Source organism: Pseudorca crassidens, chromosome 9 (assembly GCF_039906515.1).
Source record: "Pseudorca crassidens isolate mPseCra1 chromosome 9, mPseCra1.hap1, whole genome shotgun sequence".
Classification (NCBI taxonomy): Eukaryota; Metazoa; Chordata; class Mammalia; order Artiodactyla; family Delphinidae; genus Pseudorca; species Pseudorca crassidens.
The window spans coordinates 48,864,260-48,936,348 of NC_090304.1; the positions used below are offsets into that span (position 1 = coordinate 48,864,260).

At 41.6% G+C, this 72,089-nt stretch overlaps 4 protein-coding genes across 5 annotated transcripts; 2 read left to right on the forward strand and 2 right to left on the reverse strand.

Annotated features, from left to right (window-relative positions):
• The first annotated feature begins 6,933 nt into the window (after positions 1-6,933).
• On the forward strand, positions 6,934-60,493 carry OR56A1 (olfactory receptor family 56 subfamily A member 1). The gene is given in 6 exon segments (XM_067750111.1): positions 6,934-9,585; positions 9,588-9,981; positions 9,983-11,489; positions 29,178-29,300; positions 46,066-46,168; positions 59,932-60,493. Coding segments are annotated over 3 exon segments (936 nt in total). The 5' UTR covers positions 6,934-9,428; the 3' UTR covers positions 10,368-11,489; positions 29,178-29,300; positions 46,066-46,168; positions 59,932-60,493.
• On the reverse strand, positions 22,849-23,788 carry LOC137231300 (olfactory receptor 52E5-like). Its single transcript, XM_067751795.1, is given in 3 exon segments — positions 22,849-23,486; positions 23,489-23,626; positions 23,629-23,788. Coding segments are annotated over 3 exon segments (936 nt in total).
• LOC137230533 (tripartite motif-containing protein 6-like) lies at positions 27,677-43,340 on the reverse strand. 2 transcript variants are annotated; one of them, XM_067750109.1, is made up of 8 exons: positions 43,261-43,340; positions 34,818-35,307; positions 34,226-34,321; positions 33,327-33,557; positions 30,808-30,830; positions 28,999-29,099; positions 28,687-28,713; positions 27,677-28,471 (listed from the first exon to the last, which is right to left on the reverse strand). In XM_067750109.1, the coding sequence occupies exons 2-8, from the start codon at positions 35,238-35,240 to the stop codon at positions 27,909-27,911; spliced, it is 1,464 nt and encodes a 487-aa protein (XP_067606210.1). In that variant the 5' UTR covers positions 35,241-35,307; positions 43,261-43,340; the 3' UTR covers positions 27,677-27,908. The 2 variants fall into 2 exon arrangements, with proteins under 2 accessions (XP_067606210.1, XP_067606211.1); XM_067750110.1 differs by lacking the exon at positions 34,818-35,307 and having other exon boundaries at positions 43,261-43,320.
• UBQLN3 (ubiquilin 3) lies at positions 47,493-54,664 on the forward strand. Its single transcript, XM_067750108.1, has one exon. The coding sequence runs from the start codon at positions 52,464-52,466 to the stop codon at positions 54,432-54,434; it is 1,971 nt and encodes a 656-aa protein (XP_067606209.1). The 5' UTR covers positions 47,493-52,463; the 3' UTR covers positions 54,435-54,664.
• Positions 60,494-72,089: the final 11,596 nt, after the last annotated feature.

Sequence of the window (72,089 nt, forward strand, 5' to 3'; positions counted from 1 at the left end):
GGGACTTTAGCTTTTAAATATGGAGTGACAAGTCTAGATTTATCCTCTCACTTGAAACAATAATAACAAAACCTGGACAAAATATATGAAACAATGGTTCTGAAGACAATGGACATTAGGCAATGGAGGATAGGAAACAAACGAGGTAAGTTCATTTTACTGGAGAAAGATTGTTGCAGTGTTCTGGAGAGGGATTCCAGGCCATGTCAAAGGGAGGGTGAACTTCAGCATAGCTTAACAGTCTTCCTGTGTTGAGGACATGGGAGTCAGGGGAGGCCAGTGCAGCTGGAATTCACAGGGTAGAGTACTGGAGAAAAGAGAATTGCCTAGAAAGAGAATTCCAAAAATCTATAGAGGGACCCCCTTAAGTATTCAGCAGAGTACTGATCGGTGCATGCATGTGTGGAAATTCTCCGAAAATATTTGAGAAAACAAAGACAAGAACTCACATAACCACCCCCAAAGGGAACTTGGGACAGACTTTCAGAGTTTTCTATTGAGACTTGTGTGCCAGGCCTTCTTCCTCTTTCATCAACTAGTCACTGGATGGGGGTTGCCCCAGGGAGGGAGCATAACCTTGGAGGAGGCAGCCCCCTTTCGCCAAGGGCGATGCACTGAGAGGAACACAGCCGAATGCCCTTGTCATTGCTGCAGTTCAGTGTAAAAGAGGAAGTGCTGACCAGCACAATACATCAAGGAAGAAAGAGGAGTTTTAAGGATCAGAATAAAAATGGTTAAATTAACATGAGTTTTATATGATACAATAATTTAAAATAATAAGCAATTTTTAGAACTAGTTATATGTTCAGTAAGATGTTCAAATATAAGATAAACTTGAAAAAGTCAATAGTTTTTTTTATACCAGCAAAATTATCTAAAAATATTAGAAATAAACATACCACTTACAGTAGGAAAAACTTATTAATAGGTAGAAATTGGCATCATAACAAATACACAAGACCTTTAAGGACATAATTTAAAAATTTGTTAATGTATTTAAGTGAAGATCTGATTAAATGTAGAGAAAAACAATATATGTGGGGAGGACACATGAACATTTTTAAGATGTCAGTTCTCCCCAGATTAATCGATAAATTCAATGCAATTTCAAGAAACACTCCAGCAAGATTTTCAGAGGAACGTTTGTTACAGTTTTTCTAAAATGTATATGGAAGGTGAAAGTTTCAGTAAATGGAAGAGAGTTTTTAAAAAGATACAAGTCACACCTTAGATTAGATAATAAAACATACTACAAACTCATGATCTATAAAATGGTTTTGCCTAAAAGGCACAGGATATAATAAAGAGTCTATAACAGACCCATGTATATAAGTTAAACAGATATAAATAATATCATATATATACATATATAAAATCTTAACATAGACATAAAAATAGGTGAAAACCACACAACAGATTGTTTACACCTGTTATTTCTAATGGGTGAGATTTTGCTGGACCTTTTTATTTTGGCCACACTGCGGGGCATGTGGGATCTTAATTCCCCGACCAGGGATCGAACCTGCGTCCCCTGCATTGGAAACGTGGAGTCTTAACTCCTGGACCACCAGTAAGTCCCTTGCTGGACTTTAAATGATGTACAATATCATAATCTGAATGCTAGAATGTCAATGTATTATTTTGTAATTGGAGGAAAAATTTAAAATGACTGTTGATTGGGCTGTATTGTTCAGAGTGAGATTCAAAAGATGAGTATTGGACTGGTGAGAAAAACCCATCAGTGTTTATAAGTAGAAAACAAATGTAAGAAGTCAATGAATTCAGGGACACCTTTTTTTTTATGGTAATGTATCTGATAAATAAGTTCCAAAGTGAGCTATCTTTATTCTGTAAAGACTGAATTTCTTTCCTTCATTGCACTTACATTAGTTTGCAATTCTACGTTTATTTTTAAAACTTAAAAAAGTTTTCCCTTATATTTTTTCTTTTTAAAATTTTATTTATTTATCTTTTATACAGCAGGTTCTTATTAGTTATCCATTTTATACACATCAGTGTATACATGTCAATCCCAATCTCCCAATTCATCCCACCACCACCTACCCCCCCCCCCGCCTCCCCCCCCCCCAGGGACACATTTAAAGGTCATCAGTTAGGAACTCATGGGAAACAGTAAAAATAAAGATGGGAGGAGAGGGAACTACAAAGCAGCCGTTTCACTTTTTATGGGCTTGATTGTAGCATCCCTTTTGAAATTTCAGTTTGGCCATTAGTCTGTTCTGGTGCTATCTCCGCACAGCCCTATTGTGTTCCAGGTGCACATCTCCCAGCACAAGACAATAGAGCTGTGCTAAGTTCCCAGCAGAAACAGCTCCTGCCCTGCTTGCCCAGAGTTGTTATCTATTTGTTCTCCTCATTTCTATCTATTACCGATGAACTCAATCCTCCAGTGCAATATAAACCATCAGGAAGTGCCATATAAGCAGCAGACGGCTACAATTACACCAATCCCAGACAGATTTATAAAGGGCACCAGAATAAGTTTCTGTCCATTTTCTAATGCAAGGTACCTCCCAGGCAGTTGTGTCTATAGGTGCATCAGATGAGACAAGAAGGAAATGAATTACTTATTGCCTAATTAAATTATTTGTCTAAAGTCAGTGGGAGCCTACAGACTAAAAATTCATATCTCAAATCATTTCTCTGTTGAACATATTCTTTGTCTGAAGTCTAAACTTCTCCCAAACTTTTCTCAGATTTATCCTTAATTTAAGAAATTATACTATATGTATCCCTCCTATAATTATTAATTACTTCACTTCTATGCATTTATTTTTCATGAGAATGTCATTTGCATGCAGTGGGCATCCCATGGCTGGGAAAACTGGAAATGCTTGAATACTCAGTTCAGCTTTTACTCAAAACTTAACCTTTCTTGTTTAAACTCCCAGTTTTTGACTTACCTCATTTTCATGGTTGACCCACCTCTAAAACTTAGATTCAAAACATCCTACTATCTGATTGTCACCTTCTAACTGCAGGCTCAAATTTTTAACTATCCTTAGTACAGTCACAATTGTTGGACCTAAAGATTACCAAGCCACTGAAAGAATCCCCTTCATTCTATTATATATCCCTCTCTTTACTTGACTTTATTCCTGTCAAGCTTAGATTCTATGGCCCGTCATTCAATTACGCTCTTGGAAATAATCTAACCTCCTTTGTTCTCACCCTCCATTGTAGCTGCTTGAAATAATGGAAAATGATTAAATCTAAATATGTCTCCTCTGTGGAAGGTTGAAGCTTTCTAGAAAAATATCCCATAAATAAACTTGTTGACTTCACATTAAATTTATCATCACAAACTTCAGATGTAAACTCAACAATACCCAGAAATCTTACTATGTGATACCATTACAGTAAATGGGTCCATATCCACCAGGTTATCAGAGAATCCTAAGAATTATATTTGATTTCTACATTGAATACCTCATTTCTAATGCATCTGTATATTTACTTGACTATTCTTCCAAAATTTTGCCACTCAAATTTATTTCCTCTACCACCAATCTGGTCCAGGCCACCATCTCTTGCCTGGACCAAGTAATAGTCTTCTGACTGGCTTCTCTGCTTCTACTCTTGTTTTTCTTCCCATTCATCATATCTCTATTCCTTAAGGCCTTTTTGATCCCACTTATCTAAAGTAATGCTCCCGTAATAATGCTCTATGATGGCATATGACAGGATTTTGTATATTTTCTTTTGTAAAATTACCAAAGCTTTCTGCATTTTAACTGTATGATCAAAAGAATAAAATTAAAACATATTTAATTAAGAAATAGAAAATATATTCATGTAGTTCAAAGTTTTAAAAATTAAAAAAGGTATTCAGTAAAAGTAATTCTTTCTCTATATTAGTATTATTTCTGACTGCATATAATAGTTTAAGGTGGCTGCTAGAAATTCAGGCATCAATCCTGTGCCTGTTCCATGTGGAAGCAGGGAGGGTAAATGACCTTCATGTCTCAGCTGAGTTAGTTCACATTAGAGAGTTTTCTTGGAAACTTTGTGAAATGACATCTACTAACATTTGGAATCTGAGAGGTATAGTACTTTGTCAGTATACATGAGTACCCAAATAAAATAATGTTTTTTTGTTACTAAGGAAGAATTGGGGCATTGGGGAAACAACCAGCAATCTCTAACATACCATTTTTACTCCTGTTTGCCAAGTTTGACACATTTGTCTTTCTCAGAAGGAATTACTCTTACAGGTTTCTTGTGTATCCTTCCAGAGGTAATTTGATTATATCTAAGAACATATAAGAAAGTGTATATATACATACACTTTTTTATATTGCATTCTTGGTATAGCATTACAAAATTATTTTGTATAGCATTCTATGTACTGTTTTTGTCACTTGCTTCTTTGCTAAACAACATATCTCAGAAATTACTCAAAGAAGTACATTTAGAGATGCCTATTTTCTTTTAACAACCACATAATTGGAATGAACTCTTGGTGAAAACAGGGATCATGTTTGCCTTATTTACCATGTACACAGTGTCTAATACAGTTTGTGGAGCATAGTAGGTAGTATTTGTTTGATGGATGGGTCACACAAATAGCAAATGTCAGAGCTAGGATTCAAATCTCCTTGTGATTTGTATGATTTTATTCCCATATCTTATCTACAACCTTGATGTGTTAAGTTAGATTGTCAGATTTCCTTATGTTGAACTCTCTCTGCAATTTTTAGGGGATAAATATATTTATCAATTAAACAAATCTTAACAGTTTTCCGAACTCTATGCACTAGGATTTTGTTTAGGATTTCAATAGCTATAGTCACATTTATCAGAATAGTGGCGACAGTGGGGATGAGTCATTTAGAACACAGACATTGGAGTCAGATTGATGTGGCTATGAATGGAGGCTAACTGTGTGACTTTGGGCAAGGCTCCATCTCTCTATCTATCCCCGACACACAGTAGGGTTAATAGTTTCTACTCCAAAGAGTTCCTCTTTCATATCTAAGAGAGATGATTCAATGAGAAAAATTAGATAAAGAACTTAAGCAGTTTAGGTTGCTCATAAAGCACTCAGAACATTGGAGTTATTATTGTAATAAAGACTCTATTGTCTCTTTCCTACATCTTCAACCATGTCTGTGAGTCAGGCTTATGCACCAGATCCCTGGTTTCTGGCTCCTCGGCAAGTTCTTACCTCAGTTTCAAACCACTCCATCTTTCATATCCTCACTTCCTACCTGCAGGAGCATGATACAACACAGTTCCCAAAGGACTCAGTTTTTTTTTTTTTTTTTTGCCATACGCGGGCCTCTCACTGTTGTGGCCTCTCCCGTTGCGGAGCACAGGCTCCGGACGCGCAGGCTCAGCGGCCATGGCTCACGGGCCCAGCCGCTCCGCGGCATGTGGGACCTTCCCGGACCGGGGCACGAACCCGTGTCCCCTGCATCGGCAGGTGGACTCTCAACCACTGCGCCACCAGGGGAGCCCTATCTAGAGTATTTTTAATTTCATTTATTGTGTTGTTCATCGTTGCTTGTTTCATCTTTTGTTCTTCTAGGTCCTTGTTCAATGTTTCTTGCATTTTGTCTATTCTATTTCCAAGATTTGGCATCATCTTTACTATCATTATTTTGAATTCCTTTTCAAGTAGACTGCCTATTTCCTCTTCATTTGTTAGGTCTGGTGGGTTTTTTTCTTGCTCCTTCATCTGCTGTGTGTTTTTCTGTCTTCTCATTTTGCTTATCTTACTGTGTTTGGGGTCTCCTTTTTGCAGGCTGCAGGTTTGTAGTTCCCGTTGTTTTTGGTGTCTGTCCCCAGTGGCTAAAGTTGGTTCAGTGGGTTGTGTAGGCTTCCTGGTGGAGGGGACTAGTGCCTGTGTTCTGCTGGATGAGGCTGGATCTTGTCTCTCTGGTGGGCAGGTCCATGTCTGGTGGTGTGTTTTGGGGTGTCTCTGGACTTATTATGATTTTCGGCAGCCTCTCTGCTAATGGGTGGGATTGTGTTCCTGTCTTGCTAGTTGTTTGGCATAGGGTGTCCAGCACTGTAGCTTGCTGGTCATTGAGTGAAGCTGGGTGTTGGTGTTGAGATGGAGATATCTGGGAGATTTTCGCCGTTTGATATTATGTGGAGCTGGGAGGTCTCTTGTGGACCAGTGTCCTGAAGTTGGCTCTCCCACCTCAGAGACACAGCACTGACTCCTGGCTGCAGCACCACGAGATTTTCATCCACACGGCTCAAAATAAAAGGGAGAAAATGTAGAAAGTAAGAAAGAAAGAAAGAGAGGAAGGAAGGAAGGAAGAGAGGGAGGGAGGGAGGGAGGGAAGGAGGAAGGAACGAGGGAGGAAGGAACGAGGGAAGGAAGGAAGGAGGGAAGGAAGGAAAGAAAGAAGATAAAATAAAATTATTAAAATAAAAAATAATTATTAAGAAAAAAAATTTTTTTAAAAAGAAAAAAGAAAACGGACGGATAGAACCCTAGGACAAATGGTGGAAGCAAAGCTATACAGACAAAATCTCACACAGAAGCATACACATACTCACAAAAAGAGGAAAAGGGGAAAAATCATAAATCTTGCTCTCAAAGTCCACTCCCTCAATTTGGGATGATTCGGTGTCTATTCAGGTATTCCACAGATGCAGGGTACTGTGGAGCTTTAATCCGCTGTTGATTAATTGTGGAGCTTTAATCAAGTTGATTGTGGAGCTTTAATCCGCTGTTTCTGAGGCTGCTGGGAGAGATTTCCCTTTCTCTTCTTTGTTCTCACAGCTCCCAGGGGCTCAGCTTTGGATTTGGCCCCGCCTCTGCGTGTAGGTCGCCGGAGGGCGTCTGTTCTTCGCTCAGACAGGACGGGGTTGAAGGAGCAGCTGCTTCGGGGACTCTGGCTCACTCAGGCCGGGGGGAGGGAGGGGTACGGAATGCGGGGCTAGCCTGCGGCGGCAGAGGCCGCGGGACGTTGCACCAGCCTGAGGCGCACCGTGCGTTCTCCCGGGGAAGTTGTCCCTGGGTCCCGGGACCCTTGCAGTGGCGGGCTGCACAGGCTCCCCGGAAGGGGGGTGTGGATAGTGACCTGTGCTCGCACACAGTCTTCTTGGTGGCGGCAGCAGCAGCCTTAGCGTCTCACGCCCGTCTCTGGGGTCCGCGCTTTTAGCCGCGGCTCGCACTCGTCTCTGGAGCTCCTTTAAGCAGCGCTCTTAATCCCCTCTCCTCGCGCACCAGGAAACAAAGAGGGAAGAAAAAGTCTCTTGCCTCTTCGGCAGGTCCAGACTTTTCCCCGGACTCCCTCCCGGCTAGCCGTGGCGCACTAGCCCCCTGCAGGCTGTGTTCACGCCGCCAACCCCAGTCCTCTCCCTGCGCTCCGACAGAAGCCCGAGCCTTAGCTCCCAGCCCCCGCCCGCCTCGGCGGGTGAGCAGACAAGCCTCTCGGGCTGGTGAGTGCCGGTCGGCACCGATCCTCTGTGCGGGAATCTCCCCGCTTTGCCCCCCGCACCCCTGTTCCTGCGCTCTCCTCCGTGGCTCCGAAGCTTTCCGCCTCCGCCACCCCCAGTCTCCGCCCGCGAAGGGGCTTCCTAGTGTGTGGATACCTTTCCTCCTTCACGGCTCCCTCCCACTGGTGCAGGTCCCGTCCCTATTCTTTTGTCTCTGTTTATTCTTTTTTCTTTTGCCCTACCCAGGTACGTGGGGAGTTTCTTGCCTTTTGGGAGGTCTGAGGTCTTCTGCCAGCGTTCAGTAGGTGTTCTGTAGGAGTTGTTCCACGTGTAGATGTATTTCTGGTGTAACTGTGGGGAGTAAGGTGATCTCCGCGTCTTACTCTTCCGCCATCTTCCCCTCGTCTCCTGAGATTTTGTATGGATAAAGTTAGTAATAATTTAAACCGAAGGAATTCAAGAAAATTCTTACTAACATATTCGGAGCAATAGAGTGGTTCTGTGTTTGTTTTAGGGCAAGGGCAAAAGATTTATTAAGTCAGAGACCTAGCCCAAGGTTTTCCCACTCACCAAGGGACAGGCTATCGAGGAGCACCTGCAGACGGTGGCATGAATAAGCCTCCAAGTTCCAACATGCATTTTGTGTCATGCCCAGTCCATCCTCTGAAGTCCACCACACAGACCCTCAGTGACCAGTATTTGTAGTAGTTTTAAAAAATATTTATTAAAATATTTTAAATTAAAAAAATTTTATTTTATATTGGAGTATAGTTGATTAACAATGTGATAATTTCAGGTGTACAGCAAAGTGATTCAGTAATGCATATACATGTATCTATTCTTTTTCAAATTCTTTTCCCATTCAGGTTGTTACATAATATTGAGCAGAGTTCCCTGTGCTATACAGTAGGTCCTTGTTGGTTATCCATTTAAAATATAGCCACCATTCGTAGTATTGATCAGAGCTTCTCCTTTCCCTTCCTCAGGATTCCCTTCGGCACTGCAACTCTGGTTAATTCTCCACTTTCACTTTCCTTCCTTGAAATTTCCCATCAGTGTAAACACCAAGGTCCAGGAACTAAAAAACCTTTTTCAGCAGGCTTTTGTTAAGTATCTATGAGGTGTTAGAGAATGTTGGTGTGTATAAATGAAAAGTGCATGTTATTTGACCTCAGATATTTGAGTCGGGTGGAGGGAGACAGAAGGGTACAAAATCTATGTGTAAAGGGCTACAAAGAAACTATAATAATAGTAGAAGTTGCATTCTCAATGAACTAACTACTTCATTTATCTTACTTTCCTTCTGAATTCATAATCTTTCCCCATTTCTGTCTTGCTCTTTTCTTTAATGACAAGCTTGAAACGAACCTTTTAGCTACATAGTCAGCCCTCCCTATTTACATTTCCTCACTTAAATCTTCAACTCCTTTCATTCTGGTTTCTATTGCCACCAGTCCAATGAATTAGTCATGTTCAGATCACTAATGATACCCTTTTAAAAAAGCTTAGTGGTGGGGCTTCCTGGGGCTTCCCTGGTGGCGCAGTGGTTGAGAGTCCGCTTGCCGATTCAGGGGACATGGGTTCGTGCCCCGGTCTGGGAAGATCCCACATGCCGCGGAGCGGCTGGGCCCGTAAGCCATGGCCGCTGAGCCTGTGCGTCCAGAGTCTGTGCTCTGCAACGGGAGAGGCCACAGCAGTGAGAGGCCCGTGTACTGCAAAAAAAAAAAAAAAAGTTTAATGGCCATTCATATTCTCATGTTATTAAACTTCTGCTTAGCTGACAAGTTGGTCCCGTGCTTGTCAAAATTTTCATTGAGAAAGCAACTTCTACATTATGCTATTGTTTTGCTTTTCTTACACTGGTACCATACTGAATTAATTTGTTGAACATTTTTAATATTGTAAGGTTACTACCTATTGTTATTCTTGAAGTCAATTAGATAAAATTACCTCTTGTATCTGCCCAAGAAAATAGTCAAGAAAAGACTTCTCAGCTCAAGATTCATTGGATGGCATCACCCAGCAACGACTCCACAGCTCCAGTCTCTGAATTCCTCCTCATCTGCCTCCCCAGCTACCAGAGTTGGCAGCACTGGCTGTCCCTGTCCCTCAGCCTCCTCTTCATTCTGGCCATGGGGGCCAGCGCCACCCTCCTGATCACCATCCAGCTGAGGCCTCTCTGCACGAGCCCATGTACTACCTGCTCAGCTTGCCCTCCCTCCTGGGCATGGTGCTCTGCCTCACTGCCATCCCCAAGGTCCTGGCCATCTTCTGGTTTGACCTCAAGTCCATCAGCTTCTCTGCCTGTTTCCTCCAGATGTTCATCATGAATAATTTCCTCGCCATGGAGTCCTGCACACTCATGGTCATGGCCTATGACCGCTATGTGGCCATCTGCCATCCACTGAGATACCCATCCATCATCACTAACCACTCTGTGGCCAAGGCTAGTGTCTTCGTTGTCATACGAAATGCCCTTCTCACTGTACCCATTCCCATTCTCTCTGCCTAGCTCCTCTACTGTGGGAAAAATGTCATTGCGAACTGCATCTGTGCCAACCTGTGTCCAGCTCTCCTGTGACAATTTCACCCTGAACAGAATCTACCAATCTGTAGCTGGTTGGACCTTACTAGGCTCCGATTTCATCCTCATCTTCATCTCCTACATCTTCATCCTAAGAGCTGTGCTCAAGTTCAAGGCTGAGGGGGCTGCAGTCAAGGCTCTGAGCATGTGTGGCTCCCACGCCATCCTCATCCTCTTCTTCAGCACCGTCCTGCTGGTTGTGGTGTTGACAGATGTGGCCAGAAAGAGCATCCCCGTGGACACCCTGATTCTGCTCAATGTTCTTCACCACTTCATATCCCTTGCCTTGAACCCTATTGTATATGGTGTTCAAACCAAAGAGATAAAACAAGGAATTCAGAAATTGCTGCAGAGAGGGATGTGAATATGTAAAATAGATTTCTAATTCTCTCTCCCCTTCCTTCTCAGTGATTTTGCCCAGACGTGAGCTAGAGAAAAGCCTGACCCAGGTTTCTTCCTTTATTCTTACCTATTTCAGGATGGGGTAGGCAAGAGGAAGAAACTCATTTTTCTTGAGTAATTGCTTTGAGCCTGGGCAATTATAGTGAAGTAAATTAATCTTCATAACATTCTTGTAGGTACTATTACTTCTATTTTACATAGCAGAAAAAATATAATTTTAAGAGAACAAACTGCTGGACATCATATATCTGGGAAGTGATAGAGCAGAGATTAAAATCTAGGCTCTACAGCCTGGTGTCTTTCTAGAGAAATGCCCCTTCTTGTGCAATTGAAGCTGGAGACCAGGCCTCTACCCTACTCTCCTTTGCCTGTGTTTTGTCCTTCTGGATGTCCATAGGTGTTTCCTGCTTGTACCTACTATTTTGAGAGCCAGGGGGTTCTCAGAGAAGGCAGAGTCCTATCTGACAAAGCATCTGCAGGACCAAAGGGAAAGAGCACTCATAATAATATAAAGCAATGCCAGCCTCCTACTATGTCCTACGCAGCCTCACAACCTTCAGGGAGTCAAGAGAATGAGGATACAGGTTGAGAGAGGGGTATGGAGGGGGGATACCAATGGGGTAAAAATTGGGAAATCAGGTCAGTGTGTTGACCACTTCTCCACGTGTTTAAGCTGCACGTGCAGTGAACTGAAAGTCAAGTCTTACTTGTTGACTCTTCCCAAGAGCTCTAGTTGAAGGTGGGAAGACACAGCACAGTGTCAGGTTTCTGAGTAACAGTGGGTCCAGTCAGGAGAAAATAAATCCCACTGGCTATTTTAATTTTTTAAAATTTATTTATTTTTTAGTTATTTATTTTTTTTGTGGTACGCGGGCCTCTCACTGTTGTGGCCTCTCCCTTTTGCAGAGCACAGGCTCCGGACGCGCAGGCTCAGCGGCCATGGCTCACGGGCCTAGCCACTCCGCGGCATGTGGGATCTTCCCGGACCGGGCCACTAACCCATGTCCTCTGCATCGGCAGGCGGACTCTCAACCACTGTGCCACCAGGGAAGCCCCACCACTGGCTATTTTTAGAGAATTTAAGGTAAGCACTTGATTAAATAAGTATTGCAGACTTGAAAACCAAAAAAAAACAAAAAACAAACAAAAAAAAAATGGAGGGGGATGCTGAGGTAACACAGAGATAGTACCTGCAGGAAGAACCTTATACTTGGAATTCCTTGGTGGTCCAGTGGTTAGGACTCCACACTTCCACTGCAGGGGTCACAGGTTTGATCCCTGGTCAGGGAACTATGATCCCATATGCTGCATGATGTGGCCAAAAACAAAAAACACTGGTCATTAAAAAAAAAAAGAACCTTATACTTGGGAAGCATTTGGTCATTAGGAGACAACAGGTTGGTGGTGGGCTCATTGAACTACTCTCACAACTCTGAGGACGAGTGCTGCCTCTGAATGCTACTAGTGTCACAGGACCTCCGAGGATGTGCCCTTACAGCCTGGACTGAGACCTCTGAGGTAGGACTCTATCCTGCTGGCGGTATCTCTTAGGGAGTTCAGTGAGGCTGATTTGATCCTGGAAGTTCTAAAGCCCAAACAAAACCCAAACCCAAACCCAAACAAAATCCAAAACCCAACCAACCAACCAACCAACCAATCCTGGAGGCTACAACCAATTCCACTGCCAGGAAGAAGAGTCATTGCTGAGGGAAACCGACGAGAGGAAGAGACAGGAGGGACCAAATATCCCCTCCTCTGCTTCAACCCTTCAGTCTTTCTCTGTTGCTCTCTGTAGGTGGAAACTAAGAGGGAGCCGGCTGACCAAGGGTCCTATAGTCTAAGTCCCAGCATCACAAGATGTTTAGCTGGGAGGGTCTAGGGCTGAGAGGCAAGAGTTAATTATTGGCACAGCTCCGATTGCTCGAGTCTGAAAACTTAGTACCACATGAAGGACAGCTATAGCAGAACTCTGCAGTACAGCATGCCTCCCAGTGAGACAGAGACAGAATCAAGTCCTCTGGTGCAGACAAAAAAGGAGACGTGACATAATGCTATAGGGGCAGCTTTCATAGTTAGGAAAGAATTTGGCATTAAGCCGGCAACAGGAATGGAGATCAACTGCCCCACCCTGTGGGGATTAAAGTAACTGCAACTCAATGCTGATGTGGGTTCCAGGGGCAGATTCTTCTAAAGCCACACTCAATAACAGTGGGAAAGAAAAATGACATCCATTTCCCTACAAGAAGGGGCTCTTAATGCCCTCAGACATGCTTCTTATTTACTCAAGGCAGAGCCACAGGTATGATTCAGTATTTATCATTTTTTTAAAAAGAAATTCTTTAATAGGAATTCTCTCCATCTCATGGTTGCCGGAAGAATTTTATGCACCACCATCTCCTACTGTCCCTCAGAGGACAGAAGGGCCAACTTCAATACCACTTGCCTAATGATACTAATAATCTCAATGTCCTTATATATTGATAATAATTATAGTAATAATCATGAAATTAAAAGCTTAAATATTTTGAACACTTGCAATATACCAGTGTTTGTGCATGATAACATTTAATTTTCATAAAAGCCTTCTGTGGATGGTTATAAAAATGAGTTTTAAAAAAAGATCTAACAGAAAGAATATAATTCATAGGAATATGGTACATATTGTCAAGGAATATTTTCAAACATCTGGTCTACTCTGTTGGTCTGTAGGAGTGCTTTCTCTACCTTTGTTATGCTTTCCCAGCTGCAAACCCAGAAAGAACTCAAATAAGAGTCTGTTAGTTGGACAAAATTCGGGTCTTAATTCCTCAGCTAGGCTTCTCTAGATCAATGCAAACAGCTGACATAATTATGAGAAGCTTGACTCAAACTGGGAGCACACGGGGATAGATACTACCAACTTGTTGTAGGGATTTGTAAGGATGTAGGGACCAACACACCAGTTGTCATTCCTCACAGTAACTAGCACAATTTTTGCACATCCAGGGGCTCAGTGAACATCCCCTTATTTACGAGACTGAAGTGATAAGTCAAGAGTTGACAGTGTCTACAGTGCATCTCTAGTTTCATAGAAGCAGGGCACAAACAGATATGCCATGTACATAAGGGTGGCTCTCTGCTCTGGTTCTAAGGAGAGAAGTTAAGAGGACCACAGGTTCTCACAGAATTGTCAAGCCCAGTGCAGGTGGTTCAAGGAATGGGACACAGTGGTCCTAAGGTAGGCTTTGGGGTGAATCTACATGTAGAAAAAGGGGATGGAGGAACAGGATAGTCAAAGAGCCCAGTCTTGAACGGAAGACACAACTCTGCTGTGAAGTTCCCATAGCATTAAAAAACGTGCTTAGTAGAGATCTCTGAGCACTGTCTTGAGTGGATAGAATGAATTAGCATAAACTGAAGGCATTTTAAGTTGGTGGGGTATAAATGTACAAACTTCCAGTTATAAATAAGTATCAAAGATGCAATGTCCAGCATGATGACTCTAGTTAAGGTATATTTGAAAGTTGCTAAGAGAGTAGACCCTAAAAGTTCTCATCACAGGAAAAAAGCATTTTTCTTTTTCTTCTTTTTGGTACCTATATGAGATGTTGGATATTAACGAAACTCTTGTGGTAGTCATTTCACAACATATGTATAACTTAAACTTATAAGTGCTGTAGGTCAATTATATCTCAATAAAACTGAAAGAAAAAATAAAATAAATAAAATGGTGGGATACAGATATTTTCTCAGTTTAACTGAGATCTATGAAGAATCACGGTGCTACAATAGGCTGACTATCATCCAACTGTCCTGGAAGGGGTGCACTAAGAACACGAGAAGGGGGGAGAAGTGACCTACTAAGGCCACTTACTTTACTCCCCGGGTTTGCAGGTTAGTCACATTTGCATGAGGAACACAGAGCCTTTTGAGAAAGAAGATCTGAAACCACTGAACACTGCTATTCAGGATCAGAGCAGATTTAAATAAAGATGCAGTGGCAAGAGAGAGCAACAAGTTCCCTGGAATTAAATTATCTGGAGGAAAAAGGGAGTCTATGCTGGTGACCAATGCCCATAACAAAGACCGAAGTATTGCTGAGAGAACAAAACTACGTTTTCCACAGTGGAGTTTGGGGACCTCTTAGTACATAGTCATCTGATACTCTACTGTGCTTTGGGATATATTCTAAGCATATGGGTGTGAAGGATGAGAGCTGTGACCTCAGAGGCAGACTGTGGAACCTCAAGGCTGTGCAGCCAGGGAGTCTAAACAGGATGGCGTTACTGCAAGGCGTAGAGAAACGCTTTGTTGCTGACATGTCAGTATTGCTGCCCTGTGGCTATAAGTAGGGATAGCAATACTTTAGTTCTCAACCTCTGCTTGTTTCTGAAAGGGGACTGACAACTCTGAAAAACTGGAGTTCCAACACTCAGGGGGAGTGGTAGTGAGTAGCTTCAAGAAGAAAATACTGTACTTCCTGCTCATAAGCACGTGGGGAGCTGAATGATTAATTTTAAAAATAAAAGGGATATAATTTATTCTCTGGTTTCCTTTTTTCTTTTTTCTTCTGGTTTCCTTTTTTTCAGTGACATTTAAAAACAATGTTAAATCAATAGCATGAATCAGGTATTCACAAGGGTATATTGTATTATTATATTTAATAAGATGTTATATTAGTAGTATTTTGCTAAGGACTGTATGTAATAACAACATTTATTTATTTCTTCATCTGCGCATCCAAAATTTAGTTATTGAGTGCTTCATGTGTGATGAGCACAGTAGTGATTAGCATAGATGTTACCAAGAGGTAAACTACTTTCAGAGAGATTATGGTCAAAATAGCCCATGAATTATCATTATTCCCAATTTTGCAGGCTAGGCAACTGAGTAAAAAGATAAAATTCTAATGGTCATTCAACTAACAGGGACAAGGATGAAGAGAGATAAATTAGGCATATTTGCTACTAAATCTACTTTTCCTATTGTCTAGGGATTGAGCTACACTTTTTGACTTCAATTAGATAGATGTGTAGTTTTCTGAAGTTTTTCATGTTCCAGATTATAGATATAGATAGTGGACATCAAAACCCGTCATGTATTGAATTAGTAAATACACGTAAAGTTAGTTACTACAATAAAGGTATCACAGGAACTTAGGATAGTATAAGTTTACTTCTCATCCACATCCTGATTTCAGTGCATGCGGGCTTTGCTTCATGTCAACATTTAGGGACCTATGCTTCTATCATATGTGGGTATTCCACATTAGCCTTTGAGACCTCCACAGGTCCTTTTGAATCTGACTGTCACAGCGAAGGGAGAGAAAGTGCAGGATCTTGTGGGATGTTTCAGGGGCCAATCTGGGAGAGATTTACATCATTTTCTCTATCATTCCATTGACCAGAATCCTCACATAAATCTAGCTGCCTAGAGGAGAGGCCAGGTGACTAAATATTTATTTCTTAAGAGAAATGACAAAAGAGAGACTCTCACATGTAAAACGTTCATAACCTCTTCCCAAGTGAGACTACCCAAACTCTCATCTAGTCACTGTATGCAGCACAGAGTCCAAGATCTACAGGAGTGTGTGGTCATCTCCATCCTGATGTGGTTCCTCTTGGACCAATCATCCTCTTTCTCCCATTACATATTTTGCGTACCGCAAAAGAAAAAAAAATTAATGTTTTTATGTATGTACATAATTAAATTAAAAAGTCAGTGAAATAATTACTTTTATCAGTGTTTTAGACAATGAAACTGAAATATGGGGAGTTTAACTGCTCAATTCATACAGCTGGCAATAGCCCAGCCAGGATACTAAACCTGGCTTCCACACTTAAAATCCAAGCCTCTTTACACTGAAAGTGAGTGTCTGGAGGCTCTTTCCCAAGAGTATATGGCATATTGATCAATCTGTCACTCAGTGGAGAGTAGGAAGAATGAGGCATAATGATCATTATAGCATGTTTATTATTTGGTGAACTAAGCAATCCATTTGGCTAGGAAAAAAAGACTTTGCTGCAAAAGGAAAGTGAAGTGATGATACTAAGCAAGGTAGTATTTTCCCACAACAGGAAAAAAAATCTCAGAAATATCTTCTTGCTGATACTAGTTGGCTGGATAAATGTAGTACAGAACTTCTCAGACTCCTTTTAAGTCAGTAGTGTATCTGGGAAGTCAAGGAGACTGCTCTCACCTCAGCCATGAGGAAGCAAGACCCATGGGCCCATAAATACCCTCCTTGGGCTCAATCTACAGACAAATGAATATTTACTTTTTCCCAAGTATGTGTCTAAGAAAAGGCTCAGCCTATTTCTCAAGCAGGACACAGTTCTTAATTCTATTATAAACATCCAAGTAAATGTAATAGATTCAGTGACTTTGTTGAGGAAATTCACCAAGGTCTGTTTGTCCCTAGAATATTGACTCCTCTAGTCTCCCTTCCCAATTATGTCCCAACAACAGTGCCTCCTGACAGACAACAAACTGCATAAACTCAAAGGCTGAGTAGAAAATCATTGCTTGTTTGAATCATATACGGGACTCCTGATGTCACCATGGCAGAATGGCAAGACAGGTCTCAGGAATACATTTAGATGGTCCTGGGCAGGGGACTGGGTCTGGGGAAGGATTCAAATCCCTGCATTCCATCCATTGAACTTCTATCCCTGAGATGCAGCTTACTGACGTTCCACCCAGTGCCTTCTCTTCCTTCCTACCACAGGTGATGGGGAATCACTGGAAAACATGGAAGTGATCTAAAAGTGTCCCTTTGCCTCTCTCTCTTATGAGTCTAAAATAAAAGATGGTGAATTATTTAATAAAACATCTGTAAGAGGCAAACAAGATGTAGATCAGTCTCTAGGGCAGACAGTGTCTCAGAGAGACCAGGAGAACCACAGAAACCTCCAGAGGTTCTCCTACCACTTCTCACCATTCTCACTCCACAAGTTGGATTGTAGCTTGGCAATCAATGTATATATATGATAGAGTCGAGGCTAATTTTTCCGAACAGAATTCTTTTTCCTCGTAAACACAAATAAATTTACATTTTCAGACATATCTACAATTGTGTGAGGCTATAAGACTAAGCCTGTCCAAGGGAATGGCATGCAGCTCTTCCAGGAATGGCTTTTACCACCTCCTTGATGCCCTCTGCACTCTATCCGCCTCCTCTGCTTAGTTGCAGATAATCCACTGGAAGACACGAACCCATGGAAAATGGTGGAACCACACAGTGGAGGAGGCTAGGACACTGAGTGACTGCAAGGAAGAGAGCTTTCCCCTTCCACATTGCATTGGACTGGATGTTATTAAAAAATATAAAATTGTTTTGTGTTAAAACACTGACAAATTGGAATTGATTTTTTGATAGCTGGAAGGTTATTCTAACTAAGGCTGCAGACAATGAGAAAATTGACATCCAGTGCTAGAAAGATCACCTAACAAGTTGACCTGTCTACTAAATGGCAATTCTAGGGAAAAGGTTGAAAGAATTCAAAATAGTTATGTGTGTTTGAGATTGTTGATTTCACTTGACAAGTTATTATGAGAAATAAATGAGGTTAGCAGAAAGTTAGCTGGTTTTCAAGCAGAAATGAATCATAATACATAAAGGCCATAAATATAAAGCCTTGAAGAATTTTCCTAGTACTTGGGAAGTCAAAGGTTAAGAGAAAGATTTAGAATGCCTTTAAGTAACAGACTCACAGAAAGCATCCCTGAGAAGAGACTACGTTATGTGGATAGCTGTCCTACTAAAGTCTGATAGCCTTAGGTAGACACAATTATGTAGAAAAGCAGTGGCATGGGGAAAGCAAAAAGACATTAAAAAAAGGAAAAAAAAAAAAATTTTACCTAAGAAAATCTTTGTTAAGTTTCGAGAGGGTTCATTGCCAAAGAAACATGAGCTAGGCTTTTAAAAATGCTTTTGATTAAAAATTAAAACAATTTTTAATATTTTACAGACATGAAGCAGTCTCCATATGTAGTATCTGCAAAAGAAGTCACATTCTCCAATGTCTGCTTCATATAAGGCAATGGGGGACATTGAAGAAGGTACAATCCCACATATGCAGAAAAAGGGACATAGAAAACAATGGCCAGGAGAGATTCTCCCAGAGTCATATCCAGGACCTAGTCAGGGAACTTATTCTACTGTCAGGAGATAAAAGTATTGCAAAGTATTGCCCCCAAAGTATTCCAGAATTACCACTGACAAGTTCTTGTTAAATGTATTCCATGTTTCACTTCAACTGGGAATCTTTTTGACTGGTATTCAGTTTCTGCTCCACCATTAAACGTGTGGTAGGAGGAAGATGACTGGTCCAAGAGAAACCACATCAGGACCTGATGGAAATGACCACACACTCCTGGAGATCTTGGACTCTATGCTGCATATAGTGGCTAGATGAGAGTTCTCTTAGCCTCATTTGGGAAGAGGTTACGTATGTTTTACATGTGAGGGTCTCTCATATAATTTCTCTGGAGAAATAAATATTTAGTCACCTGGTGTCTCCAGCTAGATTTATGTGAAGTTTCTGGCCAATGGAATGACAGAGAAAATGATGTAAATCTCTCCCAGATTGAGTCCCTACAACCTCCTACAAAATCTTGCACATTCTCTCCCTTCACTTGCCTGACAGATTCAGAAGAACCAGTGGCAGTCTGTAAGAGACAAGAACATGAAGAAGCCAACTAATGAAAGAAACATGGGTCTCTAAATGCTGATGTGAAACAAAGCCCGCATTCATTGGAATGGTATGTGGATGAGAAGTAAACTTCTATTACATTGTTACTGTGATATCTTTGTGGTAGAAACTAACTTTACGTGCATTGACTAATTCAATATATGTTGGGATGCGTAGGGCTCTGCCTTTGTTATTTACAATCTGGAGCCTGAAAAACTTTAGAAAACTACAAAACTATCCAGTTGAAGTCTAACTATGCAGCTCACTCCTCGAAAATGTAATAGGAAAAATAGATTTATGTAGCAAATGTGCCTAATGTCTCACTCTTGACTCTGGTCACTATTAATTAAATGATCATTAGTAATTTATCTTTTTGCTCAATTGCCTAATCTGCAAGATTGGGAATAATGATAATTCATGGGCTATTTTGAACATAATCTCTTTGAAAGTAGTTTACTTCTTGGTAACTACCTATGCTAACCACTACCGTGCTAATCACACATAAAGCACTCGATAACTAATTTTTGGTTGAAAAATGAAGAAATGAATAAATGTTACTATTATATATAATTTGTCCTTAGTCAAACATTGCTAATGTAATATGTTATAAAATACTGAGATTAAAAAAAATACTGAGATATACTCTATCCTTATGAATACTTGACTCATGTCATGGATTTGATATTGACTCTTCAATGTCAATGGAGAAAAGAAAATCAGAGTATAAACTGTTATATATCTTTTATTTTTAAAATTAATCATTAAAATCCCCACGTGCCTTATGATCATGAAGTACACTATTTTCTTTTTTAAGCTATCCCCTGACCCTCCACTAGCACTGGAGATCCCAGGAGTTTTCTGATTTCAAAGTTGTCAGTTTCCTTTCAGACACCAAGCAGAAGTTAACTGGAATCACTTCAGTATTGCTATTCTGGTTAATAGCCACGAGGAGGCACTGTTGAGTTGCCAACAATGAAGCATTTATTTACTCCTGGCAGTAATGCTCTGCTGTTTAGACTCCCCGACTGCCAGTCTTGATGTCCCAAGATGTGGCCTCTGAGGCCACAGCTCCCATCATTAACACCCATATGCTTAGAATATATCTGAAGCATATCACATGACTATGTACCAAGAGGCTCCCAAACTCTACTTTATGATATGTGGAATACACAGTTTTATTTCCTCAACAATATTTAGGTCTTTGTTTTGAGCATTGGTCACCAGGATAGATTTCTTTTTCCTCTAGATATTTAATTCCCAGGTAACCTGTTGCTCTCTCTTGCTACTGGGTCTTGATTTAAATTTGCTCTGTTCCTGAATACTGTTCAATGGTTTCAGATCTTTTTTCTCAAAAGAATCTGTGTTGCTCATGCAAATTTCTCATGCAAATTCAACAAACCTGCAAACCAGGGAGTGAGGTGGTAGGTCCCACCCTCCCCTTCTCTTGTTCTTAATACACCTTCTTCCAGTACAGTTGGACCATAGACTATAATAGCAAAGTGACTCTTAACAGATTTTCTCAGTTAAATTGACAAAACATCTACAGTCTACTAATTTCAAATGCATTAATTAATACTAAATCTAGCCAACCAAGACTGGGCTAATAGGACGTTTTTGGGTTTTTTTTGGCGGTACGCGGGCCTCTCACTGTTGTGGCCTCTCCCGTTGCGGAGCACAGGCTCCGGACGCGCAGGCTCAGCAGCCATGGCTCACGGGCCCAGCCGCTCCGCGGCACGTGGATCTTCCCGGACCGGGGCACGAACCCATGTCCCCTGCACTGACAGGCGGACTCTCAACCACTGCGCCAGCAGGGAAGCCCTAGGACGTTTTTTAATACTGTTGGAACTTCATGGCAGAGTTGAATCTGCCTTTTAAGATCTGGCTCTTTGAGTAATCCTGCCCCCCACCCCCACCCTGTCTCCTTTATCTGTACGTAGACTCACCCCAAAGCCTGTCTTAGGCCTATTGTGTCCAGTTCCTTGAAGCACCTGCACTGGGCTTGACAATGCTGTGAGAACGTGTGGTCCTTTTTAGCCTCTCTCCTTAGAACCAGGGCAGGGAGCCGCCCTTCAGTATGTAGCTTGTCTGCTTAGAGTTAGGGCTTGACTTCTATGGAACTAGAAATCCACTGTAGATACTATCTGTCAACTCTACACTTAGGCACTTCAATACCATCAGTAAAGGAATGTTTACTGAGCCCCTTCATGTGCCAAAATTGTGCTAGTTATTGTGAGGAATAACAGCTGGTGTCCCTACATCCTTTACAAATCCCTATAACAAATTGGTAGCATCTATCCCTGTGTATACCCACTTTGAGTCAAGCTTCTCATAATTGTGTTGCCATTTGCAATGATTTAGAGAATCTGTATTTTCTCTATTTTCTGATTTTGTCATCAGGATAATGTTAATTTTCTAAATAATTTTGAAAGCTTTGCAAATGTTTTAGTATTGCAAAACAGTTAATATAGTATAAGAAACATATGAAAAGTTATCATGGTCTACCATCTTACTTGGAAGAAAATCTGCAATGACTTATTTTGTCATCTTCCTTCATATTTTGATCTGTTTAGTTTTTTTCTAAATCTTGTTTGTGTCAATGTTGTAATTTCTATTTAGAAACTGATCATTCGGTCATTTTTCTTTATAAATTTACACAAAGTATCATTTTTTTCGTTTCACTTCCTCTCTTAGTTTACATTACTATTACTTTAGCCCTATTTGTATATTCCTTGCTCATTCTACCTTAAATTTCAGCCAGGGTCCCATTTCCAATTAGAAGCCAACTTCATGTTTTTGCAGCTCCTAGAATACCCAAAGAAATCAATCAATATCCTATCTAGCTTCCATACTCAAATGAGAATGACTTTATATTATGTCAGCAGTCATTCTATTTCATTCTGCCCTGAAGCTCACCCTAAGGAGAACCGCAGGGCATGAGGTTTCACTGAGTCCTCAAGCCCAGAGAAAGCCCTCTTAACTCTTCAGGCTTTATAGTTTTCTAAATGAAATGCTCTGACCAAGCTAAGGGCTGAGTCCCTAAAGACCCCCAAGCAATGGGATCATCTGGAGCTGGAGACCTCACTTCATATCAGTGACTGTATAGTAGGATTGGATTTAGTAAGTTAAATCTACAGGCACCAGAAGTAACAACCACACTAGAAATACATGTGTTTATTGGTTGTCAAACCTTTTTATGTTTCAGAAGCTGCAAAGATTTTCACAACAGTTTTTTTTTTTTTTTGAATTATTTTATTGGTAAGGATACCGAAGCTCAAAGAGGTCTAAGTGACATTCTCATGTACATCTTCCAGTCAAGGCCAGAGCCTGAATTTAAACCTGTATCTCATGACTCATTGTGCATTTCTCTTCCCACTATATCCTGCTTGGTTTTCATGAAATTCATCATTTTTATAGTCATGGACTTCAGCTTCTGACATGTGAATGAAGAGAATCCCCATGAGAAAGAAAAGTATTTAAGGTAGTTACTGGGGCCACTTTTTCAAACTTTTTTCTCACCTTAGGAATCTTGTAGTATCAGTGGGGTTTAAATGTGAGAATTTTTTGTTGTACTTTTCCTGTGGCAAAAAATAGAGTGATTATTTTGGAATCTTTGAGCTCTGCCTTCTAATGTGGTGTACATTATGACTAATAAGGAAAATGTAGTAGAGGATTACACGTAGAGGATTTTAACAAAAATATTCCAGTGTTTACTTCTGTTTTGATCTTATCATTCCACTGAATGATCATGGAAGATCCTCTTGGGGTTAAATATCAATAGCTTTTAGGGTTAAGCATCCTAAGTGCCCGCTCTCTTATCTGTTTTGTCCTGACCCCATAGATTCCAGGGTTAAGGGCAGGGGGAAAAACCACATATAGATTGGCCAGAAGTATGGGGATATAATGAGGGATGTTGTGGCCAAAGCAGTGTGTCATGAAGGAGAAGAGTGCTGGCAGGTAGAAAGCCAACATTAAGCAGACATGGGAGCCAAATGTCCTGAGTGCCTTGAGGCGGGCATCCCAGGACGGGAGGTAGAAGACTGCTCTGAGGATTTGGACATAGGAAAATCCAATCACAGAAAGGTCAATATATCCCACGGAAAAAGCAATCAAGCCATAGAAAGCACTGACCTTAATACTGGCACAAGCCAACTTTGCCAAACCCAGGGGTTCACCATAGGTGTGGGGGATGATCTGGGCATCACAGAAAGGAAGGCTTAGGATAAGGACTCTAAAAGGAGACACACACACCAAAGTCCGGACCATGATGACTATGCCCAGGATGGCTATCACCTTATTGGTGAGTATCATGCTGTATCTCAGGAGGTTGCAGACGGCAATGTATCGGTCTATGGCCACGACTGTCAGCACCGCAGACTCCAGGCCAGTGCATATATGGATTGTGTACATCTTGTGATGCAAGCACCAAACACAATCTCCCTGAGATTGAACCAGAAAACACCCAGCCTCTTGGGGATGGTGGCTGTAGACAGGCCAAGGTCAGTGCAGGCCAACATGGCCAGGAAGTAAAACATAGGCTGGTGGAGGCTGCTTCAGTCTGGATCACAAACAGGATGGTGACATTTCCCATGAGGGTTATTAGATACACTGCAAAGAAGGGGGAGCCAATCCAGATGTTCACATTTGCCAGCCTTGGAATCCCTATCAGAAGGAAGGAAGAAGGATGGAACTGTATATTGTTGGGGTGCAGCATATCTGTGGGAATTAGTTATAGACACATTTTTTGCAGGAGTTTTCTTGCTTCCAGCGAGAGAACATAACCTCTTTCAGAGCATGTTGCCTAGTTTCTGGAGGAATAGAAAATCTATTCTTTAATTCCATGATACAGCAGAGGAGACCTAGAGAGTGAATATGAGCCAGAGTTAAAAAGACACTCTCACTTCAAAGTATTTGCCTCATCTACACAGAAAACCATGTAGAAAATTTCCAAAAACAGCAATTCTGCACTTCACTTCTTATGGCTTTTTTCCCTTCAGTCTCTAAGGAAGAACCTACATATGGCTATAAAATAACAAATATTTATTAATTATATCTGTTAATCATGATGTAAAGCCTAAGCAAGATGGTGTGTGTGTGTGTGTGTATGTAAAATCACAGGACTTAGATTGAGGTGGAGGGTTTAGGGGAATGATACATTCTTGCAAAATAGTCCTGAAAATTAAGATGGTATGTGGATGAATAAACAACAAGTTCCTACTGTATAGCACAGAGGACTATATTTAATATCCTGTGATAAACCATAATGGAAAAGAATATGAAAAAGAATATATATATGTGTAACTGAGTCACTTTGCTGTACAGCAGAAATTAACACAACATTGTAAATCAACTATATGTCAATAAAATTTTAAGAAAAAGAACAAGGAATTGCTAAGTGAAAAACAAAAAAGAAGATGGTACATGGGAGGGAACCCAGTAAAGGTGGTGGATTGAATAGCTGGTGTTGGGATCTGAGCTAAGGAATGGAATTAAGAAATTTTGACATATTGGGAGACTATTCTATAATTCCAGTGGAACAATAGTCTCTCTCAGAACTATAAAGTCTTATTACTTTTCCCTTCTAGCACCCATCACCAAATATTTCTTAGCTCAGATTTAATGACATACTATCCAGAAAGCCTTCCCCAGTTGGCTTATTTCATGATTATTTATTCTTTTCATTATTTTCCAGAGGTCTATTTATCTTGCTGTTACGTTAGTTATCATTGGGTATCAGTGGTTCTTTTTTTTTTTTTTTTTTTGCGGTACGCGGGCCTCTTACTGTTGTGGCCTCTCCTGTTGCGGAGCACAGGCTCCGGATGCGCAGGCTCAGCGACCATGGCTCATGGGCCCAGCCGCTCCGCGGCGTGTGGGGTCTTCCCGGACCGGGGCACGAACCTGTGTCCCCTGCATCAGTAGGCGGACTCTCAACCACTGTGCCACCAGGGAAGCCCATCAGTGGTTCTTAAAGTGTAGTCCCCGGGCCATGGGTATCAGCATTATCTGGTAATTTATTATAAATGCTAATTATTGGACACTACCCCAGACTCACTATATCAGAATCTCTGGGGCTGGGACATAGTAATATGCTATTGAACCCTCCAGGTGATTCTGATGCTCATTCTAGCTTAAAAAAAACACTGCTAAATTTTTACCACTAGGGTACAATCTCTTTGAGGTCAAAATCAGTCAGATTTATCTCCATGGTATACTTTATATAGTGATAGGCAGTGATCAGCAATAATTAGCAAATGCAAGTTAAAAGTTTACTGGAAACAATCTTTCCAGTTATTGTATACAAGGTCCTAGATAAATACAAACTGGGTTATAGAATAGCGTGTAGAAGGATTTTGGAGGAGATCTCTGAGGAATTATACTTGTAAAAAACTAGTAATGTATGATTGGGTCAAAGGAGAAGCTGACTCACCGTGAGGCTGCATCTGGGGCCTGCATGATACTATGGGAAGCTCCTGTGCTGGAATGGCCCTTCTGTGTTATCCCATAATGAGGCAAGGAAGCCAGTTATTTGTACTCCCATGGTATCCTGTCATTGGCGGAGGATTACCCTGTGTGATAGGACAAAACTTTGGATAAGGTAGTTCCTTGGGTCTGAGGTCAATTCCAGGGAGGGGTGCAGATGTGAGCTCCCAGTATCTGATATTCCCAGCAGCTGGGAGATAGGTACACAGGTCCTGAAAAGCAGATCTGGGAGGTGTGTCATAGGGTATACTACAGATGGCATTGTGCTTCTACTCTCTCGGCGGTATCTTCTCCTTCAGTCTTGGGAAACTTACTTTCTTCTTACTCATTTGTCTGCATTTAAACCTCACACCTTACTTTGTCTTCTTTCTCTACCCGCAAATGTTTTCTTGTGTCAGAGGCAAAGTTTTAATTTGCTCCTAGATATGGCTTGGAATAAAATTCATGTTTACTCTTAGTTAAACAAAAAATTCTTCTTAGATATAATCCCCACTCCCAAGGCACACACACACATGCAGTCATGCACACACACACACACACACACATTTTGATATACTGCAGAAAGGCTTAACAAATTTTGGTTCGTTCCAAGCAACTTGCCTTAGAATGCATGCTGTTTTTCCTTTTTCTGGACTTGAGACTGAATCCCATGCAGTCCTCACGACTCCATCTTTCCTGTCATCTGGAGACCAGAAATAACTAAAAATTTTTGCATGTGGCATGCAAACTGGAGAATAAGAAATCCCTCATTTATTAACATCCTTTTGATCTTCATAAAATGTTCTTGTCTCTCAGCTTACGCGGGCCTCTCACTGTTGTGGCCTCTCCCGCTGCGGAGCACAGGCTCCGGACGCGCAGACTCAGCAGCCATGGCTCACGGGCCCAGCCGCTCCGCGGCATGTGGGATCTTCCCGGACTGGGGCAGGAACCCGTGTCCCCTGCATTGGCAGGCGGACTCTCAACCACTGCGCCACCAGGGAAGCCCCTACATTATATTTTGAACTAAGTCTTCAAAATATGGTGTGTATTTTATATGTACGGCACATCTCAATTCAGACTAGGCATGTCTGAATTGTTCAACAGCCACCGGAGCCTCTTGGCTATCATAGTGGACAGCCAGATCTTGATATTCAACTCCTTGATATTCATTCCATCCTTACAGCCCCCTCATCATAATTTCTTTTACAGTTAGCTCAAAAAGCATATAGCATCCCTCTCCCAAAGACAAAGTGCTCATGCACAAGCTGTTCATGTTTGACCATAAAGAAAAGGAGGTATGGAGAAGCTAGAAGAAATCATTCTCTTCCTAAAAGTGCTTCATATTGATTATTTTCTTTTTACATTTTCCTCCCATTCTGACAGAAAAATCTGTATTGGACTGAACATTTTCCTCTTCTCTCCTGTTTTTACTTCAGTGTGTTTAGATTTTTTTTTTTCAATCACTACCTTAGATTTTTTTTTTTTTACTACCTTAGATTTTTAAGATCCATGAAGTTTGTAGTAAAAACTGAAGTTAGAATCTTTTTTTAAAATTGAATTTAAAGCCACCCAAATTAACATTATAATGGATTTTAGCACTCAATCCTATATGTACTTACATAAAAAAAACAGCAATTTCTTTGCCCATGTATTGCATTTTATAAAACCTGACGACGTTACAAGAATGTAAAATTACAGGTCAATTTCTTTCATAAACAGAGATAAAAACAAAACCTAAACAACGTATGAGCAAAAACAAATCCAGTATTGCATATGAAGAATAACAGTGGTTTATTCCAGAAATCTGTGTTAGATTTAAAAATGGAAATAAATCAATGTATTCCAAGAACAGAATAAAAATGACGTGTGATTAAAAAAAAAAATGACGTGTGATTATCTTAATAATTACAGTGACAATGTATGTTGAAATTCAACTTTCCACTCAGTACAAAAACTGACATCAAATTAATAGAAGAGAATTTCCTAAATTTGATTCTATACATCAACAAAGAAGAATCTCCACCAAATGCCACGCTTAATGGTAAAATGTTGAGGGAACAGTTCTGAGCTTTCTGAGATGCTCTTCCCAGGTTATAATCTTCAAATTTGGCTCGAATAAAATTTTCCAATTCTTTCTTTTAAAAAAAAAAAGGGGAAAAATGTTGACAGCTACCCCTCACCCATCTCAAGATCTGTAATTAATCTGTCAAGGATGTTCACTGTCACCGCTGGGTTACTCAGCTCTAGCACTGAGTAAATGTTCAACAGGAAAGGAGTGAGAACACAGGAAAATCGGAGGTAAGAAAGGAGAAACTGAGATGCAGAAGAGCCTTGGAGTAGAGGGTACGGCTCAGATGGTGGGAACAGCAGAAAGTTCAAGAGCTTGGGCGGCGCAGGGTCATCGGGACTACACAGTTGCAAGGATTAAAATATGGACATAGGGTGGTAGGAAAGTAATACTTAGAGAAGGTGTAGATGGGGAAGCCGTGGTTGGTGACATTGTAAAAGGAGACCGTGCCGGCCTCATAGTCTAAGAACACCCCAATTCGGCGAGGGGGCACCATCATGGAGAGGAGCAAGGAGGTGGACGATTCCTCGTAGGCTCTGTATTCGTGCTTATGATGTAACCCAATCACCCAGTATCCACTTTGAGGCTGGTATCGGGAGTAAACATTCCGATTGTTCGCAAACTGGTTGAAAGAGAACGTAGGTCCCGTTGAATCACTGCACACCCCCAGGATCCAGTCAGTCTTCTTGGCCACGTCTACCTCCCAGTAATGCTTTCCTGAGGAGAAGTGCCGAGAGCCCAGGACACCACAGCCATAATGCTCTTCCAGATGAGACCCAGACAGCTGAGTGCCCACAAATCTCACCTGCCTCCGGTTCTTAGACAGGACGAGATTTAAATTAGCCGTGTGTGGATTCAGAGTCACATCCTCTGTGGGAGAAAGGTACAGCATCAGCAGATGAGAATGGGTATGTGGGTCTTATGACTCTGAGAAGAGGAAGCGAGGATATGGGTGGGAGGAATTGGAGCTAGGTGGTGGGGGGCTGGGTGGAAACAGCAACACCTCATACCTGAGAGTGTGTGTGTGGGTATGTTTGGCAAGGATAAGAACATGTCAGCTCAAAGAGGCCACAGTTTCTACTTACCCCAGTAGCTCTGGACATCTGTCAGCTCTGTAATGATAAAGAGTCAATCACATTATATAGAACCATCAGTCTCAGGTCTGCTGTCTCTCCCTTACCTGGCTGAGAGGTGTGGAAGGGAATTCTATAAGGATGTGAACCGGCCATTTCATTCCCCCTTCAGTATGACCTGCATCTTCTTCAGCACATTGTGTCCCTCCCTCTTTGATCTCTTTCTCTGACACTATTCCCAAATACCAACCCTACCCTTCATTCTTTTTATTTCCTCTACTACCATGATCCCTCATCCAAACGCTGTTCCCTGAAACTCCTCACCTCTAAACACTCGCAGCATCTTTTTCAGATCTGGGGCTCGAAACATACTCTTCAGCTTGGTGGGGAGAGCTTCTGGCTTCTTCAGGGTCCAGAGCTCACTCCTAGAGAGAACAGACATTATGAATCTTCAACACTGCTAACTTTGGGTGTCTCTAACACCTGTCTCCTTCATCTCCCAGGCCCACTGGTGAACTTCAACACTCTTCCTTGAAGAAAATTAGCATCATTCTGCAAAGACCTCTGGCATAGGAGCCAGAAGAACTGGACTAAAAACTAGCTTCTCACCATCTGTGTACACACTGGTAAGATTTTCATTCTTTTTTTATTGGCTGTGTAGTATCTCTCTCTCTCTCTCTTTCTCTCTCTTTCATATATATATATATATATATATATATATATATATATATATATACCACACCTTCTTTATCTATTCATCTGTTGAGGGGCACTTAGGTCGCTTCCACCTCTTGGCTATCATAAATAGTGCTGCGATGAATACTGGGGTGAATATATCTTTTGTACAGAACAGGGAATATAGCCAATATTTTATAATAACTTTAAATGGAGTATAATCTATAAAAGTATTGAATCACTATGTTGTACATCTGCAACTAATATACTCTTGCAAATCAACTATATATACATCAATTTAAAAATAAGTTGATAGGATTTATCTTGCAAAGCCTCATTTTTGTTCCTTTGTTTGATTTGTTGTTGTTTTGTAAAATACAACAATTTTCCCTTCTTTCTCTGCATCCTAGAGACTTATAATATTAAATAAAATAATGGCTGGGAAATCCTTTGCTACCTCTAAAAAAGATACAAAATACTTAAAATGTCAGCACCCTCTTAGAGGGCCTACAGGTATCTGTGTTGACAGGCAGGACATCAGGACCTGCTGCTAGGGCTTTCAGAGTATCAGGTGAAGGGCTCCCTTAGAAGAGTCTGTGATTTAGGTCTCAAGGTCTTGCAGAGGCCTAGGGAGAAAGACCTTCAGAACAGCCTCTTAGGATTCTCGGTCTCTGGGAACATTACGCCAGTTGGAGAAAGGAAACGTCCTCACCTCCAAACTGAGAATAAAGACTTCCGAAGGGACAACAGGCTCCATGGGTCATGTGTTCGTGAGGCGCTTCAAGGTACCAGGTATGTGGGCTACTTTAGGGGTCACCTTGATGAAAGAAATTCTAGAGTAGGTGACAGAGAAGAGAACATGTTTTTGTTTCAGGGCCAAAGCCACTCTTTTCAAGACCTCGGGTCTATATTTTTACTGGAATTGAGAAAAATGGAAGACTGAGGAGAACTAGGTAGCAAGGCATGGCCTGTTCCAAAGCCAAGGGGGAAAGGGAAATTTAAGCAGCTGTCCTAAGAGCTGATTTCTGGACCTTGGAAAAAAAAGCAAATGGGAAATTTCCCTCTGATAAAGTATGTGGGCAAAGAAAATCCCTGCGTATTTTGAGGTAGCTATGAGCTACTAGAATCAGGACTGGAAGCAGGTACAGAGGTTTGTGGAAAAGGAGTTCTATCACGAGGTACATGGGGAGTCAGTGATATGGTAATCCTTGATTCTTAAGAACACTACTGTCCCAATTTGTGACCTTCTGCCACTCAAATTCTCCTACCATTGAAACCAAGTCATTCCCTTTACTTTGGGGGACCCCAAATTCTCACGAAAAGCCACTCAGGACACCACAGTCCTAAATCTTCCCTGCTTTGTGATTTTTTTTCCCTTTCCCACTGACTACAAGATAACTCTATGGGTACAGGAGTCTTTTGTCAACCCAAGGGAACCACGTCATGTTCTACACATACCTTTTCGCGACATCACTCACATCCTAGGAAAGAAAGAGACAGGTTAAGTCAAGGGTAATAGGACTTGTCCTCTACTACAGCCTCATCCATGTCCCTCATCCCATTCTCACCACCCCATGATGACAGAGGTAGAGATGATCCAATATGGAGGCCACAAAGTAAAGATAAGAGCTGAAAGCAGACTCTCCCTGAGACCCTATGTAGGGATGTTAGGAAATGATTCAATTCATTCATTAGTACCTTTATTTTTACAACAGAGTGTGTGTGTGTGTGTGTGTGTGTGTGTGGTGGTATATATGTACCTCATCTTTTATTTGCCAGGCACTGTGCCTGCTTCTAGATGCTCTCACATGACTAAGTCCTGATTTCTGTCCTCGAGATGCTCACATTCTGGTTGCTGAGGACACAAGGGCCATAAAATGTGGTTGTTTCTCAAATTCCACCTCCCCTAACCCTCTATGCTACCTTTTCTGACTTTGTGTATTTTTCTTGATTTCAACACACACATGTGTTGATGATTCCTAAATCTGTACTTCTGCTTACATCTCTTTTATATACCCCTCACATAAGCCACGGGCACCACAGATTCAAGATATCTGAAAGAAAACTTACCTGTCCTGCAACCATGAGGTCTCGTCTGTTTTCTTCCATCTTCCTCAATGATCCCCGCATCCAGTCACCAAATGTAGACAAAGTACTGTCCTAAAAACTACCTGACATCCCATCTGAGACCAAGCCAGTGCATTTCACACCCTTACTGCTCTTTATCGTCATCACTGCCACTGCCTGCCTCATTTGAGTAGAATTGTCTCATGGCCTCCGAATTGGTCTTCCTAACTTCTGCTCTATACACCTCAATGCAGCAGAAGGAAAGGCCAATGGTTTGATCTATGTAACATAGGAATAACTATTTTCATGGTATTGGAGCTATTTTTGGTTGTATTTGACAAAAACACAACTCAAACTGGCTTGCATATGTAAAGTGGTAGAGGTGGATCCAGGATTGTATCAATCTTAAGGCATACTTGTAATAAGGAACTCAAATGATCAAATCAGGGTGATACTTCATGCCTCTTCCTCTTAGCTTTACTCTCAGGGTTCACATTTTGAAACTTGAAAGCTGCAGGCTTGCATCCAGCTGTCAAATCTTAATGGGTAACCATGTCAAACAAACATGGAAAAGAGAAGGAGGAAGTGTCTGTGATGGGCAAGTTCTGGAAAAATTGACTGTGAGATAACACTCTAGTTAAAATGACCATTGGACAGTCATACTAACTAGTGGGTAGAAGAGTCTAGACAGGTGCCTGGACTAGCTATTATATAAATTGATGATCCATTTGCACTTACGAAGCAATTTTTCCAGTTTGAAGAGACTTGTAAAGGGGCTAGAACAAGTGGGGGAAGGAGCAAGCATTAAGGCAACCCAACATCAAAGATGAAGAAAAAAGCAAGAAGAATAAACTGAAGCTGTGAAACCAGAAGCAGTGAATGAGGAAAATCTCCAACAGGTGGAAAATAACTACCCCATGACCCCAATACTAGGGCCCAAGTATAAGTAAAGAAATTATTATTCCACCAGGAAAGGGAGCAAGAGGAAAGCAAGAAAGCAAACAGAAAATAAGGAAGAACCTGAAGGTTCCAGAATGTCACAAGGTACAACCTGCTTCAACTTAATAGTCACACTATTCACTCTATGAAGCCAACAGCTGCTCAGATTTCAACCTCAGTTCAAATCTCTCCATCAAATCTCTTTGGATTTGACAGCTTGCACCCACCCAATCCACATACACACACAGACCAGAGCTCATTGTCTGTGCCTCAAAAATCCTGTTCAAACTTCTATTACAACATGTTCAATGATTCTGCCCTAGAGAAGAAAGTGAAGCAAAGAAAGGCTGGTAATTACATAAAAATTCTCTAAGTACTTGAGTTTGGTATGTGTTTGCCTGTGACTAAGCTGAGTGAAAAGCACCTGACCAATCCCAACACGGCATCAGAGACAACAGGTACCTAACGGCCAGTGATTCTCAACAGGGGGAGGGAGGATAAGTTCTCCTCAGGGTCATTTGGCAATGTCTGGAGGGGTTTTTGTTGTCACAGCTAGTTGGATGCTACTGGCATCTAGAGGGTAGAGGCCAGGGATGCTGCTGAACATCCTACAATGCACAGGGCAGCCCCTCACAGCAAAGAATCTTCTAGCCCAAAAGGTCAATAGTACCAAGATTGAGAAATGCTGCAGTAAAACATCACTCGATCTTTTACATTGTATCAAATGAACTTTTGGACTATCCTTTATACATAAGAAATAAAAATGAGACATTCCTTTAGCATTTGTACTTTTAATTATCCTATGCTTTATCCATGAACTTTGAACTGTTTAATAGGGAAGAGGCACTACAGGGTCAAAGGAAATTTTTTTCTTTCTCCCACCAAGATAAGGAGTCCCACATCAGAAGGGAAGGAAAGTTAGTCTCTCTTTGCCTTGACCGTCAGACCTTGGGCTCCTTTGCGATTCCTACCTGCAGCAGCTCCGTTGTTGACCCCTGACACCGGCGCTCCAGGTCTGAGATGAGCTCTCTCAGGGACTGGCTCTGCTGCATCAGCTCACCCTCAGCTTCTGCGATGATGTTCAGCCCCTTCCTCTCCTCCTCCTCCAGCTTCTTCAGCTGCCGCTGCTCCTCTCTGTCCAGGATGCTCCTCAACTGATCAAACTGCTTCTGGATCCTGTGTCTCTCAGGTTCCATCTGATTCTTCAGGAACATGGAAGAGAAAGAGGTTGCTAGTCTGTTGAGCTGAGGGTCTCCTGTATAAGAGGTTGGGGAGGCAGGCTCTATACTGCTTTCCTGGCAGGTCTCACTGGGGGGGAATGAGCAAATGGGGGAGTAAGTCCTGCAGAACCTGCTCTCTTCTCCTATTCTCCCTTCAGCTCTTCTCAGACCATTGGCCCCAGGCTGTCTTATCTAGGCTTCTGAGATAGAGACTTTGATTCCTAGGTGGGATTTAGATTCCAAGCAGCCTCTCTGGCCTCTCAGGACTCACCATCAGCCTCCCCTTCCAGTTTTCGATATTGAGAGTGGCCTGTGCATGACCTATTTTTCCAAATTTCAGAGCTCGAAACTATAGAACAAGGTCCAGAATCAGGAATTAAGGGCTGCCAATGGCCATGGTTCCTCTCCCATGATTGTCTTCAAAAACCTAGATTCCCTTTGATATGTTCATTTTCTAACTCCCCCTTCTCTCTCCCTGGCTCTGCACCAAGAACAATACCCTTGTTTGGAAGGGTTGCAGTGAAGGACAGGCAAAGGGAAGCTCTTCTAGCTAAATCAGGGAACAGACAGAACTAGGTCCCCTTTGCACTCGGCTCCCACATCCTGCCCTGATTCCCATCCCAGGACACCTTCAGAAGAATCTCTCTTACCTTCCAAGATGCCTTCTTCTCTCTGATAACAGCTGTTAGTTTCTCAGCTTCCTGCTGCTCTTGCCTCAGCTTCTTCAGAGACTCCTGGAACTTCTCCTGGAAGAAACACATCAAGTCAAGCAGGATCAAGTGTCAAATTGTTTCAGTGTGGAGACATGGAATGAATGGGGGAGAGATTATTATGCTGACCTCAGGAGATGCCTGTCCCGGAATGAAAAACTGAGAAGGTCAAAGTTATCTTTTATAAACAGGGGATAGAAACCACTGGGAATAGGCTGATTCTCTTTTCTCCAGGGGAAAGAACCTGACCATGAACCACTTTAAGTCCTTTACTCTCACTGCCAACATATCCCCTGAACTCAACCTGTCCTGCCCGCTACTGGCCCCGAGCAGCATCCTCCACTCATGCAGAACCAATCATGAGCAGCGAGAAAGAGCTACAGTCTCTGGTCTTGGCCAGAGGGGCTTTTTCTAGGTTCATCCTCTACATAAATAGGTGGACTACAAAGAAATTAGATTAGAGCATAAAGAAAAGTTAATAATCTACCAAGGAGTCTGTTCCCACCTGCCTTCCCTCCATCTGGGCTCCCACCTGGTACTCCTGGGCCACCTCTTCCATGAGGAACGTGTGGTGACCACGGTGCTCCTGGGACCTCTCGCACAGCCAGCAAATGAGCTTCCCATCCTCCTTACAGAAGAGCTGGAGTTTCTCTCCATGGTGTGCACAAAGAACCACCTTCAGCTGCTTCCCCAAGCCCAACACCACCTCCCTGAGCCTGTCCGCTATGTTGGCCAGGTGCCGATTGGGTCGCAGGTTCCCAGGCTGGTAGCTGGTCTGGCACACAGGACAGCTGCTCTCTTCTTCTTGGCCAATACCCAACTCCTTGCTATCCCCCGTGATGCAGGCTTGGCAGAAGCTGTGTCCACAGTCTATGCTCAGGGGTTCTGTCAGGAGCTCCAGGCAGATGGGGCAGGTCACTTCGTCCTGGATGTCCACCAGGACTGCTGAAGTCATTGTAGCCACTCTCCTGGCTCCTGCCTGCCCAGCCCTGACTTCTAAGGTGTTTCTTGTGTATAGAATCCTAGGTAGATGGCCAAAAAAAAGGGTTCAGGGTAAGAAATGAGGCAGACAAAGGCAGGCTGACTGTTCTGGATAAACAGGTCAAGCACCTGGGGTAACAAGAGCTTCTCATTCTAACTTCAAGCATGTTCTTTGCCCCTGCTCACATTAGACAGCAATTTGCACTCTCATTAGAGCAATGATCACGGTTTCCTTTTACTCCTACTGGATGAAGGGACAATGATGTGCTGGAGAGAAGTGGCCTTGGGTAGGGCACTGTCTGTTTAACCTTTTCTCAGCCCACCAAAACACATCCTCAATGTTCAAAGCACCAGACATGCTGCTGCCTCAGGATTTTTGCACTTGCTGTTCCTGCTGCAAGGAAGCCCCTTCACCTTGGTATCTGCATGGCTCTCTGACTTCATTCAACTCTCTCTTTACATGTTTTATTCGAAGAGTTTGCTCTGTCAAGCCTAGCTAAGGCGTGGCCACCCACACCATCACTCTCAATAGACTTACCTGCTTGATTTTCTTTCTTACCACCTAATATGGATCTTTAATTGTTTGAATATTCCCACTGGAATATAAGCTCCATGAGATCAGAGACTGCTTTTGTTCATTATTGAACTAGCTCAGTGTCCAACACACAGGTCCTCAACTTTTGATGAAGAAAACTCTAGAACCTCCTCATCCCTCCATAGATGTTTAGACCTTTCTCATGAGCTCCTTCACCTCTCTTTCACATGGTGCTGGCATTGCTCTCTAGGATCTAATCTCCAAGATCAAAAGTATCATTTATTGTGACGACACGTCTACCTTCTAACAGCTCTTTACAGAGCCCTTTCATCTCTCATGGTCACCTTCCCCAAAAAACCCAAAGAAACAAAAATGACCACAATAAGGTGATGTTATATCTTTACAATTAACACTTGTATAACCAGTTGTGATTTAGATATCATATTCCCCTGTTTTCTTTATCTCTCATAGGAAAACTCTGAATTAATAAGAGTATTTTTAGCCTCTTAATAAAGAAATAGAGACGTAAGTGACTTTATAAAATCACACATCTTATAAAATCATAGATGTGTTCTAATAAGAACCTGCTGTATAAAAAATAAATAAAATAAAATTCAAAAATTAAAAAAAAATTTTGCTTCGAGGTAGGGTCAATATACCCATTTTATAGGTAAAGAAACCTGGACATGGAGGTTGAATCAGCTCTACTGTGAACTGAGAGTGAAAGGGGTGGCCCAAAGAAAACCAAGAGACTTGTGAGAAGAGAAGGGACAGTGGGCAGGTGAAACAATGGATGTTTGCTATGTCTACTAGTTGTCCCTCAGCTACCGCCCCTGATTCATTCTGTCTGGTATTATGGTTAGGTGTTTTCATGTGTATCTACCCTCGGATTGAGAGCCCCTGAGAACTATGTATCTGGACTATTTGTTATCATTGTATCTCCTGGAGGACCCAGGACAATCCTCCGAATATAGTATATGCTCAATAAATGTTTCTTGACATTATTGTTTCATTAAACTAGTTTAAACCAGAAAAAAAAAAATGTAGAGTTGGCAAAACCTATCATGTCCAGAGTCCTAGTTCAAAGCTCTGTCCTCAAACCTCATAACTTTAATCAAAGACGGTGGTGAAGGTGGTCAAAGTCAGGCACAGACCTGGTGCTTTGGGAGAAGAGATTTCACCAGGCCTGTCCAAGACTCTGTGCCTGTGTGTGGGGGACAGAGGGGACAGGTGGGAGAGTCGACGCCACATATGTTCTAGCGAGAGTTCACAGAAAAACGACCTGAGGCAGAGGTATGCTGGTGGAATGGTCGGGACAAAGAGGTCTTACAGCATTTGGGGAAAGTATTTCAGAATCGCTAATAGGAGAAAAGTATAAAAATGGAGGAAAAAGAGGAATGAAGTATCAATACATGTTATAACAAGATTGAGCCTTGAAAACATTATGCTAAGTGAGTGAAGTCAGATACAAAAGATTACATACTGTATAGCTCCATTTACAGGAAATATCTAGAGTAGGCAAACCTATAGACATGGAAAGTAGATGAGTGGCTGTCAAGAGTTGGTGGGAGAGGGAATGGGAAATAACTGCTAATGAGTCTGGGGTCTCTTTTGGGGGTGATGAAAATATTCTGGAATAAGATAGTGGTGCTAGTTGAAAAACTTTGTGATTTTTCCAAAACAATGAATTGTATACTTTTAAAGTATGAATTTTATGGTCTGTGAACTATATCTCAATTTAAAAAAAATTGTATGAGAGGAAAATAAGAGGGAGAAGCTATCTTGTGACTTCTGGTTCAGAGCTGTCCCAACCCCACAGCTTTTACACAAGGCATGCTGTGGGAGAGGATCTAAGAGTCAAGCACAGTGCTATAGTTGGTATGGGGAGATAACGGTGAATGAAATATATACTCTACGAGGAGGTGTACCATTCAGACTTCGAGCAAGAAACACATCCATTTTTGAACACATAGCAAAGACAATCATCATTAATGCAAGCAAGTATATATGTATGCAGGTATTTGTTTCAAGGAACAGTGGAAGGTAGAAAATAATCAGAGACCATCTTCTGATCGCTTTTTATGTGAGGTAATGGCTGAACTCTTTACAGGTAGTATATTGATGTAATCCAATCCCACAATAACTCTATAAGATACATTTAATAACACCTATTTTACAAATGTGAAAAGTGAACTTCTGAAAAAGGTATTCAATTACCAAAGGTCTCAGAATGAATAAGTGACAAAGTAAAGGTTATAATCTAGTTTTATGCAAATCCAAACCTCAGGTTGTTGTCTGGTCCTTAAAGGAAGAGAATGTTTCCTTTATGCCCCCCCACCCCAACCTGCAAGGGTGCTCAGGTCACAAAGTGGCTCAGCTTCTTTCTACCCACCTCCTGACTGGTGCTTGTCTCATTTTTTGGGCTGCATTGATTCAGCATAATAGTCTCCTTCTTCCTGGCATCTGAAGGCATCCTACAGCTCTTCCTAAGCTATGTGTAGGCTCCTTCTCCAGCCCTGTTCTGCTTCATTCCTGGTGGCACATCCCCAGGACTCAGGCTGCTTCCCTTGCCCTGGCAGGGTGAGGTGAGAAGAGAAGGCACTGACACTGGAGTAACACAGACACAGGTCTGAATCCTGAATTTATCTGTCTCTAGTTCTGGAACACTGGGGTAATTCCTGATCTGAGATGTGGTTTAATGTTTTGTGTATTGCTGATAACAAGTCCTCCCTTATAGCACGCTTGTGATAAATTATCTGAGCCAATGTGTAGAAAAGTCTCAATAAAAACTAGTTGTCACTACATTTATACTGTCATTGCTCTTCAATCCTTCAGTGCTCTGCCCTCTTACCATGAGGAAAAGAGCCTCTTCAGTATTTTTACCAGAAATAGGGATAGAGCAGAGTCTGGTGGATGAATAGCTCTATATAAATATCTGTATAAGAATGAATGCATCACTTTCTCACCCCCTTTCATATCTTCTTCCTTGTTTTGGACCTAGGAGAAAAATCCACCACCTCAATTCATAACAAGATTTAATAAGATGGCATTTAAGGACAATGTGAGAATGCTGGACCTTACCCAGTAGTTTCTGTGTGCCTGGCATAAATAAGGGTCAGTTAAGAAAGCTAGTAGCTTCTCTGACAAGACAACTAAAGATGCTGGAACTAACCCTAACTTTATTTTTTGTCTGGGCTGAATTAATATGTATGTCCCCACTGAAAAACATCTTATTCTCATTCTTGAAAGTTTTCAGTCATTAAATTATATTACTGTTGTCTTAAATCACATAATTTTTTTCTGAATTTTATTTTATTTGCTTTTTATACAGCAGGTTCTTAATAGTTATCTATTTTATACATATTAGTGTATATATGTCAATCTTAAATCACATAATTTTTTAAAGACATTTAAGATTACTTATTTATTTATTTTTACTATTCCAGCATTGAATTACTCATTGGAAGCCATATGCTCCGTTTGCCTAGCTGGAGTCTGGTTTGGGCCACCAAAGAAGAGCCAGCTGACAAATGCACTGCCTAGTTGGAGGCACACTACCCCTGACCCCAGCTGTGACCCTTGTGTACAGGATAGGCCACAGGGTGACTGAGAGCAGATATAATTCCACAGTGTTTCTTTGTCTGGCCCCCCCTGCAAAGGCAGATGTACACTGATGTACAGCTTGGTCAGTGTGGGCATAATTAAAGAACACAAGGTCTGTCAGCTAGGCAGCAGTAGGGAAGGGATGGGGTTAAACGAAGGTGTGCTTTGTTTCGCAGAAACTAACCACTAAGTTGCATAAAGTTCCAAACACCAGATGTTTCAAAAAGGTTACAGTGCATTCCAATCAACAAGCTATCGCAGTATAAGCAAACAACCAAGCACTTGCTTGCTTGCAGTTTTTGGCAAGCTAGAGAAACCCGTACTACATGGAAGATCATGCCTGCCCCTGCATGAACACTCATGTATCCCAGACATAAAACTTCCCTGATCCAGCTGTTCGGAAAGACAGTACTTTGAGAGCTATCTCCCTGTCTCCTTACTGGTCACAAGTAAGAAATGCTTCTACTTTAATCAAAAGTACTTGGTGTGTCCATTGGCTAAGCACCCCAAGTGACTGGACCATTGAGTCTAGTAACAGGTCCTGTAACTGTCACCAATTTTCCCCTCCTGAGTGCGTGGTAGGATAAAAAATATCAAATTGCCTCTCAGTAACAAGAAGCCCTTACAGGAGAAAGGGCCTGAGAAAGTGTCCCAGACTAAGAAAACAGTCTGTGAGATACAGCATAGATGAGCAGGGTGAGTATAGGGCATTGCTGGGGATCGAGTGAGCTGAAAACATGACCTCAATGAATATTACCAACCAAGAAAATGGATGTACTGATATATACAACAAAATAAGTCTCAAAAGCACTATGCAAAGTAAAAGAAGCTAGACAGCAAGGGTAAGTTGCTGTATGATTCCATTTATACGAAATACTAAAAAAGACAAAACATTACTATTTGAGATCAGATTAGTGGATACCAGGGCCCAGGGCTGTGAGAAGGGGATGAATTGCAAAGGGACACAAAAAAATTTGGGGGGTGGTGACAGAAATCCCCTATATATATCATGATTGTGTTGTTTGGACAACTATATACAAGTCAAAACTCACGGAGTTGTATGCTTAAAATTGCTAACTTATTAAATGTAAATGATAACTCATTAGAGCTAACAAAAACAAAATAGAAGAAATGCAATGAGAAAAACTGAGGCTTGGCTTTTTTGATCTTCTAGGCACAAGTAATAATTGTGTTGTCAAATATGGTAGCCACAGGTGGCTACTGAGCGCTTGAAATGTGGCTAGTTGGAAATGAGATGTTTTAAGTATAAAACACTGGATTTCAAAGATTTGGTAAGAAAAAATAATCTAAAACATTTCATTAATGGATTTTTTCTAAATATATTTTGGAAGCATGGAGTTAAATATATTAAAATCAATTTCATCTGTTTCTTCTAACATTTTAATAAGGCCAATAGAAAAATTCAAATTATGTATGTGGCTCTATTATATTTCTCTATTACTTTTCCATCTAATGCTCTACTTGAGATATTCAAGGCAGAGAAGGAATCTTGAACAGAAAAGATTATGTAAGAGTTGATGTCTCTTGTTAAAGAGTGTAAAGTTAAGGCTGGGAAAGGGAGCGAGGGGAACAGAGTCGGCTAACATTCAGTTAGAAAGGGTTTGCGTAGCCCTGCCCACATGCCAGCAGGCGCTTGACCACTGCTACTCCTGATCGCAGCCCAGAGGACACAAGAAAAGCCAACAGAGTCCCTAAGGACACATCTCAAGAGCAGTGTGGGTGGCAGAAAGATAAGTCTGGCTGTGTGAGGAGCGCAGATACCAGACCTTAAGGGGAAGAACGTTGAAGATCAAATTAGCAAATGAAAGAGGCCAAATTCATGACTAGGACCAGTTAAATCAGAAGCAGATGCCAGAAAAAGGCCGTGCGGTCTGCTAACTAGCCTCACTGGCATCCAGTGGAGCTCTTTATGCAGAATCTCTAGGCCTCACCGAGACCAATTCAGTATCTGCGCTTTAATAAGATCTCAGGTAATCTGTATGCACATTAAGGCCTCAGAAGCATTGCCTTAAACACAGGAGCCTTCTTCCCAGGTAAATGCAATTTAGGGTGCAAAATAGAAAAGGGGGAGGGTGGGTGGGGGAGGCCAAAGAATGGACTGATATGTAGATCTGAAGCATCTTTTAGAATGAAAGCTCACACAATTCGATATTAAAAGGGCTTTCAGAATAACACTAGTCCAGGCTGGGGCTCAGAATGAAAGTTAGAAATAAGATGGGTGGGACTGCCCCCGAACTGGGAGTTCTAGTGAAAACAGGGTAAAAATCTAAACACGTGGCAACTGCATGCATAAATGAGTTGAGATTGTGCTGAGGAAATAATTTTCTTTTGCCCTTTTGCAGGAAGCACTCGATAAATGTTTGAATTGGAACATACTTTAAATTTTTTTTAAAACTTCAAAAAATCACTACCTCATGCATTCAAAATTTATAATGATTCAATAACTTTCCAAATTCTTAAAATATTGTCCTGCACAGGTTTTCCACTCCCTGAGTGTTAGATAATCCATTAACTGAGTGTCTTTTTTTAGGTTAGATAATAAAATTCTAATCATTTTTTTCTGCATTTGTGATATTCCACTTGTAATTCCTAATCGTTTAAACCCTGCTGTATTTTAACTTGTTGAGATGTCAGAAGGAGTCATAGTCTCCTTTATCATAGTGCATTTGTACATATTTTATTCCCTACTCTATTCTTTCAAAAATTGTTTTGATGTTGCATTTTTTAAGGTAGGCATTGAGTTTGTCCATAATAATGACTTAATAATTTTGAGTATTTACTATTTTTTCAGGCACTCTCCTGTGTGTTTAAACTTCTGCCTCACTTAAGCCTCACCAAAACTCTATAATATAAATATTACTCTGTCCATTTTATAGGTGGAAGAGACAAGCTCAAAGAGCTCAAACAAAAGGTGGGGGGTACACAGCCAGCGTCTAAGTGTCAGAGGCAGCGTTTGAACCCAGGCACTCTGTTTGCAGCACCCATGCTCCTAACCACACATTTCTGTCTTCATTGATTGATAGATTAAATGTTGTTGCTAATCTCGCTGAGTTCATTCGCAGTGAGGATGAAAAGATAAATTATCTGTATCATGAGCTCCTAAAGGGAAGGGACCCCATTTCTTTTACCGCCCTGTCACTTCAAGTGACAGTAAGTGGCCCAGCCACAGATGGCATACATCTCCAGGTGACCGGCACACGGAGGCTCCAGATGTGAGGCTCCATGTGGTCAAAGCTCCTCTGAGCAAACCAAGGAGTTTTACATAGATTCTGAGCAACTGAGAGCGCTCACTCGTTTGTTCTTTCTTCTTGAACAACCGCGCACGGCCCTGCTACCTAAGGGGAAATGCACAGCTCTCGGGCCAGCCCGGCCTTTGCACATACTGAATGCGGAAGGCTCGTCTCCCAGTTCCCTCTGGGAGGAGTCAGGGCCTCCCGGGGCGGGGTGGGGTGGGGGTGGGGGGCGGTAGGATAAACGGTGCTCACTTCCTGGAGCAGAAAGGCTGGAGATGGGGGGAAGGGCTGCTGACCTCTGGATCCACACCAGCCGCAGGGTCTGCCATCATTCCCTATCAAAACTTTCAGAGCTGCCTCCCCGACATCCTTCAGCTTCCAGAATCAGGGCTTCATTATCACTATCTTTACACAGGCTACTCCCAGCTCCAAAGGTGCCTCTTCTGTACTCTCTTCCTGAACTTGAGTCAACTCAAAACTGCAGAGGTCTCCCTCGCCCTGCCTCCACCCGCGAACCTCCCAACCAACCTGTAGGGCGCGTCAACCTCTGAGTACTAGTGGGGACAGCGGTGGCTGGCCAGAAAACGGATTTGCTCACCAACCTGGAATCTGTATCTTGGATCAGAGCCGAGGATTTACAGCTGCCGCAGCCTCCACCAAAGCAGAAAGGCGTAAGGGGAAAGGGGCGGGGCGAGGGGGGAGGAGATGCTGCTGATTTGTCCAGCGCGGCATTAGGTCCTGCACTCCAGGGCCCCGTCCAGGGTCAAGAGAGCTGTTCCGCTTACCTGATGAGCTGAAAATTCTGAGGCCTTGGAGAACACCCGAAGGCCAGGGGTGGCACTTGTAAATTGTCTTCACTTTAGCTTTCCGACCTCATGTCAGTGTTAATAACACTGAGAATACACCTGTACCCCATATTAAAATACCAATTAAAATGTCTGAATAAAAATTATCTAAAGTTATATGAGTAAGGAAAAATAACCACTGGCATTATAATGGCATGTCTTGCAAAAAGATCATTAAAAGTTATCAATTTAAAATTATGAATATAATTTAAAATTACATTACAGATATAAGCTTATATCTGTGATTTTAATCTGTATAACTGAGAGACTGTAAATGTTTGTTCTTAGGTCCTTATGAATACATGCAAAGCTTATAAAGCCCTGGGAAGCTTAACTATAGAGTTTCAATAGCACGGCACCTCTGAGAAGAAAAGGAAGGCTAAACTTCCTGCCCCAAGGAAATTGACCTGGTCTGGGAAGGTGAGCTGTGGGAGGAGGGCCTGGACCTCCAAGGGTGTCCAGATGAAAGTCAGGACAGAGGGCTGGGTGACTAACGTAATATTTTCAGGGTTCATCTATGTCGTATCTTGTATGAGTACTTTGTTCCTTTGATGGTTGATAATACTCCATTGCATGGATTTTCCACATTTTGTTTATCCATTCATCAGTTTTTTAGACATTTGGATTGTTTTTACTTTTTGGCTATTGTGAATAATGTGGCTATGAATTTTCTTGTACAAGTTTTTTTCTAAACTTAGGCTTTTTTATTTCTCTTGGGTGTATACCTAAGCATAGAATTGCTGGATCTTGTATTTACTTTTCTGAGGATCTTCCAGGCTATTTTCCAAAGTGATTGTACTGTTTTGCATTCCCACCAACAGTATAAGAAGGGGTCCAATGTCTCCACATCTTTGCCAATACTTGTTATTATATGTTTTTTTCTATTATAGTCATCTTACTGGGTGTGAAATGATAGCTCATCGTTATTTTAATTTGCATTTGCCTAAGGTGTTTGCCTAAGGTGTTTAATTTGCATTTGCTTAATGGTGTTTATCATCTTTTCATACACTTTACTATCCATTTGCATATCTTTTTTGAGAAAGGTCTATTTGGATCCTTTATCCATTTTTTAATTGCGTTATTTGTCTTTTTCTGAGATCTTTCTATATTCTAGATACAAGTCCTTTATGAATTCTGTGATTTGTAAATATCTTCTCCCATTCTAAGGGTTGTCTGTTCATTTTCTTGATTGCATCCTTTGAGGAACAAGTTTTTAATTGTGATGAAATCCAATCTTTTTATCACTTCTACTTTTGATGTCATATCTATGAAGGCCTTGCCTGGTCCAAAGTCATAAGGATTTACTCCTATATTTTTTTTTTAAAGTTTTATAATTTAGCTCTTACACTTAGATCTAGGATCTATTTTAAGTTCATTTCTACTGTGTGAGATAGAGGGTCAATTTTATTCTTTTGCATGTGGATATCCTGTTGTCTCAGGACCATATTCTTTCCCCATTGAATTGTCTTGACATTGTCAGGAAACCATCATTAAGGAGTTTTGTGTGTGTGTGTGTGTGTGTGTGTGTGTATGTGTGTGTGTGAGACAGAGAGAGAGAGAGAGAGAGAGAGAGAGAGAGAGAGAGAGAGAGAGATATGGTAGGGGTCAGATGAGGAATGACATGTTTTGAATGTCTAAATGTTAAGTGAGAAAAGGTCACCTGGCAGCCCTGAGCAAGTTGAAGAGGTCTGGAGCTGACAAAAAATGCCTAAATCCAGGACGAGTAAATGGCTAGTTATTGCTTTTAGTATGGAGGAAAAGTTGCTTAACTAGATGCTACTGAGTATAGATAGAAGAGAATAAATTTGTTAATAATTGGTTTTCTCTTCATGAAATTGGTGACAATGTGTAGGTGGGGATTAAGGATAAGTAACTCTAGATGTACACCCAGGTCTCTTACTCTCACATCTCAGTGAAGGACATTAAGCAGAAAAAGTATGTAAGTTAGGAGATGAAGAATACAAATAAGGAGAGAAATGAGCTGAGCAAACCAACTTTACTCCGATAAAAATTAATAAAATAATCTTAAAAAAATAAAAATAAACAGAAAAAAAAAAAAAAAGAAATGTGAGCTGATATTCAAGGGAGCACATGAAGAAACTTATTTCTAGGGAATGTTCCTTGAAGGAACAGAGCAAAAAGCCAAGGCAAAAGCTCAAGGGAGCCTTGATATTAGAGAAGACCAGTATCTAGGTCTGGGAAGGAAAAGATTCAAAAGACGTTTGGTATCTAGCACAAGAATTACCTCAAAATTCATTTCATCAAAAGGTTTTTTAAACATGAGGATGAATAAATCAAAGAGTTGGTAATCAATTCCATTCAATACAACTTGCATTTCTTTTCTGATTTGTATTTCTCTTAAGAGACCAGCGACTCCAAAATTCCAAGTCAAAAGTTACACTGCGGTTTTTAGAATATCTTTTTATCTTCAAGTTCTCCTAACAAGTTTTCCTTGATCTTTCTTATTTCCTTCACCCCACCGCACACTTTTGAACCCCTACTTTATTCAAGCCCAATCCACGCTCCCTCACCCCTTAAATGTGTCTTCATTTGCTTTTACAGATTCGGTTTTTGCACTTAAAATTCAGCTTATCACAGAGAAGTTTGTGAAAAATGGAACATGGTCTTTACAAAGAAACTCTGAGAAACTCAACTGGCAGATCAGGTACTGAATAGCTGTTGTTGTGTAATGTATCTGCTCATCTACTTTCCATCAATCAATAGCTATTCCATGACGTTCGATTTTATTCTTTTACAGGCAGTGGAAGATGCAGTAATTTGTATTTTGGGTAGATCTGTTGGGTGACCAGGTAGTTGGAGGCTTGGAAGTGCACAATGCTGAAATCAGGGAGATCCATTCAATGACTATTGAAACAGTCCAGATGAAACTATATAAACTAAGGCAGTAGAGTGAGAATATGAAGGAACTGATGAAACAAGTTGCTAAGACGGAATGATTAGGCTGTGACAGCAGCATATTGGAGGAAGGAAGGAGGAATCTAAGATGGATTTTTTTTCTTTTTTTAAATTTTTTATTGAAATATAGTTGATTTACAATGTTGTGTTAGTTTCAGGTGTACAGTAAACCAATTCAACCATATGTGTGTATATATATATGTATTATATATAATATATATATTATATATAATACATATATATATTCTTTTTTTATATTCTCTTCCATTATACATTATTACAAGATATTGAGTATAGTTCCCTGTGCTATACAGTAAATTCTTGTTGGTTATCTACTTTATATAGAGTAGTGTGTATATTTTAATCCCAAACTTCTAAGATTGATTTTTGCATTAAGCTATTGGAAAGATGGTGACGTTCTTCACCAAGGTGGGGAATTATGGAGATAAAGCAATTTGCTGAGGGAAAAAAAAAATGCACATTTGTTGTTGTTGTTTTTTAAACCAAGTTAGCACTTTCTGGATATCATTCGTATGAGATTAATAAATTCTGGATCCCAAGTAAGCTGTAGCCACTATATTTTACTCTAGGTTTGTGAGTCAACACACTATGCGAGGGTTAAAGCCACGGGATACAATTATAGCCCTAAGGAGTATATATGGAATGATAGGAAACAAGAGGCTGGAGAATAACACTCTGAACTCTTTAAGGCCAGGGATCATTTCTGTATTCATATGTGTATATCTAGAGTGTAGAACAATACACAGAATGTACTAATTATTTAGAATTGGCTTGTGGAAGGAAGAAAGTACATGACTTCCTTTTCAGGGATCAGATCACCAAAAGAAAGTAATATAGACTCCTCTTTATCTCCAGCAAGTCTCTCTGGCTGTAGACCCTGGAGTTCTTATTTTTGTATCTTCTCATGACCCCCAGTTGGTTCACTAGAATAATCTGCCTGGACCCTGATCTTGTTTTTATGACGGCAATACTAAGCCTTTCTGAAAGGGGGCAGTGTTTTATGACTTCTGGACTGAAACTGTTTTTCTTTTCTCCCATAGGAGGGGAAAAGTGTCCCAGAAAAGAATATATGGATGGGGGTGGGGTGGGGAGTGTCAGTCACTTTGTCTTGTGAACTGTGGTATGAGCCCTTATGGGAATCATAGTGTAGGGAAGATGGGATATTGAGCAGTTAGCAGATATGGGTCATTGATCTGGGTATTAAGGATTCGTGATCAGCAGGAATGGGCAAGTGTCTACGGTAAGAGAGTTTGGCAAGTTCTCAAAGTCAGTGGGGGATGTGGAGTAAAAAGAGTCTCAGGATTGGTGATTCTCTTCCTGTGTCCTCACATTACTTTTATTACTGAAAACTTGGTTATTGTGCTACAGAATTTGCAGTCTGAGCCATATTCTGCCTGTCAATCTCATCACTGGGAGTGTTTTGACTCACTTGCCTCTTCAAATTCTGAATCCATTCTGGGAGTTGTAGCATTATGACCCATGCTTTCCATCACTGTAGAAGGAAGAACCCAAGTCTTGCCCTCAGGCCATGTAATACCCATACCCTAGATCATGGAATTTCTAGAGTTTTTCCATACTTAGTCACTCAAAAGCCTCTCCTGTGGGGTTAATGTCAGGTTAGATTGTCCTTCTCTGACTTCTTTTAGCTCTTTCTATACTCACCTTCATGTCCTCTATGAAGCCTTGGCTTTAGTTGAGGAGGCAGAGTCTGTTCCTTTGAACTGTAGGAAAGACTCAAGACAAATTGAACTCTAGGTACTGAGAGTTGTACTGCACTTCAGCAAGATGTTCTGCACTTATTATATCCAAAGACTTCAAGAAGTAAAACTAGGGCAGACTGGCATCTGATATAATAGTGTGTTATTATAATATATCAATTATCTCCTGAGTCAGACCTACAAGATAGTGGAGAAAGGGGTATCTCTTTTTAGGTAGGAAAGAGGCTGGGATCAGGAGCTACCTTCACTCTTAGGCAGTCAACCACATTCTCTCTTGTAGTCCCCCAATATCTCCAGTAAAAACCAGGAAACATACTTGGAACAAGCACAGGGTAATGGCAATTTCAGGTCTGCACTTCATTGAACAAGCCCAGAGACACTGCTTTTTGCTGTGCAAATGTCCGGTTTGGTAGGTAGCTGGAAAGCCCATTTCTGTGAACAAACTCTCTACCATTTTTCTTTCTTCATGTTTGTGTAGTACATTTAATTTCACCAAAGACTTTCAAGCCATTATTCAATTTTCATGACAACCCAGGAAAATAAAATGGGCAGAGATTATCATCTTCTTTAAGAGATGATAGCTGAAGCATGAGCTCTAAGAAAAATAAAACAGAAGTCTAAATATGAGACATCTACCATTCTAAATGAATTGGATTTACTTTAACATATTTTATTCATTAATTAATCTTTCCAACATTGGACTTCTAGTCCCATTCCCAGGGGTATAAATGAGGGCTAATTGGGACATGGCAGGAAACTGTACTTACCATCATTAGCCATAGGGAAATATAAATCAAAACCACAGTAAGATACCATGTCACACCCACTAAGAGGGCTAGAATTTAAAAAAAATATTAATAACAACAAATGTTATAGAGCATATGAAGAAATTGGGAGTTTCATACATGCAAGTAGAAATGTAATTTGGTATAGTCACTTTGGAAAACAGCCTGGCATGTTCCTCAGACAGATAAACGTAGTTACCATATGACTCAGCATTTCTACTCCTAGGTATAAACCCAAGAGAAATTAAAACATAATTCTACAAATACTTGCACATGAACGTTCATAGGAGCATTATTTATAACAGCTGCAAAGTAGAAATAATTCAAATGTCCTTCTACTTATGAATGGATAAACAAAATGTGGTATATCCTTACCGTGGCATATTATTCAGCCATCAAAAGGAATGAAGTACTGATACATGCAGCAACATGCATGAACCTTGAAAACATGCAAAATGAAAGAAATCAGTCACAAAAGATCACACATTGTATGATTCCATTTATTTCAAATGTCCAGAACTGGTAAATCTATAAAGAGAGAAAGTAGATTAGTGGTTGCCTAGGGCTGGGGGTGGGATGAGAGAAAAATGTTAATGATTGCTAAGGGGATACATTTTGTTGGGGGCAGGGGAGTAATGGTAATGTTCTAAAATGAATTGTTGTGATAGTAGCACAGATCTATGAATATAATACCAAAAATATTGAATCTTGCACTTGAAATAGGTGAATTGTATGGTATATAAATTGTATTTCAATAAAGTGCTAATTTAAATTTTAAAAAAGGGAGAAAAGAAACTGGACTTACTTCATGCAGCAGAAAGAAATGTGGGCTGCTGGCCTCTCAATCTCTTATCTCATGGCTGAATTCCTTTATCCAAGGGATTAATCCCTTTATCCAAGGCTTCAGGCCTCCCCCTCCCATCTCATTCAGCTTTCTGGGTCAGGGTCTGCTGGACAATGGTCTTTGCACAGCCACTTCATGGCCCAAGATCAGCTTTTCTATGTTTCTCCCCAAGCTTGGATTACACTTTATACCTGCAAAATTCCCTACATGTCTCTACCCAACCCCAGCCAACTGCTGAAGTCTGGTGGGTGAGGTGAAACCTCTGAAGGGAAGATGAAGGCTGCCTGGCTTCACTCACCTATACTTGCACGTGCAGAAAAGGACAGAAATTAAGGAAAGCTTCTGGGGGTGGGGAAGTGTCTTGAAGCAACAGGAGGAGCCAGAAACACCTCCTATAGAGCCAATTCAAATACATTCAGTCATTCCAAGTCTAGAACTCTGCAGCACCAATCAGAAAGTGGGAAGAGGAAGAAATGTGTGTCCTAAGCAAGAAAGAACTGTGTCAGGATTTTAAAGAACAGCAGGTACAACAGGCTTTAATAATACCAGAGGCCAGGCTTCCCTGGTGGCGCAGTGGTTGAGAGTCCGCCTGCCAATGCAGGAGACATGGGTTCGAGCTCTGGTCCGGGAAGATCCCACATGCCACGGAGCAAATAAACCTGTGCACCACAACTACTGAGCCTGCGCTCTAGAGTTTGGGAGCCACAACTACTGAAGCCCACTCTCCTAGAGCCCGTGCTCCACAACAAAAGAATCCACCACAATGCGAAGCCTGCACACCACAATGAAGAGTAGCCCGCACTCACCGCAGCTGAAGAAAGCCTGCGTGCAGTAACGAAGACCCAATGCAGCCAAAAATTAAGTTTTTAAAAAAGCATGTTGTAATCATCTCATCTTAAGAAAAAACAAAGCCTTTATTTCCCCATTTCCATGCAGCCATCTGTCTTTTCTCATTTACAGTACTCTTATTGGATTCACTTTCTCTCCTATGCATTTACTTTTTTTTTTTTTTTTTTTTTTTTTGTGGTACGCGGGCCTCTCACAGTTGTGGCCTCTCCCGTTGAGGAGCACAGGCTCCGGACGCGCAGGCTCAGCGGCCATGGCTCACGGGGCCAGCCGCTCCACGGCACGTGAGATCTTCCCGGACCGGGGCACGAACCCGTGTCCCCTGCATCGGCAGGCGGACTCTCAACCACTGCGCCACCAGGGAAGCCCCCTATGCATTTACTTTTAACCCACACCAATTAGGTTTTCTGTCCTCACCACTTTTCCAAATTGGCCTCATCATGGCCCTCAATCTAACCTGTCTCTCTTGTTCAAATCCAGTGATCAGTTCTCGGTCCTCATCTTACTGACCTACCAGGATCACTTGACACAGTTGGTACTCTCTCCTTTTTTTGAAACTCTTCTCCTTCTTCATTTGGCTTCTTTCTCTCTCTAACTTCTTTTTCTGACTTAATGTTTTATTTCTTCTCAATTTCCTTTGCTGAATTCATCTAATCCTCCAGACTTCTAAATATTGTACTATCCATGACTCAGTTTTTTCTTACCTCTATCCTTTTACTATGCTCACTAATTGCACAGTTCTAAATACTCTGTTGATGCTGATGAACTCTAGACTCACAATGTCGAACTACCTTCCTACACTTTTATTTGGATGTGAAATAGACATCTTAAATATACGTAAAACTGAACTCAATTTTCCATTTAACAACCTTATTTCCTGGTCATTTTTTTACCTCAACAAATAGCCAATCCATTCTTTGAATTTTTCTGGGGGATAATAATAATGGGAAAAAAAATAAAAAGTTTATTTCATCCTGAACCTCCCTTTCATACTCTAGATCCTACCCATTAGAAAGTCAATATGTTGAAATATAAATAAAGAATTCATGGCTAATGTTGGATCGGAGAGGAAACAGGAACATATGATGCCAGGAAGTGGCTCAACTGGCAGGTAGCTGAATTTGAGTTTTCATGGGCACACAAGGGATTAAGGAGCTTTTCTTAATTGTCCAATCCCAGTCTGAGTCTCCACATACCACAAAACAGCTGTGTGAAAGCAAAACTCTTGGCTTGAGAAGGAAGTGTCAGCCCAGGCCCCTCACTATGAAGAAGGCAATTGAGACAAAGGAAATAGAAGAGTTGAAGGGTTGGGGGAGATGAAGCCCCCAGGGACTCAGAACACCTTGGAGAAGTCTCAAAAGTCCATTGTATGAGGCTGTGATGTCGGTGCTGAGGTCACAGAGGAGACCTGATGGAGTGAGTTCTGGCTTAGAAGGCTTCCGTGGTGGCTGTTCAGCAAGATGAGGGCAGTTTTGAGCCTTGTATAAGAGGAAGGACGGGGCCACAGCTGATTGGTATGTTTCCCCAAACTGGGCCCTTCATGCTGCCCTTGCCCCTTCACTCATCAACTGTAGACCTCTTTCCCAGGGCCTCAGGTTTCCCTCCCATGACCCCCGACATCTCTCAAACCCAAAATCCTCCCAAAGCATCCTATCCCAGGGACCTCATAACCCTTTCCATGTGGACCCTGCAGTCCCCCCACCCTGAGATCCCAGATCCTCTTCCTGTTCACCTTTCCTACTTTCACCACTGCCCAAAAGGCTGATCTCGGTCTCCCATCCCCATCCCCCTAGCTGTGTTCCCACAGACCTGGGCCTCCTGCTGCCCACCATGGCCAAAAGTGGAGAGGCCCTGCCGCAGGGCAGCCCGGTGCTGGTCCAGGATCCTCACCTCATCAAGGTGACAGTGAAGACGCCCAAGGACAAGGAGGATTTCTCAGTTACAGACACTTGCACCATCCAGCAGCTGAAGGAAGAGATATCCCAGCGCTTTAAGGCCCACCCTGATCAGCTGATCCTAATATTTGCTGGCAAAATCCTCAAGGACCCTGACTCACTGGCACAGTGTGGGGTCCGAGATGGCCTCACTGTCCACCTGGTCATCAAGATGCAGCGCCGTACTGTGGGCACTGAGTGCCCAGCTGCTTCGGTCCCTATCCCAGCCCCAAGCCTTGGATCACTCCCTCAGCCAAGCTCCATTTACCCAGCAGACAGGCTACCCACCTTTAGCTTAGGTGTCCTCACAGGCCTCAATGGGCTAGGCCTGACCTCCGGTAGTTTCCCCGACCCGCCAAGCTCACTGATGTGGCAGGATATGTCTGTGCCTGAGTTTGTGGCTCAGATCATTGATGACTCCTTCATCCAGGGTCTGCTGTCCAACACAGGCCTGGTGCGCCAGCTGGTTCTTGACAACCCCCATATGCAGCAGCTGATCCAGCACAACCCTGAGATTGGGCACATTCTCAACAACCCTGAAATCATGCGGCAGACAATGGAGTTTCTGTGCAAACCTGCCATGATGCAAGAGATGATGCGTAGCCAGGACCGGGCACTCAGAAACCTGGAGAGCATCCCTGGTGGCTACAATGTGCTCCGTACCATGTATACAGATATCATGCACCCAATGCTTAATGCAGTGCAGGAGCAGTTTGGTGGCAATCCCTTTGCTACCACCACTACTGCTAATGCTACCACCAGTAGCTGCCAACCTTCAAGGATGGAGAACTGTGACCCTCTCCCCAACCCCTGGGCTTCCACGTTTGCAGGCTCAGCTGGTAGGAGAGGCAGGAGGCCTGGGGACCAGGATGTATCCGAACTTAGAAACAGTGTTTGCAATATTCTAGGTAATATGAGGCTCTATGACTATCTCCAGCAATTACATGAGAGGCCCCTGTCCCTGAGAACCTATCTGCAGGGGATTGCATCTACCCTCAGCCCAAGCCAAGAACCACCATCACCACCAGGAAGCCAAGTTCCCCCAACTTCACCCTCATCCCAGGAACTTGAGTCAGGCCGGCCTCTCCCCAGGGAGTCAGTAGCAATCAAGGGGAAGCCCTCCTGCCCCGCATTCTTGAGATATCCCACAGAGAGCAGTGCTAGAAAAGCTGGAAGCCGAGATGGTGCAGGGAATGGCTCCACTGCCCACAGCACCAACATGCCTGATCTTGTCTCCAGGCTGGAGTGTGCTGCCAACAAGGCCCCATTTGTTCCTTCCCCACCTTCACCCACGGCAGTTACCGCTGGAACCCCTGAGCATGTCTGGCTGCCGCCACCAGCTTACCCAAGATCTCTGAGGCCAGCCAGAATGAATGAGGCCCCACAGTTGCAGGACGAAATGTGCTGGCAGCTGCCACTGCTGCTGCACCTTCAGGCAGCCATGGCAAACCCTCGTGCCATGCATGCCTTGCTGCAGATTGAGCAGGGTCTGCAGATCCTGGCTACTGAAGCCCCTCGCCTCCTCCTTTTGTTCATGCCTTGCCTAGCAGGGCTGGGAAGTACAGCAGGAAGTACAGAGCCTCGAGAGGGTGCCCTTATGCCTGCGGATCCTCCCCTAGCCCCAGGTCCTGAAGTTCCCTCAGCACAAGGCTCTGTGGAGCTGGGCCTCCATTCCATGCCCTTCCTCCAGATGTTGCAAGCCCTAGCTGGCGCCAATCCCCTGCAGCTGCAGCCCGAGACTCACTTCCGGGTGCAGCTAGAGCAATTGCGGGCCATGGGCTTTCTGAATCCTGAAGCCAATCTGCAGGCCCTCATTGCCACCGGAGGTGATGTAGATGCTGCTGTGAAGAAGCTGAGGCAGCTGTAGGAGCCCTAGTTGTTCAGACCGTATCTTTTCCTCTGTGCTTTTCCCCCCATATCCCCTACCTTAACACCCCCATTCTTGAATGCAGCTGCACTATGATGCTCTTTACTGTGGAGACAATGTTGTTCCAGAGTCATTGGGAAAAATGAGAGCCAGGACAGGGTAGGGGTGCTGCGAGTGACCCAGCCATCCCTGCCACTGTACCATCGTGGGACCCCAGTCTGAGCTCTGCTAATGCCTATCTTGAGATGCAATTACATCCAATCTTCCATGTCATCTGCTGCCTGAGTCTGATTTTTTTGTGGTCTATGAGAAAAGCGGGGGGTGTATAGGAGAAGAGGTGGTGGTAAGAGCTGTCTCTGCATGGATGGGAGGGCTTGGATGGGAAACCAAAAGGTTTCAAGTTAGAAGATTCAGAGGCACGGGGAACAGAGGAGGGTGAGATGAAGACTGCAGCTTTCCTGGTGTCCTTCCAAAGGTCCCCCCAGATTTGGTGTCCTGTAGGAGCTGCCACCATGCACTCTGTGTTCTTTGGGGCTCTCTACCATCAGCCAGACTGAAAAGTGGGCACGGCTTCTTATTTTTACTGCCTCTGAGCATTATCCTACAGGTGGCTCTCACTTTTGGGATTTCATTCTGATCTGAGTGGATAGCAATAGAGCAAGAATCAGGCTGAGTTCTAAGATTCCCTGATCTCACCAGGTTTACAAAGTTACTGTCCCTGGTAGCCAGATTTGTAGTTGATTCCACTGCCACGGACCCAGCTTGTTCTGGATTTTGTCTTTCTTGCAATATCTAGCTCAGAAACTGAGGACCTACCCTGTGCTCAGCATTCTGCTAGGGATTAGGAATTCAATGTGAGTAAAAGAGGCACGGTCCTGCCCTCATGAGTGTATGATGGTAGCTGGAACTGTTCAAACAGTACTAATTATATATAATCACAAACTATGATAAGTGCTATAAAAGATGGGGAACTGTGAAATAGCGTAACAGAGGCTTGGTCTAGTCTGGAGAGAGAGGGAAGGGTTCTGTGAGCAGGTTCTCCAATCTAAAATCTGAAAAGTGGTAAGAATGAAGTAGGGAAAGATTCGAGAGGGGAGGGAAAAGTATTTCAGCAGAAGAACCATTATGTACAAAGGTGCTGAGGCAGGGTGTGCATAGCACACAGGAGGTGCTCTCAGCATCTCAGACTAAATTCTCATTTGCACTCAGGGATGCTTCTCAATACCCATGTGCTTCTGGGGCAAAAGTGTTACAATTCATGAATCAAGTGAGTGAACCATGCCTTCCAGCAAATAAATGTGCCAGTGAGCTCACACAGGTAAACACGCTATGGAGTGATACACTAACAGAAAATGTATATTCACCCTTTTTTTTTTTTTTTTTTTTTTTTTTTTGTGGTACACGGGCCTCTCACTGTTGTGGCCTCTCCCGTTGTGGAGCACAGGCTCCGGATGCGCAGGCTCAGCGGCCATGGCTCACGGGCCCAGCCGTTCTGCAGCATGTGGGATCTTCCCGGACCGGGGCACAAACCTGCGTCCCCTGCATCAACAGGCGGACTCTCAACCACTGCGCCACCAGGGAAGACCCATATTCACCCTTTAATACACCTTCACATGGGCACACTTTTGTGCACGTGTATGAGCATACACACAAAACACAGTCTGTTAGAGTTTTATCACCAATGGGGGTATAAAGAAACAAGCAAAAATCTAATGCTGTATTCTTGTCAAGGAAAGAAAAGGGTCTTTGAAAGAGGATACCACTATAGTAAAAGTAGCCATGGTGTGTGTTTAAAAGTCAGAGACTCAGTGTTGGGGGTCCTTTTAGGGAGAAACAGGTTCTGCCTGGAATCTATGATACTTGGACCAACCTGTCTTTACCTTTTAGCTACCAGCACATGGCTTAGAGATGAAATGAGCTTTGGGGGCAACTTTCTCCCATTGTTTTATGGTTTTTTTTTTTTTGTTTGTTTGTTTGTTTTGCGGTATGCAGGCCTCTCACTGTTGTGGCCTCTCCCGTTGCGGAGCACAGGCTCTGGACACGCAGGCTCAGCGGCCATGGCTCACGGGCCCAGCCGCTCCACGGCATGTGGGATCTTCCCGGACCAGGGCACGAACCCGTGTCCCCTGCATCGGCAGGCGGACTCTCAACCACTGCGCCACCAGGGAAGCCCTGTTTTATGTTTTAATCTCTAGGTGGAGCACAAGGCTTCAAACCTCCTTTTTACCCCCTCTTCACTCCCCATCAGTGAGGGAGTTCTTGTCCAGAGCAAGTGAACTGTTGTTTACGTTGGGGCTAGGGGAAAGGCCGACGAAAGTCTTGCCTCTTCATTTCCTGCAACTAAGAAGGCTCTGGGACTGCTTCTGACCACTGAAGTTGTCTACTGTAATCTCTAATTTCAACGCTTGGAAGGCCAGGTAGGTCTGAGAAAAAATTCAGGGAAAGAAATGTTGCTTTTATTTACCTTTCATATGGGCTACGAAAAGCCTGAGTATTCATGTGACGTAAATTCCAGCTCACCAGGGCAGACAGTAGGTGGGAATCTGGGTCTAAAAGTCCTGGGTAGAGAGGAGAGTGCTCATTTATTGGATTGTTTTCTGGTCCTCTCCTATGGAGAGCCCTCAACTGTTGATTGTGTGTTTGGAATCTTGGCTCTAGCTTCATTGGAGACTGAACTCAACAGCTCCATGTTCAGCTCTGTGGTGGTGTCCAAAGGAAGGAGGTTCCTGGGGTGGGGAAGGTCACTGTCCTCCACCTAGCAGCTGATGTAGGACCTGGCACATGGGAAACATTCAATAAATGATTGAATAAATGAATGTTGAATGATGAATGAAGAAACAAGTGACCAAATGAGAAAGTGGTCGAGGAGGCTAGGTAGATATGAATCAAATAAACAATCTCAGAGGACCAGGGCTTCTGCCTGGGAAAATAAAGACTGTTGGAGTTTGGGGAGGAGATGCCTTCAGGCTGATGTTACTGAAATGGCAGGCCTCCAGAGACGTCCCATTTACATTCCCCGCTCTGACTCTCACACGACATCAGCAGTGGTCTCAGTCACATATCTGGGCCTTGAAAGGGCCCCACACTAGGGGGTTGTGTGGATGGAAGAGAAGCAGAGTCATAATTTTGGTCATATTGGGCCTAGTATGACCTTGCTCTTCCCAAAGAAAATGTACCCTTTCCTCAGACCAAGAGATTTTTTAGAAAGTCAGAGAGCAGTGAAGCTTGAAAAGCTGATTTGCGTCACAAATAGCCAGCCAGGTAGTTGGATAGCAATTTAAGAGAAAGGTGTTATCCAAAGACCAGAAAGTGCTTTTATGCATCTGTGTTCTTTATGTTTTAAAGATGTTCCCCTAATATCTCTGTCATAAATACATGGGTACATTTTTTTCTAGATATTTTAGGGTTTCACTACTTACACTTAATTTTAAATAACAGTTAACATTATTGAGGCTTTCCTCTAGCCAGGCCCTGTTCCAAGCTCTTTACATCTGAATCCACGCAATTGTCCTTTAATGCAAGTATTATTATTCTTAACTTCAGATGAGGAAAACTGAGGCATAAAGAGAGAGGAAGTACTTTGCTTAAAGTTTTACAGCTCCTGCATAATAGAGCCAGGATTTGAAATTAGTGTATTTCCAGAGTCTACACTCTTAACTGCTGCACTAAATCAATGCTTTAATTCTTACCTCTAGAAAGTGAAGAGGGGTACTATTTGTGGTATTTCATTAGAATTTTTGCACCCCTGACTCCTGCAAGTATCTACACTGGATAGAAATATTTTCTTTACCGTATCCTGCATATGTGTACATGTGTATGTATTTTTGGTGTTTTTTGATTTAATCTACTACTTCAATTTTAACTTTGAAATATTTTGTTGGTCTTTTTTTGCGGTACGCGGGCCTCACTGCTGTGGCCTCTTCCGTTGCTGAGCACAGGCTCCGGACGCGCAGGCTCAGCGGCCATGGCTCACGGGCCCAGCCGCTCCGCGGCATGTGGGATCCTCCCGGATCGGGGCACGAGCCCGCGTCCCCTGCATCGGCAGGCGGACTCTCAACCACTGCGCCACCGGGGAAGCCCAGGGCTTTTATCTAAAACAAATTAAATTTGGATTCTCTAATTGTTGATGATCTGCTGTGGTATTTCCATTATTAACACTAAAGTCACCCGCTGGAAATAGTGAGTTATTATTTTTTCCTTCAATTTATAACGTCAGCATCTTTAGGTACTGTTAGCACTACCTACTGAGGTACCTCTGCCTCTGGTCACTCTGTTAATTCTTTACGATGGAAATTTATACCTCTAGGCTATAACTCAGGTTTTTACAGTTTGGTCAGTTTCCCTACTAAAATATTAAAATCCTATATTCACATTTTCTTTTGCATGTTTGTATTTTATTAAAAAAAAACACACGAATATAAAAGACCCTGGTTCCTGGGAAAAGCCTATGAGAACTGAGGAATAAACATCAGAATGTGGTGTGCACGTCACAGTCATGTGCTAGTGCCCTGTATATACTAGAAATGCGGGGAAATAAATCCAGAAAAAGGTTCTTACTTCAATAGCCATGGTGGTCTATAGCTAGGGTCAGCAAAAAGAAGGGTTCAATCACTATTCTGACCACTAAGTGCCTCTGAAAAAGGCAGCCCCCTGGGTAGCCACTTTTCTGAAATATGGTTATTTGGCTCTTTTCCTGCTTCGTGTTCATTGGCTGGAGCTCCAGGACCAATGGTGGTAAGGCAAAGATTTCTCCACCCCCACGTCTCTGCCATCACATTCTAGTACCTCCTCTGAGAGCCCTCAGTTGTTGCATCAGCGATGTACTTCTTTCTTTGTTATTCTCTATTGCATCAACCTTTCATTTCTTTCACAGCAGTTACATAAAGTTGTAATTATTTATTGTTGCATTTAAAATTTCTTTATTTGCCTTCCCTCTTAAAATAGAAGCATCATAGAGGCAAAGAATATATGCAGTGGTAGATCCTCGGTAACTAGTACTCACTAAAATATAGGGGCTTTCCATTAAATAAATGAATGAATGAATAAATAAATGATTTTCATTAACTAACTAAATAAAGCAGAATAGATGTTTTCTATCATGAAAACTCAATGCCCAGTGATAGAACAGTAACATATCAAGGAAAGTGCTCCTCTAGGGATTTGAGTTTAATTTTTTCTATAAATGACTCTGACCTGATGATCTGGCCACTTTAGTTTAGTCTACATAGATAATATATGTATTTCTGTCTCACTTTTCTGTAGCAGTTCCAGTCTTGGCCAGTCAGTATAAGAGGTAGATATGTTCTTCACCTATTTGATGTCTCATAGCATTAATAATCCAAACTCTGAAATTTAGGGTTCGCTATAAAAGACTGAGACTCAATGATAGGAATAATACATAATAACTACCTTCATGATTATTGTTGTCATGGTTGCTTTTAAGTCACTGTTTGGTAGCCTGTAGCATTTTCTTCTAATTTTCTCCGTTTTTCTCCAGGAGCCGCATGTAGATGCTGTACAAGCCACAAGATGGCAGGAGTGGTTTATGGAACCGCTGACTCAGCTGGGGCCATCCAGAGGGCACTTTGAGGGAAGAACTTGTAGACCCCATACAAGGAGGGTTGGAGGTGAGAAACCAAGGTCTCTTTCCCCACTTCTTTTTCCTGAGGGGAGATGCTAAAAGTAAGTCCCTTTTCTTTCCATTGTTGACAGCAAAGACAAAAGGTCATTACTCTTAAAAAAAAAAACATTGGCTTCTTTGGAGTCTTAGTCTGTATTCACGTTAACCCAAGAATGCACACAAGCTAACAATGCTCTTAGTGTAGGATGATAGAAACAGCCCCCCACAGCTCCTGGCTCCAAAAACAAGACTGTATGTTTGAGTATTTTCATACATGTGTATGTAAGTGTGTTGAAAAAAGGGCAGAGGGATTATAAATAGGGATTCTCTCTAAGGAAGGTACGAAGGTAATGGTGAGGGGTTTTTCACTTTATATTTAACATGTATGAAGTATATCTATTATGTTATATTTGTATCATGGAATTATTTAAAGTATTCATAGAAATTTTAAAAGACTTAATTATTTACTGGTTACATGATCTTAAAAGATTTTCTCAAATTATCATATTTTATTTTTTTATTAGTAAAAATAAGATGTAAAAAATATGTTTCATAGAGTTTTATTGAGGAATAATGAATGTAAATCTCCTAATACTGCTGCATGTGGCTCACAGTGGCTGCTAAAATACCACTGCTAATGGATTTCTACTAACTATTAATTATCATTTTGTGCCTATCACCCCACATGCATGCACGTACGTATCATCTTCTATCATGTTGGCTCATGCAGTGCTAGATAACAAGCACGTACTTAGCTTATATTTGTGAATGAATGAATACCTACCTTTAAAAACTTCATCCTCCCTAAATGTCTAATCCTAGATCCTGGTCATATAGCCATATATATTTTGATATCCCAAGCACTCTAGCACAGATTCTACTTCAAAGGCACTTAACAAATGTTGGTAAATGAACATCTGTCTAATCTGGTTCACATGACTGACCCATGATGTAGGATTCTTACAGGTCTATACTAGATTTGTGAGGGCCACAAGGAAGGCAAAAGTTTCTGAGTAGATGCTTCTAACATCCTCAGAGAAGAGTTCCCCTGAATCCTCATGAGAATGTGCAAATTCAACATTCTACTCCCAAGAACACTTTGGCCTACAGAGGAAAGCCACCACTAGCTCTGTAAGTTTGGTTCTTCCTGTTTCTAAGCATAACACCTTAAGTCACTCAGTCTCTGGGAACCTCAAAAATCTTGTGATAAATAGGACTAAAACTTCCGCCAGGTCCTGTTTTTCTTGTAAGAATAGAATGCAAATCTTTCCATTAGAATATCTTACATACTCTCGAGCATTGTGCTTGTAAGCAAAGTTTTGCAAAGTCTTTGCTTTCTGTGGCAGGTCAGACCAGGTCTCTACTCATCCTGAATATCCAATAATCCCATTTTCACAAAATGTCTAATAATAACAATCATAGTAATAATAACTAAAACATCTATAGTATTTACTATGGACCAGGAACGATTAGGTGCATTACACGTATTAATGCATTTCATCATTAAAACCATCCAACACACCAAACAGACCAAAGCACAGAAAGATGAAGTGATTTGCCAGAGTACACAGCCAGTAAGTGGAAACTGACATTCTAAACCAGACCGTTTGATTCCAAAAGTACTGCACTAGTTTATGTATAGAGAAGCATGAAACAGTGAGTTTTTAGAAATCCAGAGAGGTAATAACTGGACGACCCATGCTGAGCCATAATTAAGTGGTTGAAGGTGCAACAAATCTGAGTGAGCTGGCGGCTCCATAGAAGCAAAGAGTCAAGTGAAGCTGGGGTTACTTGTGAGGTGTAATTGTAAGAGGGGTAGTTTTGCCTTGGTAGAAGTAAAACTTCGAAGAATGTCTGAGTCCTTACTAACTGCTGAGTAAGGACCGGGAAATGCTTCATCTTGGTCAAGATTTGGTTGTGAGGCATGAGATAATGAGAATAGATACAGGGGGAATGCTTAAGGAAGAAGATACATTTGAATGCATACATTGTGTGAGTGTCTCTGTTGTGACAAGTCAGCACATCAGAAACATCACTTTTCTTCTTAACTTCAAAAACCTCTGTTAAAAATGGCTTTATTCTAGTTAACAAAGAAATGACTAAAGCCCAGTGGTTAAAGGGCTTTGCAAGTTCACGTGTCTGTGTTCTGTTCTCTTCCATCTGAACCACATTGAGATATTAGAGACTGTTTTCTGCCCCTTTCCTAGAGGCTTTCTTCTAGTTCATTCACTGTAGGGGGGTGGGCTGTATTTGCAAAGCTTGGGAGGGGAGTGGTTAGAGACCATAAGGTCTGTGGCTAAGAGATAAGACTCCAAGTCCTAGAAGGGGCTAAAAGTTTGGGCCTGTGTCTCTGGGCTCGGATAACTGCCCCACCTTAACCCTCCCAACCCTGCATGCACAGGAACTCCTGCTTGGGCCTGGATAGGGGTTAGTCATTGGTGAAGAATTATTTTCCTGAATTTTTTGGGGACCCAGAGGAACACCCTGATTTCCCGTCTTCTTTTAACATCTGACCCACAGAAAGACCTTCCCTTGACTCTTTTCTGATCTTCATTTCAATTTTCTGGCCCTTTCTCCTTTGTCTTCTATAATCCTTTCACTCATTTTCCTTTCCCTTTATTCCATTGACCTTTCACTGCCCACCTGAGGCTTGCTCTGTCCTCTTCACTCACTGTTTATCTTGCCCACTTGGGCTCATCTCTAAGGCACCTAATCTTTAGCACAAGCACAAAAGCTGGACAAGCAACGCATGCCCCTTAGGAGCTCTTGTGTTATCAACTGGCCCACAACATGATTCTCCACGGGTGGTTGATTGATTCTAAGCGCCCCTCTAACTATCTCCTAGCAGTGCTTCAACTTGTATGTTTCCCAGAGCAGGTGATGGTTCTGGGCCTCCCCTCTCCAGCCTCCATTCATGTCTCTGTGGCCACAATCAGACTCCTCAGATCCCCCAGAGAGGCAGGCAGAGGTCCTCTATGAATGGTTAGGGACATAAACTTTGTCCTGTCTTAAAGCCAGCATATATATATATATATATATATGTATATATATATGTATTTACATCTTTATTGGAGTATAATTGCTTTACAGTGGTGTGTTGGTTTCTGCTTTATAACAAAGTGAATCAGTTATACATATACATATGTCCCCATATCTCCTCCCTCTTGCGTCTCCCTCCGTCCCACCCTCCCTATCCCACCCCTCCAGGCGATCACAAAGCACTGAGCTGATCTCCCTGTGCTATGCGGCTGCTTCCCACTAGCTATCTACCTTACATTTGGTAGTGTATATATGTCCATGCCTCTCTCTCGCTTTGTCACAGCTTACCCTTCCCCCTCCCCATATCCTCAAGTCCAGTCTCTACTAGGTCTGTGTCTCTATTCCTGTCTTACCCCAAGTTTCTTCATGACATTTTTTTCCTTAAATTCCGTATATATGGGTTAGCATACAGTATTTGTCTTTCTCTTTCTGACTTACTTCACTCTGTATGACAGACTCTAGGTCCACCCACCTCATTACAAATAGCTCAATTTCGTTTCTTTTTATGGCTGAGTAATATTCCCTTGTATATATGTGCCACATCTTCTTTATCCATTCATCCGATGATGGACACGTAGATTGCTTCCATCTCCGGGCTATTGTAAATAGAGCTGCAATGAACATTTTGGTACATGTCTCTGTTTGAATTATGGTTTTCTCAGGGTATATGCCCAGTAGTGGGATTGCTGGGTCATATGGCAAGCCAGCATATATTGAGCACCTATGTTTTGCTAGAGAATGTTGATTTAAGTGGAGGTGATGCCTGGACCATAGCCCCTGCCCTCCAAGGTTATTGGTAAAGAATTTTTTAAAACGCCGTATAATGTAAACGTATCAGTTTGTACTAAATAAAATCAGGTGTGTTTTATTGCAATGTTAAGTCTCACCAGGGCCTCAGTGCACCTGGAATTGTGTGACGCTAGTAGTCAGAGTCACACCCAGAGCCCTCTCAGGGCAACAAGATGACATGTGTATCTCACTAATGTGTTAATTTATGAATATGCTTTATGGAAGGACTGATTTAGGGTAGTAAAAGCATATCTACATCTTAGAGGAAAAGATGGTTGCTGACTGGCTGTTATTCTACTCTATCTAAATGCACCTCTTCACAGTATTTTCTAGCACATGTTTACCTCAGGGGAGGAGGGATAAGTAACTTCAACGACTCATTGCCAGGCTGGAACTAGCAACACCCAGCTTTCAAATGCTCTGTTTATGGGCAAAGAATTTGACAATTATTTAACAACTCTGATTTACAAATGAAAAGTGATAGTTTTCAACATTTCATAATTTAAACATGGTAATGAAGATGTAATTTTTCTTTCCTTTCCTTTTATATTTGCCTGAAATCTGAAAAAAAAATATTTTTACCACTACATTTCACAAACATCTTACTAAACCTCTTAAAATCTCCGTTCCCTGGGTCTTGTCCTCTTCCCCTTATTTCATGGTGGTTTGTAGGCATGGGCATGGGTGTGTGTGAGTCTGTGCATGGGCGAGTGCATATGTGTAGGTGCGGGTGTCCCCAGAAACACTCTCTAGCCATGTGATCTTCTCCAGGCCTCACCTCAGTCTTCAGTTTCCAGTTTCTCCATCTGCGAAACAAGGTTACTGGATCTTCTCTCTCTGTCTCTGTCTCTCCCTCTTAATTAGCATACTGTAAAATGGACTTGTTCAGGATGCAGAGCATTTCCAACATCCTAAAATAACTTCTTCTCACTGTGTTTTATAGTTACACATTCCATGCCTAACCCCTGACCATCACATTTGTCTTTTCAAAAACATCATATAACAAAAATTGTATGATGTGTAATTTTTTAAGATTAACTTCTCTCACTTAGCATAATGGCTTTGAAATTCATCTAAGATGTGTGTTTTTCAATAGTTTATTCCCTTTTCATTGTTGAGTAGTATTTCTCATATGGATGTTCCGTTACATGGATATTAACTATTTTTCTACCGTTTCTTAATAATTTTCAATTGGCTGGTGTTAACCTCCACTTATGTTCCACTTTGACCACCCTTTCCATGTCCATTCCTAAGCCATTTCCATCAGCCAGAAATCTCCCACATCCAAATCTTAAATGCCAGATCCTCCTATCTTTTTACCTCTCTTTCTCACGTACCTTGTAGCAATCACGTGAGTCTTGTTGTCTTTATATTATATGTATAATTTTCCTCCTTTCTTTATTTTCTGTCCATATTGTGGATACTCCTTCATGAGACCTCTTCCCCAACCACTCCTGTTATCTGACTTCTTACTGATTCCCCTTATAGCATTCACTAGCCTTGACTTCTCTGATAGCCCACCCAAGCCTCTTGGCATGATTATCAAACGTTATCACTGTTGAACAGCTGGATCCAAAGGTATTGTTGACAGATGGGGCAAGGGAACAAAACTAGCAAAATGAATTGTAATAAGGATAAACATAGGTACTGCATTTAAAATTAAGATTCAACTCCATAACTGTAAGTGGGAAATACAGGTATTTTTTAAGGTGGCTTAAAAGCTTAGGTGTAGAACCTGGATGCTCACACGAGTTCAGGGTGTAATAATAATAGAATAAAGTCAGTTATGTGGACCTATCTTACTGTTGCTACTCAATGCCCTGAGAGCTTCAAACTTTTATCTAATCGATCCTCCTACAAATTCTTCGAGTTACTTTTCATTAAAACTCCTAATATACAGATGAAAAGACTGAGACTTAGGTGGGTTTCTTACGTAGGTTAAGTATTTTATCCAAAATCATACATTGTGGAACTTAATAAGATATATTCATAAAAAAAGAGTTTGTGATGCAAGTGAGGTGTTTTGGTCAGATGAACATAAGTAGAATATTCTGTCCATCTGTCACACGTTAAAAGGAACCTTGCGTACCTGCTGAAGACTTGAGTGAGGGGTACATAGCTCAAGCTGTCATATCTGAAAGATGTATGAGGGTGAGTGACCCTAAGAAGAAGGAGAAGGAGGCTGGCAAGGCTATGTTTATGAGAGTATATGTAAGACCCACATTATGCTTGTCTGTGTGAAGGGGCTATATTTATGAATAGTGTGTGTGTAAAAGTGTGCAGGTTTGTTCCTAAGTCCTCTGGTGTGCCTAGAGAGATCAACTTCCTCTGGCTCACAGGTGTCTATTCCTCTATTATATCTGTATGCCTGGGTATATCTACTTCCCTGAATCTCAGTGGTAAGTTTGTATCATACTGAATATCTAATAAATACCTGAGGGATCATTTAAAATTTATCCATTCACCAAAATTCATTAAGTGTCTAAACTGCACCGGGTCCTACAATAGGTACTGGAGAAACAAAGGTAAATAAAATATCCCTAATTATCCCTTTAGGGCTGTGTAGCCTAGTTAGGGAGAAAGAAATGCAAATACAGAATTGAAATATGTCAAAATAAATTATAAGAAATACAGCATATTTATCAGAAGCTTCTGGGATCATAGAAAAGATGGTCAGCTCTCACTGCCAGGGGCAGATAAGAAAGAGCTAACTGATAAGAAGTGACTTTAAAAGAGAAAATGTACCAGGAATTCTCTTTCCATATTTCCTCATCATGTTGTCATGGTGAAACAGATGAATACAACAAATAAATTTTAAAAGGTAATATATATGCTGGTTAGATGTTTTAGCCTAAATCTGTCCTTGAGTGCTGAAAATGCGTCCATTAATCTGTTATTAAATATGAATAGAGGTAGGAATCTATTCATACAAAAGTACTGGAGAGAGGAAAACAAGAGTGACAAAGACCTAATCGTAGATAGAAACTGAGAAGGGATTAGAAGAACTGAAGTTTAAGGTAAAGAAAATGAGTGGGTAGATAACATATCTTTATAAAAGTGGCATTTTGAGGAAAAAATAGTAATCCTTATTCTGAGTTCCTTTATATAAAATAACTAAAATCTATTGTGGGAAGTTATAAGGAAGTACATTTTTAGATCAATATAGGAAAGACATTTCAACTATCAGAGTTGTACACTAATGGAACAGGCTATCTCACAGATTGCCCACTATGATAAATATCTGAGAAAAAGCAGCAGATTTATTTAGTATAATTTTAAATATCCAGGCAAAATGCAGAGGACTGTACAAAGCTCTAAATTTTCTATGAACTCTGAGATTCTCAAATCCTTCACTACTTAACTTACTTGCAAAACTTTTATACATTAGCATATGTCATACTCCTATCAGAAATCTCTGTACATTACTGGGAATTTCCCTTTGGACTTTGTTCTTTCTGCTTCTTTGAGAAATAGATTTTGTTTTTGATTTACCTGATAAAATCACATCCATTTTCAAAGGTTTACCTCAAATAAATAAGCATAATATGTTCTCTACTCTTTTATATTTTTAAAATTATTTATATATTTATTTATTTTTATTGGAGTATAATTACTTTACAATGTTGTGTTAGTTTCTGCTGTACAATGAAGTGAACCAGCTATATGCATACATATATCCCCTCCCACTTGGATCTGCCTCCCACCTCCTTCCCCCAACCTCAATCCCACCCATCTAGGTCATCACAGAGCACGGAGCTGAGCTCCCTGTGCTATATAGCAGATTCCCACTAGCTATCTATTTTACCCTTGGTAGTGTATATATGTCAATCCTAATCTCCCAATTCATCCCACCCTCCCCTTCCCCCGCTGTGTTCACATGTCTGTTCTCTACTCTTTTAAATTTGCGCTGAACTTTGTTTCTAAGGAAGAAACTTTGTTCTTCCTTGTAACATATATATACTCCAAGTGATCGATACATAAAGTACTTATCCATAACAACTAGGACCTAGTCTTCTAAATACTTCTAGAATAAAACCACGTCTTAGCATATGCGAGAAGAGAGGTTTATCTCACATCCACCCATGAGTCAATCAATAGAGTGGTGTGTCTGTCCATGGGCACATGGTTCCCAAAAGCTCTGAGTCAGAGTTCTCCTGGGCATTCTGCTAGTCACCACATGGATATAGAATGCATGGCCTCTCTTGAATAAATGCTACGTTTGCCATGCCTTTCTGTGGAAGGGAGTAACCTTCTCTACCCCTTTTCAGAGAAAGACTGATGTAAACCCTTGATGATATAATTCCGTTCTTTTATTTTCACTTCTACCCATACGTGATCCTCATGTCTTTGCTCCAACTCCCCATACCCTCAACATACACAAGCAGGATGATTCAAAGATAATACACTACTAGTAATAGTAAAAATAATATAATTATTCTGGCTGACTCTATGTACAAAGCACTGCTCATATGTTAACACATTATTAACTCTGTGAGTCAGGGGCTATTTTAACCTCCTTTCTACAGATGAGAAGCACAGAGACACAGAGTAATATCCCAAGATCAAGCTTCTAGTAAATAGCGGAGGGAAAATATCAATGCAACTGTTCTGCTCCAGAATATATGCTTTTTTTAGAAAAATTAATTAATTAATTAATTTATTTATTTATTTTGGCTGTGTTGGGTCTTCATTTCTGTGTGAGGGCTTTCTCTAGTTGCGGCGAGCGGGGGGATGCGTTTTCAGTAAATCAAATAGATTTAAGACACACATCACGGTGTGCGGGCCTCTCACTATCACGGCCTCTCTTGTTGCGGAGCACAGGCTCCAGACGCGCAGGCTCAGTAGCTGTGGCTCATGGGCCCAGTTGCTCCAAGGCATGTGGGATCTTCCCAGACCAGGGCTCGAACCCGTGTCCCCTGCATTGGCAGGCAGATTCTCAACCACTGCACCACCAGGGAAGCCCCAGAATATATGCTTTTAACTACTGTGCAACAATACACATAAGACACCTTTTTCAAAGCCTAAATTATTTGTTCTGGAATAAGATACAGTTTGAGGTGAGAGAAGATAGATTCAACCTGTTTAGTTGTATAATATTTATTATGGAGTCTGGTAATATTTTGGCACTTCAGGTCTTATTCTCACTCCTTAAGCACAATAAATATATGCTTCTTTATGCCTTTGATTTTACAATCAATACTCCTGTTGTTTTTGGACAGAAGGTTTTGAGATAATGCTAAACGCCAGTGACTCGTGTGGCAGAGACAGTACAGATCCTTGAAATCTACATGCTCCTCTATCTGTTCCATCAGCCCTTATGATTAACTTGGCCATGGGACTGGTTCTGGCTAAAGGAATATGAAGGTAATAATGTGTTCCTGGCAAAGAGGCAAAGCCAGGGGTGCCTTCTCATCATGCTCTCTCTCTCTCTCTCTCTCTCTCTCTGTCTCTCCTTCCATATGAGAGGAAGAGAAGGATTCTGAGGTAGAGAATTCAGATGCTGGAACGAGTCCGGATTCCTGTGCCTCTGCTTGGAGGTGAGGACCCAGGAGAACTACCTAATAATTATTATCTGCCTGTGACATAAGCAATAAATAAACCCGAATTGTATGAGAAGCTGCCTAAAGTTAATGAAGCAAATCATGGGTCTGATATCATGCATTTGTATTTGTTTATGCCTTATTTGTTTCCTTTTACTCCAATCCTACTTTCTGTTAACAATGCCATTTAAAATTCTCACCTAAGGGCTTTCCTGGTGGCGCAGTGGTTGAGAGTCCGCCTGCCTGATGCAGGGGACGCGGGTTCATGCCCCGGTCCGGGAAGATCCCACATGCCGCGGAGCGGCTGGGCCCGCGAGCCATGGCCACTGAGACTGCGCGTCCGGAGCCTGTGCTCCGCAGTGGGAGAAGCCACAATAGTGAGAGGCCTGCGTAAACAAAAACAATAAAATTCTCACCTAGGATAAAGAGACTATTGCTTCCAGACCTCCAAAAATGGAAAAGATTTTCTTAGTTCTTTCCCCACATTTGCTCATTTCCTCAAGGTCACCTAAATTGATCATCATTCATGAACTGTAAGGAATCACTGCGCTTTATCTAAATCCATTGTTGCATCCTTATGCATTAGACATTTGAACTTTGACCCAGATTTCTGAATAGATTTAAGACAAAGGCCTCTGCAGTGTTTTACCAGTCACACCCAGAACGACTAACACCAAGAACCTTCTACTTCAATCTCACAGACACATCCCTAGCCCTCCCTGTTTCGATCTCTAATCCCATTTTGTTGTCTCTACATGTCCTCATGGGCAGTGCTGCCATTCTGGCCAACATCAGGAAGGAACCCTTCCTTGATGAGCTTATGTTCCTTTCCATGTGGAATTAAATGCATCTATCTGGTGTTTACCTTCCCCATCCTCCCCACAGTCACGGGTCCTGTGTTTGAATGCCTCAGATCTTATCTTTTAAGCCTATGTCCAATAATGCTTCTTCCTTAGATTATCCCTTATGGAATCCTCTGTACTGACAACCAAATCCTTTGACTACCATGTGGTTATCTGCTACTCCCTGCATTATGCCTCCATCTTTATTACCAGAGTCTCCTGAACTGGTAGTATCAGAATCATGTGTTGTTATGCCCTGCCTATTCTTTTCTACTGTCCTAGATCAAATGGCTTTTCATTTCTTGCTCCCACCATCTCTGTCCTCTTGTCTTCATGACATGATCCACTTAGCCTGTGCTTATGTCTGGACTAATAATCGGTGCGGATTTATGCTAGGGTTGCTCATCATAATATAGGGCCCACTGTCCACTATTCTTCCCTATGCACTGACTGGGAGAAGGATTGTTTCTGGAAAACATTTGTAAGCTTTCTAATTCACTCTGCTTAGCAGTTTCAGCTTAAACCTGTAAGCATAAAGATAAGCTCTTCTCTGATTTAATGTTCCACAGCCGGTTGGACCTCAGTTAAAACCTGAGCAATCATGTGAAAGACTGAGAATGTCAGTGGGAATCACAATGATAAAAAAGACAAAAAATATGTATATATAGATATATATAGTCTTTTAATTAGTGTATTATATTCTCCGACATATATCTGGAAGATTTGTTTAGACAATTAGGCTGCTGCTGTTGCTATGACCATTAGAAGGAAGGAAATACCGATGAAGTTACTAGGCTAAGATGGGTGGAGCCCCCACATGAGGGGACTGTTGAAGGGGGTCTCTTGATTGAAGGTGGGTGCCCCCACCTTGCAGAGAGAAGGTATCTGGATACCTCTCCCAGCTTCCCTTTTCCCCGGTAATGTCTCCTGAGATAATGGCTAATAGTAAAGCAAGGGATACTAAAACATCACCTTGCATTTTCAAAATGTCACAGACCTTCAAAATGTTTTAGATATTAATCTGTCTTTATTTATTCCAGGATTTCAGAAAGGACAATATTACCTTCAATTTAACGTAATGGAAAGAGCTTTTTCAAGAGATACACAAATATTGAATCTCTTTCCTCACCCCTCTGTTCCTCTTTCTCTCTCTCCCTCTCCATCACAGCTTCCCTCACCCCATATATCAGAAGTATATTCCGCAAAGATTCACACCAGACTGCTAAGGCTGCTTTCCTTTAGGGAGAGGAATGAGATTAGGAAGTTAGGGTTGCATAAGAACTTTCAATTTTTAATTTATATGCATTTGTATTGCTAGAGTATTCTATAAATGAAATTATTTTCTAGCTTTACAATGCTTAAATATTTTATTGCATATTCTGAGTTATACTTTACTCACTTGGAAAAGGGGAATAAATGCTTGCTGCATAGTTTATTAAAGACTCAGTGAGATATTGCATGTAAAGTTCAGATCAGTAAATGATATGCTGAAGGTGCTTAAAAAATATATATTAAAAGGTAATATTTATAAGGTTCTTACTTTATGCTAGTCACTATAATAAGTATGTCGATGCATTAGATAATTAAGGTTTAATTTAAACACTAGATGGGAGACACTATTATACCAATTTCATGCTGAAGATCTCTGGACTCATACAAGTTAATTAAATTTTTCAATGTCATATGTATGTTCCAAAGACTGAACTCAAACTGCAGTTTGTCTAATTTTGGATAATGTCCTCCTACACATTACACTCTTCTGATATTTTGAAAATTATTATTCTGTGGTTATTATGAGGATATTAAAACACAAAGAAGGCAGGGT

Bases quoted from the DNA above. Each gene is read 5' to 3' on its own strand.
- LOC137230533 (XM_067750109.1), bottom strand. From the start codon at position 35,240: ATGACTTCAGCAGTCCTGGTGGACATCCAGGACGAAGTGACCTGCCCC. The intron at 29,100-30,807 runs GTATGTGTAGAA...TGTTCTCTCTAG, and splicing joins GTGAGTGATGTCGCGAAAAG to GAGTGAGCTCTGGACCCTGA. The intron at 28,472-28,686 runs GTAAGTAGAAAC...TTTCTCCCACAG, and splicing joins AGATGTCCAGAGCTACTGGG to AGGATGTGACTCTGAATCCA.
- UBQLN3 (XM_067750108.1), top strand. From the start codon at position 52,464: ATGGCCAAAAGTGGAGAGGCCCTGCCGCAGGGCAGCCCGGTGCTGGTC.